Below are 69,285 nucleotides of genomic sequence, written 5' to 3' on the forward strand. Positions count from 1 at the left end.
CGGACCCCACGCTGTTGTGCTGGGGGTTCCCCCGAGGGCTCCTCTGGGGGAAGCCCTACTAGGAGCACCTCAAACTGGGTTGGGCTGGAGTCCTGCTTCCAAGAGGGGGCAGAGGCAGCGGTGGGCGGCCGAGGCTGGCCCTGGCCCGTGCACCTTCGCGAGGATGGGGAGCTGGGCCTGCGGGCGGAGGTGGATCTCTGGGTACAGGCGTGTGAGCGAGGCCGGGCCCAGGTGTAGCTCCTGGGGCTGCAGACACGCCACTGGCCGCCTCCCAAGCCCTCTCCCAGGCCCTCATCAGCCTCGTTTCACCCGGGTCCAAGGCCAGGCTGGGGGATCCCGGCCTTCTTGCAGGATACGGGCTGTCAGCCCCGCAGGCCGGTCGCACTTCCCCTGGGAGCCGGTCCTCGGTCGGCAGCGTGAGCCAGGACCCTCCCCGCCCAGAGTGCCTTCCCACCGGAGGAGGAGTGTCCCCGGGTTTTGTCTACTCGCCCTGCAGACCCCTTGCCCTCAGTCCCCGGCACAGGCCAGGGTGCTGGCAGACCTGGGCTCCGACAGGCGCTCAGCATATGGGGCCTCGACTGTGACGTGTCCCAGGGAGAGGCCCAAGGTCCTGGAACCCAAGTCGTGAGTGGGGGTTCGCTCCTGGGCCCCAGTGGGACTGAGCGTGCTCAGAAAAGGAGGCCAGCGATTTCAGTCACAGGTGATGCAGCCACGTGGTGAGGGGTTCCCACAGGTTTGGAAACAGCAAGGAGCCCACAGGGAAACAAACAGGAACCATCAGGTCAGCGAGGGTGATGGGCATCTGTGTGGTCACGTCCATGACACGGGGCCTCGTGGACGGTGCTGGGAGGTGCTGGGACCGGCCGGGGAGCGCTGAGCGTCTCCACGGCTGCTCTGCAAACCCAAACCTGCTCTGAGATGAGGTTTGTTTTTAGAAAGCCAGGCCCTGCAGGGCCCGGGCTCCGTCCTGGGGAAGCCGGCTTTGGTCAGCTTCTGAAGGTGCCGTGTTGGGGGAGCGGAGCCGGGAGGGGGTGGGGCTGAGACCAGGCTGGGCCGGAGCAGCAGGATGAGGCTGCCTGACGGGGGGGGGGGGGGGGGGGGGGGGGGAGTCCCGAACGTGTCCTGTCTGAAGGGCCAGTGGGACATCCTGTGACAATGTCAAGTCCTCCGTCTGTGAACCTCCACCCACTTCTGCTCACGCCTGTTCCGGAGCCGCCGCTGCTCAGAAGCCCTGCCCTGTGGGAGCCTGGGACCCGGGGCCGCGAGGCCTGGGACCTTGGACCACGGCCACCTGCAGGTGATGTTTTCTCCAACCAAAGCCCGACCCAGACGCTTCCTTCGTTTTAAAGCTGGTCCTTCCTTTTATGGGCTGTTGTGATGTGGTTAGCAATCTCCTATAATCAGGGAGAACTTTGTGCAGGAACCTCTGCCCCAGGCAGCTGTGTGCACAGGTGAGCACACCTGTGGGCCCTGCGGGCCTCGGCCCCGGACGCGCCTGGGGGAGGGTGGCTGTTTCTCGGTCAGCTGATGGACAAGGCGGGAGGCCCGTTCTGTCTGGATGTGCGTGCGTGTCTCTGCTGACGTGCCCGGGCAGGGTCAGGGTCTGCGCTCACACGGTGTGGACTGGAGGCTGAGGCACAGGATGGGTCCAAGACCCCACAGCTGAGCCCGCTGCGTGGCTCAGGGGGTGAGCGTCGACCTAGGAACCAGGAGGTCACTGTTTGATTCCTGTTAGGGCATATGCCCAGGTTGTGGGCTCGATCCCAATGTGGGGTGTACAGGAGGCAGCCGATCAGTGAGCCTCATCGTTGGTGTTTCTCTCTCTCCCTCTCCTTCCTCTCTGGGGAAAAAAAATCACATAGCCAGTAATTCCTGTCGAGATTCGACCTGGGCATCGGACACTCAGCTCAGGAGGCAGCTGCTCTCGGCGAAGAGGGTGGAGGACCCTGGCGCTGGGGCTGTGCCGGAGCCGTGGAGGGACCGGGCTCTGGGAGAAAGACGGCCAGGGGGTCTTCCCACGGTGGCTAATTTCCCTCCGGAATGGTACGCTGGGGAGACTCTGAATGGGCTTCCCCCACCTTGCCTGTGAGCTTGCCCCCCAAAACTGACGACGACACGGCTCGTGTTCATAGGAGCCAGGTGGGTTCTGTGGGTACAGCGCTGGCCGGTGGGCAGGCCTGCTTCTCAGCCTCAGCGTTCCTCTCCTCACAGCGTGGTGGTCTGGGTGCTCTGAGAGCCGGTTCCAGCCCGCCCTGGATGGGTCCTCGCTCGTTAACGAGTCCCCGGTGTCCTCACGCGTAACGAGCTCAGTGAAATCCCAATATGGTGACGTTCCTGTGCCCGCCACCCTTTACCTCTTAGCAGCGAGCCCTCACTGCTCCTGTTCGTGGAGGCGAGGGCGGGCAGGGAGCCTGGAAAGGTGGAGCTGAGCCGGGGAGGGGCTGGCACAGGCCCCCCCAGCAGTCCCCCAGGGCACCAGGCCGGTGTGTCCCACTGGGACGCCCCGCACCCACCCTGCACCCACCCCGCACCCACCCTGCTGTGGCCTCCTGTCTCACAGCACCCTAGACTCCCAGCGAATCCATTCTGCTCACTCTCACTGCATGTTAGTGGCTGAGGATGGATTTCCATGGATGCTCTCCGGTCTCTGTGGGCACGGCTTAAAAATCAGACGCTAAAAGTTTTAAAAAACAGCCCTACTCAGGTTCAAAATTCTTCCAACATCCCCATTTTAGTTTCATAAAAACTCGCCTGCTGTGCTGGGGGCCCCTGTGTGGGTTTTAGTACAAAACTAGGGGCGGCCGGGACCGGTTTGGCTCAGTGGATAGAGCGTCAGCCTGCGGACTGAGGGGTCCCGGGTTCGATTCCGGTCAAGGGCATGTGCCTTGGTTGCGGGCGCATCCCCAGTGGGGGGTGTGCAAGAGGCAGCTGATCGATGATTCTCTCTCATCGATGTTTCTAACTCTCTGTCCCTCTCAATTCCTCTCTGTGTAAAATCAATAAAATATATTTAAAAAAAAAACAAAACAAAAAAAAAAAACTAGGGGCTGCTTAGGGGCGGCCCGTGGGTTTACCAGCCCCATGGACCCTCCAAGGGAACTGGGGTGCCAGTTTGAGACCTTCCTGGGGCTCCCCCAAGGAAAGCAGCTCAGAGCAATGGCCTGGATGGTGTGAGTACGAGACTGGGTTCACGCTCAGCTGGACCCTAAGGAGAATTGGGAGGGAGAGGGGCCCCTGGGGGCAAACAGGAGCTGGGCACCTGGTCCGAAACCTCTCACTGGACAGCTTTCTCCGGGTCCCCCACATGACCACGAGGGGGGGGGGGCAGTGGGAGGAAGGGAGGGAGCCCAGGGTGGAGGAGGGGTCAGAGACCCTGGGCCCAAGGTTGCGTTTCTTCTCTTGGCTGGAGGGCCTGTGCCACGAAAGGCCCAGCCTGGGCCAGCCGTCAGCTCCCTCCCCAGGCCTCTTGGTGCCCAGTGCCCTCCAGGTGTGGGTGGCCCTGGTCTGAGATGGGTCTCATCATTGTGGCAGGTGCGCAGGGCAGGCCTGCGGGCCATGGGCCAACTCCACCGCCGCCCCGCCCCAGCACCCACCGTGCTGATTCCATTTGGGGGGGGGGGGTCCCTGGAGGACCCTGAACCCCAGACTGGGAGCCAGGCAGTGGGCGGGGCGGGGCCCAGGCCGCGGGGGCGAAATCTGGGCCAGGCGTTCTCTGCTCAGCCTGGGCCTGGCCGCCGGGCCCGTGGCCGGCGCTCTGCTGCCACCTGGTGGCACCGCGCGCGCGCAGCTCTGGCCTTGCCGGCAGGTGGAAAGCAGAGCTGGTGCCTTAGGCCCCAGACAGTGTGGGGTGGTCCCTGCAGGGCTGATGGCTTGGACCCAGAGGCGGTGGTGTTTAATGGAGACGTGAATGAGGATGGAGTGAGCTCTTGCCCGGTCAGCGGTCAGGGCCAAGGTCTGGGGCTGGAAGAGCCAGGCCAGTGTGGCTGGACAGGGCAAGTGGGGGGAGGGAGATGGAGGGGAAAGTGGGGTGAGGAGGGGCAGACCCCGCCTGGTGGGGAACCAGGTGCCTGAGGATCCTGGAGCGAGGGGGCCAGGGGGCGGGGGCGTGTCCCACTGTGGCTGCAGGTTAGACCAGCCGAGAGGGCAGGAAGCGTATGGGCACTTGCCGCCTTGGTGACGGGGCAGCTGGACTCAGACCAGACAGCTTGGAAGGGGCTGGCCTGGGCTAAACAAGGTGGATCAAGGCCAACTGCCAGGTGTCGGTCCAAGCCACACACAGGTGTGATGGGCCCAGGGCCAGGTGACGTTATCCTATGGCCCCACTCTCGGCTTCAGGTCACATGAGCGTTATCACAGTCACTTAGCACAATGGCCAGGGTGTTCCCGGCCTTATCTGCCTATTGGCAAACAGCCCGTGAGTCAGGATATCTCTGTTTCAGTCTAAGGCAACAGGGCCAGGCTGACAGGCTGTTTCTGTGGCAGGGAGTTCACCCTGCAGGTGTGTGTGTGTGTGTGCGTGTGTGCGCGTGCAATTGTTAAATTAAGGTATGATCCATATAACTTAAAGGTCACTATTTTAAAGTGTACAGTTCCATGGTTTTTATGCACTGAGTGGCCAAATTATTATGATCTCTGGACACATACTAATCTGGCCACTCATTGTGTGTGCATGTGTATGTGTGTGTGTGTATAATTAGAGGCCCAGTGCATGAATTCATGCATAGGTGGGGTCCGGTCAGCCTGGCCAGGGGGAAGAAGGGACATGAGCGGTTGGCTGGATTGCCTGCTGGTCAAACTCCTGGTTGAGGGGACAATTTACATTTTAGCCTTTTATTATATAGGATTGACACTGAGTGGCCAGATTATTTGTGATCATTATCTGGCCACTCAGTGTTTATTCACAATATGACACATCCATCACACCACCTAATCCCAAAACATTTCCATCACCTTACAAGAAGCCCCCTCCTGTTAGTGGTCTCTCCCCACCTCCTCCTCCCTGGGCAACCACTCAGGTGCTCCTGTCTGTAGACTGGCTGCTCCACACCTCCTGCCATCGGAACCTCGCCCAGGGCCTTGTGCCGGCTCCCCTCACGGGCCAGGGCACCCAGCTCGTCCAGGTCGCAGCCTCTGTCAGTGTCACTACGACTTCTATGGCTGAGTCATGGCCCACATGTAGATGTGCCACCCTTTGCCTCGCTGGTTCCTCCTTGCATGGGCATTTGGGTTGTTTCCACGTTCTGGCTGTTGTGGGTAATGCTGCCATGAACACTTGTGTACAGGAGGAGGAAAGGGAGGAGGAAGGAGGGAGGAGGGAGGAGGGAAGAGGGAGAAGGAAGGATAGAAGAGAAGGGGAAGAGCGGAGGGGGAAGGGAGGAGAGGGAAAGAGAAGGAAGGAGAAGGAAAGGGGAGAAGGGGAAGGAGGAGGGGGAAGGGAAGAGAGGGAAGGGAGGAGGGGAAAAGGAGGAGGGAGGAGGGGAAAGGGAGGAGGGAGAAGGGGGAAAGGGAGGGGGGAGGAGGGGGAAATGGAGGAGGGAGGAGAGGGAAGGGAGGAGGAGGAAAGGGAGAAGGGAGGAGGGGGAAGGGAGGACGGAGGAGGGGGAAGGGAGGAGGGGGAAAGGGAGGAGGGAGAAGGGGGAAGGGGAGGAGGGAGAAGGGGGAAGGGAGGAAGGAGGAAGGGGAAGGGAGGAGGGAGAAAGGGAGGAAGGAGGAGGGGGAAGGGAGGAGGGAGGAGGGGGAAGGGAGGAGGGGGAAAGAGAGGAGGGAGAAGGGGGAAGGGGAGGAGGGAGAAGGGGGAAGGGAGGAGGGAGGAAGGGGAAGGGAGGAGGGAGAAAGGGAGGAAGGAGGAGGGGGAAGGGAGGAGGGAGGAGGGGGAAGGGAGGAGGGAGGCTTTCCTCACCAATGACAGAAAACAAGCCGGTGTCAACATTAGAATCAGACGTTTGCTGGACGATGGGCAGGCCCTACCCCTGGTTACCTGGCAAGAGTAGAGGCATTTGACATTTTCCTGATTTACATGCGAAGCTCTGGGGCCTGGACTTCTCGGGATGTGTCCAGGACACACTCACCCTGGGTGCAGGGCCAGGTGTAGGACACGGACCCCACGCCTGCCCCTGGGGTAGTCTGCGAGCACCTCAGCCACCCAGCCACGTGGCCCGGTGCACCCACCCAGTGCTGGGGCCTGTTGTGGGGCCTGTTGTGGGCCCTTCTAAGAGCGTGGGCGCCAGGGAGGCCTGGGTGGACCTGGTGTGGAAGCCGAGGAGGCCTCTGTGAGGCTGAGCCAATTCTGATGTCTCCCCCTCCCCTTCCTCTCTCTCTAAAATCAATGGAGACATGTCCTCAGTGAGGATTAACTCACCTATACACATGGAAACGGAGGCTGAAGCACGAAAATATGTGCAGGAGTAGGCCTTCCTTCCCCTGGCTGCTGGCACTGGCTTCCTGTCGGCACCTGGGACCCAGGCTGCTTCCCTCCAGCCCGGCTTTGTCAGGAAGGATGTCCAGAAGACGTCAGGTCTAATTAGCATATTTCCCTTTTATTATAGAAGCCCAAGTGACCGTTCAACGGAGGGACCCTACCGGCACATGAATCCGTGCTCCAGGCCCGGAAATAAAGACAGAGCAGGTCTGACTTTCTTCTTCTTGCCCCAAACTCGGACAGGAATGTGGTGTCCCCGGACAGACCCCCTTTCCTGCCATCAGGCTAGAGCTGGGAGCCAGCGAGGCTTGGAGGGTGAGGCCCCGTGCGGAGAACTGGCTGTGGGTGATGCAGAGGGCGCCCGCCGGTCCCCTGGGACAAGGGGTACACATGCTGAGCAGGTGGATGGAAACAGCTGTGCGGCACCCGACCCACATCACAGGTGGCACCTCCATGGTGACCACTCAGGGACCAGCTGCATCCCCTCCTCAGCAGGTGCAGAGAATTTGCCACCCACTCTCCCTGGTGCCCGTCCCTGGTGCCCATTGGAGGTGCCGTCCGAGGTGCCCGTCCGCGATGCTGCATCTCCACAGGGCACGGAGGGAAGTTAAACTGATTTTGTACTTTCCCACCCAGTTTTCTTTCCTGTCTGGGATTGGCCTGGCCTGCATGGCTGTTGATTACAAGTCTCAGTGCAGGTTCCAGCCCAGTGAGTATCCTATTTGGACCTGGGGCCCCACGGCACTGGGAGCGGCAGAAGTCAATTTCACAGAGGCACAGGGGGACGCTAATCTGGGCAGCAACCCAACAAACTGCGCCCGTGGGTGGGAGGACCCGTCTCTCCAGCAAAGCCACGGAGGAGGCCCATTTACATGCAGCGCGCTGGTATTTTTAACGGTGAAAGCACATGGCTTTGCAAATGTTTATGCATCATTCGTGTGGCTGCACACAGAATCCACTGCAGGTATGGACTGTGTGCACTTCCTCTGGTCCCAGGGGGGCAGTGTAGACCCCAAAAAGCTACGGAAGGCATTGGCTGCATGGGGTCCCACCCTCATCCGGTTCCAGGATTAGGGATTCCTGGTGGTCAGGGTTACTGTGTGATGTGTGAGCTCAGGTAAGTAAGCTGGCACGAAGACCACATTAACCAAGGTAAAGGGCCCAGGATGTGGGAGGTGATTGTCCTGCAGGAGATGCATGTCAAAGGTTAAAGAAATTGAGGTGTTTGGCTGGACTTAGGGGCTCCTTCCTGCACCTCCTGCCAGCCACGCTGGCTTCGCTCTTTTCTGCAAACCCCGCCCCCATGCCTTCCCACCTGGGGAGCTCCTCTCACTGCCCTCCCCCCGAGTGCTCTTCCTGTGGCACAGCTGCCCTGCTAGTCCCTGAGGGCCCTGCCCAAGCCCAGTCCAACTGGCTGCTACGCCCACAGTGAGCTGCCCCCTCAGCATCTGGGCAGGGCCTGCTCCTGGTGGCAGGGGCGAGAAAGTCCGAGTCACTCAGTGGTGGCTTCCTGTGCACGTGGCTTCCTGTGCACGTGGCTTCCTGTGCACGTGGCTGGGACACTGTCAGGGCCTCTGGTTCATAATGGCACCCAGCGCCGAGCACAGCTCACAGGTGTCTGCTGATGGAGTGAAGAAACAGCCCAATTCACTCAGTTAAGGGAGGAAAGAAACAGGAGGTCACAGTTCGATTCCTAGTCAGGGCACATGCCCAGGTTGTGGGTCTATCCCCAGTGTGGAGCATGCAGGAGGCAGCAATCAGGATGTTTCTCTCTCTCTCTCTCTCTCTCCCCATTCCTTTCTGAAATAAAAAAATATATATTAAAAAATATATATATCCTATACAATAAAAGCCTAATATGTAAATTGACTGAATGGCAGAACAACAGTTTGCTAGGATGTGCACTGACCACCAGGGGGCAGATGCTCAATGCAGGAGCTGCCCCCAGCCTGCTGGCCCTAGGCCAGCCAAGGCGGGTGCCTGTGGGGGCCTCCTGATTGCCCTGCCAGTTACCCAGCAGAGGGAGGCAACCGGAGGTGGCAGTGGCAGGGCGTGGCTGGTGAGCAGGCAATGCTAGGTCAGCCAAGGCAGATGCCAGTGGGGGCCCCCTGATCACCCACCCTGTCAGTCACCTCCCAGATCGGCCCTGACCACCAACCAGGCCTAGGGACCCTACCGTGCATGAATTTCGTGCACCAGGCCTCTAGTATATTTATAAAACAAGAAAAGGGTCAGGGAGGAAGGAACTTGGAGAGAATGAGGCCTCTCTGCTGCCCAGGACAGCAGCTCGGTGTGGCAGGAAGTGTCCGACTGGGTGCTGTGGCTGAGGGAGGCCTCCCTGGGGAGCCCCAGGGTCTAGGGAAGAGACGAGGCCCACAGAGGCTGGTGCACACTCACACACCTCTCCACGCTACAGATCCTCAGCCCAGCCCCTGCACTGGGGGTGGGTCCCCCTGCCCTCCCAGGAAGGATAGGCTCTACCTGGCCCTGCAGTCCCAGCTCCAGAGGAGGGACACCCCGCTGTCTCCAGGTCCCGGACCCAAAAACTTTGCTCTGCACGCAGGAACCTGCATGCGTCTCCACTAGCTCCCGCTCGCAGCCTCCGACTCCGCTAATGGAAACCTGGTGATCCATGACCGTGAGTGGCAGACACCTGCTCCGGGTAACGGGGCATAATGTGCGTATCGGTGATCAATCAGCGGATTTGCAAGAGCGGCATAAACTGCTTAATTGTAATTACGCAGGCACGTCGGCACGGTGGCAGCGACATTTGAATAGGTCAGAGGCAGCCCTCGCTGTGGTGTTGTTTGGTATTAAATGCCACTCACTCTCGGGGCTGGGAGCCCTTCCCACGTCGCAGGATACCTCACGCTGGCAAATTGAAAATGTCCCCCCGCTTTTACAACATGATTGATAGCCTCCACAGAACAAATGTTACACCTTGTAGAGCAGGATCCCACCCTGGGGCTGCCCCTGCTCCGGGCACCGGGGTTGTGTGCCCATGAATGGCGGCCAGCAGTGCCTAGCAGCACCCAGCTCCTCCCAGGCCAGGCCTCAGGGATGGTCTCTTCCAGGCAAAGGCTTCCCTCACTAATGAAGCACAGGAATAGAGCAAGAACCGGGAGAAAAACGCACATTTTATTTGCTCGGTTGGTAGCAGAAAAATAGATCTTCAGAGGCTCCAGATCCATAATACCTATGCCTGCTTCATGTCACCATCCATGTACATGCATGTACAGCACAATGTGCTGTGTTCACCACCCACATACACGCATGTACAGCATAACCTGAAACATGCCACCTCCCATGTACATGCATGCATGTATGTATGTATGTATGTACAGCCTGCTTCGTGTCACAATCCACATTACATCTGGTACAGTTTAAAACAATACTTTTTGCACAGCCAACAAGGGATGTAAATAAGAATGAGGACAGTCACGCAGCACACACCTCCGAGGCGCACGCACACACAGGTGCACACGCCTGCCCCTGGCCCAGCCGCTGCTGTAGACGGGGGATGAGAGTGAGCCTGGCCCCCAGGCTGGTGTGCAGACCGGCCTGGCGGGCAGATGCTGCAGCCGGCAGGGCCGGTGGCGAGGGGTGCTGGGGGTGGGCGCCATCACCACAAAGCAGCCGGCCTCTCTTCCGGGACAGTTAAAGGAGCACGGAAGCTCTGTTTGCAGGGATGGGGAGTCCGTGACTTAAGGAAGCCAAGCTCTGACAGAGGGAACGGGAGGTGCCTCATTTACTCTCAGCGCCTTCCAGAGGTCCGTGAGGCAACCACAAATTCCCTGCCTCCTGGGGGACTTTTCGGTTACAAAATGAGTCAATCATCATCATCGAGGGAATCAGATTAAGTGCCATCCACACTTCTGTTCAAATTAAGTCCTAGATAGCAACCAACTGCAAAATGGGCGGGTGCAAAAGGGTAAGATTGTTCAAACAGGTCCCCTGTACACACTGTGATTTTTTAAATGTTCATCTCTGCACAGGGATTAAATAATGTACATTTACAGATGTGGTGTGCCCACCTCCAGTGCTTGGAATGTGCACACTGCACAGTGGAGGGGGCTCTGTCTCCGCCGGCTTTGATGTCACTGTGGATGGCACCTGACTGAATGGGCACTAACCCTCTCAGAAGAATCAGGAAAGTGAGCATTGCCGCCGTGTTGTCCCGGACTTGGACTCTGTTTCTCCCTCCTTCCCTGCTCCCTCTGTCTTTCCTGTAAAAAGTGCATGGAACGTCCTAGAGTCATCAGACCGGCTGCCCACAACTGAAGGTGTGTCTGTCCCTCCCGGGGCTCCCCACTTCCCCGCCCAGGAGGGCGCCTCGGGGGTGGGGTGGGGAGGGCAGCCCCGGCCGCAGTCAGGCCCATTAGATGCTCCCAACTCTCACGAATGACTGGCAGCCAGTGTGGCCGCAGTGACTGAGCGAGCGGACCCAGGGCTGTTCCCATTCCCTGTGCAGACGGATGGGCGGACGGACACTCCAGAGCAAACCCTCAGGCGCGGCAGGGACCGAGCTCTGGGGGCTGAGCCAGCACCGCGGTGCCCTGCACCCTACCCTGTCAGCCTCCCTCCAGCCCGGGCTCCTCGGACCCAGAGCCTGCACGTTGGCAGGTGCCTGCTGGTGGCAGGTGCGGGCAGGGCTCGCTCTGGGCTTCGGTGGGATGAAATCACCCAGAGCCAGGGGACGGGCGGCCCGCGGGGAGGGCAGCCTCGGCCTCACAGGGTCCAGCAGGGGAGGTCGGCGGGCTGGGCGCCCTCCTCGCCGTGGGGCGGGCCTGGCCTGAGGAAGGGGTCCGGAGAGGAGAGGATGTAGTCGATGCTGAACTTGAGGTCCCGGGGCGGTGCCTTCCCGGGGGCGGGGCCGGCGGGGGGCGGGGATTCGGCGCGAGGGGCGGGGGACCCGGGGGCGCAGGACCTGGGAGCGCAGGACGGCCCCTCAGCGCCCCCCGCGCCCCCCGCGTCCCCCGCGCCCCCCGCCGGCCCCCGCGGTCCCTCGCGCCCCCCGCGCCGCCGGCGCCGCCGCCGGAAGTTGCCGTCCTCGAACAGGTCCCGCAGCGCCGCGCCGCCGCCCGCCAGCGTCCAGTAGCTGCCCTTGCCCCTCCCGGGGCCCGCGGCCCGCGGCACCTGCGGGCGGCGAAGGCTCAGCGCGGGGCCCCTCCCGCTCCTCTGGGCCCCTTCAGGGAGCAGGGCCCGCCCCTGTCGGGGGTGGGGGGCGTCGCCCATCAGCAGGTGGGGAGCCCCGTTTGCTAAGAGTGAGCTTGGCAGCAGCTGCCGCACCACCCCCCCCCCATGCTCCCTGTCAGACCTGGCCCCGGTTCCCCGAGCCTGCGAGGGGGGGGCGCTCAGGGGCCTGGGGGGGGGGCGGACACCGGGGCTCAGGGGGCGCACAGGGGGCGCTCAGGAGGTGGAAGGGCGGGGTGGGAAGGACAGGGGAGGAGACCCACCTTGACGAAGCAGCTGTTGAGCGACAGGTTGTGGCGGATGGAGTTCTGCCAGGCACGCTGGTTGGCGCGGTAGAAGGGGAAGCGGTGCATGATGAAGTCGTAGATGCCCGACAGGGTCGCCCTGCCCGCCGGGCTCTGCTGGATGGCCATGGCGATCAGCGCGATGTAGCTGCAAACGGGGGCGTCAGGCCCGGGGCTCGAGGGGCCCCCGGAGGCCACGCGGTGGTCCTTCCCCCGCCCTGCTGGAAGGGCTGAGGGCTTTGGAGGGGGGTGGTCCCTGGGGCTCCCTGCTCCCTGCTTTGTCCCGACCCCAGAGGCGCCCTCCCAGGCCGGGAAGTTGGGAGAAACGTGGGGCCCGGGGCGCCCCTTCTCTGAGCCCCGTCCCCCGAAGAGGACGCCCTTCCGCCGCCGGCAGGTCCTGGCCGTCCGCCCCGCGCCCTCCCCACCCGGGTCACCTGTGCGCCCTCCCCACCTGGGTCACCTGTGCGCCCTCCCCACCCGGGTCACCTGTGCGCCCTCCCCACCCGGGTCACCTGTACGCGGGCCGCGTGAGCCGCTGCTCAGCGTCCGCGCTGCCGGGCGGGCCATCGGCGTCGTCGTTGAAGCAGTTGTAGGGGTACTGCGAGCTGTCGAACATCCTCGCCCCGTCCGGACCCGCTCTGCCCCGGCTCCCTCCCGGCTCCGGTCTGGTCCGGTCTGGTCCGGTCTGGTCCGTGCGCACTGACGGGACGGCAGCGTTGCTCTGCGGGGTGCTCTCCGCCCGAGCGGGGACCTCGGCTCCTGGGGTCCCCACCTGGCACCACCCCGTTCTTCGGCGTCCAATCCCGGCGCGGGGAGCCCCGCCCGGTTCCGAGGCGGAGGGGAGAGAGCGGGCTCTCGGGCGACCCGCTGCCTGGGCAGAGGCGGGGTGGGCTGGGTGGTCCCATGGGCGGGGTGCGCACCGCGGCCCCTCTCCCTGTCATCACGCTTCCCGCCCTGCGGCCCGGAGTCCGGTCCTCCCTGCACCAGCGGATGTCCCCGGAGCTCCTTCGTCCCAGCCCCTGGGCGCCTGGGGACGGTGAGTCTTCCAGCACAGGGACCCTGGGAGTGCACCCTCCACTGCCAGGCGCCTGCCGCCCTCCCCACCAGCCTCAGTCCTGCTCAGCCCGAGCAGTGGTCCAGGTAGGAAAGGCGCCCGCAGGTGTGTCCCTGCCTGGATCAGAGCCTGTCAGACCCACGAGGGCCTCCCCCAGCCTGTGTGTGTCCCCCCACTATCTTTGTCTCTTACTGCCCGAAGGGGCCTGCTCTAGGGACCCCAGGCGGGCTCAGCCCTTGGCTGGGTCTGCGCTTTTCCCAGCTCTTATGTGCTTGGGCAGCCACGCCACCAACCGCTGCCCCTCCCTGGTGCCAACGCCCTGTTCAGGTGCGTGCGGAGAAGGCAAGGGTGCAGGACATGAGGGGGAAGTCAGGTGGGACCCCACGCTGGCTGGGGGAGCGGGGGCTGTGCCTCACCCTGAATGTGCCCCCCAAAGGCATTTCCACAGATAGTCTGTGGTGCTCTGACCTTGTCTGTGAATCTGCCTGAGGCCAGGAAGGCTGGGTAGAATTCTCCTGAAAGTTTTCCCTTCGATACGGCACCCTTAGCTCAGAAAGACTGGTGCCTCCAGAGCACTCGGCGCTGCCCTTGGTGCGGGAGGTGGGCAGGCCCTGGCTGGTGGGCGTCACACTGGAGCTGGAAAGACATCAGTTGGGAAAGGTAACGGGTCCGTGGGGTCTCTGTCTTACGGTTACAGCAGCATGGCACCTACAGAATCTCACAATGTAAACCTCAATTTAAAAGCCCTGCGTGCTCCGGGCCATCTGAGTTCCATGGCTGAGTGCCATCTCGTGCACCAGGAGGCCGAGGTTTGATTCTGGGTCAGGGCACAGGCCGGGTGTGGGCTCCATCCCCCTGGGGGCATGCAGGAGGCAGCCGATGGGTGTTTGTCATCCATCTTTCTCTCTCTCCTCTCCTTTCCTCTCTCTCCAAAATCAATAAAAACAGATTTGAAATAGTTTAAAAAGCAACTAAAAAAGATAAAAACCCACCCCTTCCAGAGCAGAACCCAGGTGCCTGGGCTGCGGGGGTGTTGCTCACCCAGGCGTCGAGTTACCTGTTAGCGTCTGAGGGACAGAACGCATCACCTCCCCTCTGTGTTGGTTTTCTTTGCTGAACAGTGATGCCACAGCCACTCACCTGCCAGCCCTCCCCCTCCTCTTCCTCTGCTTCCTCCCTCTGAGCAGAGGCGAGCTTCCTGGGAGCCTGGCTCTGGGGCTTGTACTCCCAGGAGCCCAGGGTCTGGCAGAGCCAAGGAGACAACGTGGGAGTCGGCGGAGCACAGGCCCATCCCCACCCGCCGGCTCCGTGCCACGGGCTCTGGTGCAAAGTAGTGAAGTCAGGATGCCAGCCCCTGGGGAGGCGGAGACACCTGCTGTCCTACCCAGGCTCCCAGGTCCTGGCAGAGCCTCCTGGGACCCACCCAGACCAGATCTTGGGGTGTGTTCTGTCCCCCCCATTCCAGGTAAAGCTGCCCTGAGCGCAGCACCTTCTTCACAGCACTGTCCCCTCCCCGTGTGGGGGCCCCCCTTCCGTGTCAAGGCCGCATGCTGGCCCCTAAGGCACCGAGGACAGACCAGGCCTGGCCCACCGCTCTGGCGATCAGCTCTGACTAGGAGCTGAGCTCTCATTACCAACAGCACCCCTGCCCCCCTCCGCCCCCACTCCCCACAGTGAAAAACACTGAAGTAGAAACAGCAGGAGATGAGAGGTGCCTGCCTCCCAGCTGCCAGCTGTGGAGCGGGAACCAGGACCCAAACCCCACGGCTTGCTCCGTGACAGCCCCGGCGGTCCCCGCTGCTGTGCCAAGGCGGCTGATTCTGCCGGAGTCTGTGGCACCGGCAGCTGGTCCTTCAGTGGGCGCAGGGCCTTCTGTGACCCCAGGGAACGGCCTCTGCACCTGGGCCTGGGGCCTGGGGGTTCCTGGGGGGGGGGGGGCTCCTGGGTCACCGGCCAGCTGCTTCCAAACCCACCGAGAGGAAGAGCGTTTATCTGAGCTCAACAAAGACAGAGCCCGCAGAGGCGGACAGACAGAGTCTCAGGACAGCCAGCAAGCTCACCTGCCAGCCCGCACTAGAAGCAGGGCAAATGTCCAGGTCCCAAAACCCATGCAAGTGCTCGGGACGTGCATGCACGCTTCCTGGTCAATTACCGAGTCAGCTCTGCTCTGAGTTGTTTTTTAAATACATTTTTATTGATTTTAAATATTTTTTAATTGATTTCAGAGAAGGAGGGAAAGGGGAGAGATAGAAACATTAATGATGAGAGAGAATTCTTAATTGCTGCCTCCTGCACGCCACCCGTTGGGGACTGAGCCCACAACCCAGGGCTGGGAACGGAGGTGCGTTCCCACAGCCCCTCAGGCATGTGCCCTGACCAGGAATCGAACCCTGGGTCCTGGGTCCTGGCTGGACCGTAGAGCCATGCCACTGGGCTGCTCTGAGTTCTTACGGCACATGAACCCACGGGACCCACCCGTGTGAGCGGACTGCTCGGCGTCACACCTCCTACCTGCAAAGCCAGTTACTGACCGGACCTGTACCCCCAGACAAAAGCTCTGAATTAGAACAGTGGGGACCTCGGGACAGGACGGTGGAGTTTGGATGCATAAGGACAGGCACTTCTCATGTGATGAAGTGACCTGTGAATTCACTGTGATTTCTGTCGTATTTTCTATTGCAGGCATGGCGGCTCCACCTGCCACCACTAGAGACAAAGGCAGCGATACAGCAAGAGCCCTGAGGGCCACCTGAGCCGGCCCTGGAAGGCAGGATGGCAGCTGGAGCTGGGGCTGGCAGGACCTGCTGGGGGCCCATCTGCCCACAGCTGAGGATCCTTGCCTTCTCTGGGCTCTGACATCCTGGCTTCCGACCCCACCCCCCACCTGCCCAGCAGGGGCCCAGCTGTGGCCTCCCTGCCCTGTCTTCCCAGGGTTTCCTCCAGGTGGCGCCAGGGGACTGGGTGTGGGCAGCAACCTCAGTGTGGCCTTCCGGGCGGGGTGACTGCAGGGCACCGCTGGCCAGTGCAGATGGGGAAGGCAGTCGCCCGGTGGGCCCTGGGCAAACCTGACTGGAGCCCCACAGCAACCTGCCCCCGACCTAGGCTGGCTCTGCTGTGCACCCCATGTTGCCCAACCCCACAGCGACAGGGACGCAGCTGGCCCTGAGGCCCCTCCCCCTGCTGTTATGGCTTCTCCCTGCTTACCCCGTTAGACCTGCAGGCTGGGTGCTTCTCCCCGCCTCTGCCTCCTGAGATGGGATGGACTCTGAGCCCAGTTCCCAGAGGCCTGGGCCCGGCTGGCAGTTCTCTCAGCCCACAGGCCCTCCTTCCAAATGCAAGTCCCCCTGTGTATATGGGAGCCCCCCAACACACATGGGGGGCTTGTCCCTCTGTTTTCCCAACAGAGGCCTGAGGTCTACTTTCTTCCCCCACCCACAACCAGGCCTCTCGGCCGCCCACAGCAAAGGTTCCAGGCCCCTGGGTGGGGGTGTGGCCGATGGCAGCTGGGCAGGCTGAGGAGAGGCGGCTAGCATGCTGAGGGTGTGCAAGCTGAGGGCAGGCGGTGGGCGTGCAGGCTGAGGGGAGCCGCTCCGGTGGTAGCTGGGCACCCCTTAGGCGAGGCAGCACCCCAGGGAGTGGCTGGGAGCCTGGCAAAGGCCCCTGGGTCCTTCCCCCGTATGGCCTGCACTTTGGGGCCTGGCCCCAGGAGTCCGTGTATTTGCCTTCCTCCCAGGTCACTGAGCGGCAGGGAGCGTGGGTGCCGGGTGGGCCCAGCTGCCACCGCCCGAGGCGGCCATTGTCAGCCGCGGTGGGCGCCCGGGCCCTCGTCCACCTCAGCCTTCTGAGTGAGGCTGGGAACGGAGGTGCGTTCCTCAGCCAGCACCTCACGCATCCCATGCTCACAGCCCACAGCCCACAGCCCACAGGGAGGGGTCACCTCGAGTTTCTGTTCATTCTAGCCGCCTTCAGAGCCACCCCTCTGCTGGCCTCTTTTTTTAATGTATTTTTTATTGATTTAAGAGAGGAGAGGGGGTGAGAGGTAGAAACATCCATGATGAAAGAGAATCCTGGATCGGCTGCTTCCTGCACGCCCCACACTGGGGATCAAGACTGTGACCCAGACAGGTGCCCTGACTGGAATCGAACCTGTAACCTCCTGGTTCCTAGGTTGATGCTCCACCACTGAGTCATGCGGGCCGGGCTCTGCTGGGTTCTTGATTCTCCAAAATGAGACCAAGCGGACGGAGAGGGGGTTGGTTTCATTCCCCTGTGGGGTGACTACGTACGATGTTTGAATTCTCACCCAATGTCTCCCTGGGCCCTCCGGCTAGATGCTGCCCTGATTATGGACAAAGCCGGCTGCTCAGCTCTCGCCGGGAAGCATGCACTCACCACCAGGAACTGGAAAGTCCTTTTCTTCATCTAGTTCGACCCCCTCAGCCCAGGCTCCCGTGCCCTCCTCTCTGTCTCTCCACATGGTCCACCGGAGACCCGGGGGGTGGGGGGAGGCTTAGGCTGCCATGTGGAGCGGGCCCTTGAAGATGGGAAGGGGGTCAGTGTGACGCGGCTCATGCCATCCAGCTGGCAGGCAGACAGGTCCCAAACGCCATGCCCCGTGTTGAGCTCAGGGAAGTCCACACTCATCAGAGCCTCGGTTTAGACAGTGTAAATGGGCTCAACAGAGTCTACCAGCCACGCAATTCCAGGAGCAGAGACAATGGCCAGAGGGAGCCTGGACAGCCCAGGCCTGAGCTGGCGGGAGCCATGGATCCTGGCCACACGGCTGACCCCCCTGGAAGCCGGCCGGCCCTCTGACCACCAGCAGCTCTGACTGCGTTTTGAATTGGATACAAAGGAACAGTTTAAAGTCTTCACATTCCAGATGAAACCATGGAGAGACGTGCTCCTCCACCTCATCCCTGTTCCTGCAGTGAAACGGGAGACGGGGACCTGGACAGACAGGGACCTGGACAGACGGGGCCGCTCCCTGCTGGGGGGCTGGTGCAAAGGAGGCGAGTGCTCGGCTGGGCAGGAAGATGTGGGGTCAGGCTCTGGGGCCACTGATCACACACACCATCCACACACATCACGCCATCCACACACATCACGCTATTCACACACATCATGCTATCCACACGCAACGCCCTTTCGACACTTCCTAGCCTGGTGCTCGTCGGCTCTGTTGTGGGTGAGGTTGCTGTTGGATCCCAGCCCCCACGCCCACTCATGACCTTGGAGAAAGCTCAGGCGTTACCCTGGGCCCCTCCTGCCAGCCCAGGTGCTTGGCCACCGGACACTTCAGAAGCCAGGGCTGAGGCCCTGCCCAGCACCAGGACTTGCTTCTTTGGAGGGCGGGCAGCTGGGCTCAGGGTGAGAGGGACCTGGGCCCCCACACACCTTTGCTGAATCTTTATTGCACTTCCATCACATTGCAACTATTCCACAACAATCACCAGGGTAGGGCCCGGGTGACACAGTCACACGGGTCCATCGAAGCCTGGCCCTCGGCCGCCTCCCGGAAGGTCCCGGGCACCGGAGTGCGGCGCTGAGAAACAGCAGCTGTCGTTTCGTCACTGAGAAACGTGTGTCCGCCATCCACGCTGGCCTCAGGAGCCGGGGTCGCAGAGGGCCTCCCAGTGCGGCCGGGAAGGGGGAGGAGAGTTTTTGTTTTAAGTTAAGTCCACAGCGCGAGAGCCTGGCGGGGAGCCTGGCGCAGGGCGGCTGTCCGTGAGTCTGGGGTCTGGTCTCTGTTTATAGACAAATTGTCTGAGTATAAATACAAAACAGCAGGTAAAGGCTCCTTCCGCACAAAAGGGTGGGCGCCTGCTGCTGGGCCGCCTGTCCCTCAGCCGCGTGCTCCCTGCACAGCCACTCCGTCTCTAAAGCCAGTGGAGCGGGTCCTGGGACCCACGGCTGGAGGACCTGCGGCCGGAGGACCCACGGCCGAGTCGGCTTGGGTGTCCTGTCCGTCCCCGGCACCAGCCGGCGGCTGTGGTCACTACCTGTCGGCCGAGCCTCTGTGCCCGGGGTCCAGGGGGTGGAGGTCGTCCTGCACCACGTGGCCCAGCCCGTCCTTCTCCACGCAGGTGCCCACGGCCTGCAGCACCAGGCGCAGCCGCCGGTCCAGGGCCTGCAGGTGCGGCTGGAATAGCACGGGCGCCACCCGGTCCTGCCGCAGGGACTCGGCCATCAGCAGGCTCAGCTTGTACTCCTCCCTGGCCAGCAGCTGCAGCCGCAGGTAGGTGGACTTGCGGATCCTGTGGGAGGAGGGAGACCTCAGGTGGGGACGGCCCAGGGTGCATGGCCTGCCTCCCAGAGGCACAACCAGGAGACGGGTGGTCCTGTGGGCCCTGCAGGCACCCATCACCCAGGCAATCGCCAGGGAAGCGGGACGGCCTGCTCACGGGGACAGAGGCCCCCTGGCCCAGCACACCGGGCTGCACAGGGCGGAGGGCCGTACCTGCAGCACTGCTGTAAAGGAACCAGAATGGAAAGCTCATCGTGGGAGTATTTTCCAAACCTGCAGGAAGAAAAGCAGATTGTCCAGGGTGGCCGCAGGAGGCCGTGTGCAGAGCCTGTGGCCCCAGCAGCCACGGGGACGTGAGCTAGGGCAAGCTGACGCAGAGCCGGGGCGGCAGGACCCTGCCTTTTGGGCAGTGAGCCCCAGGTCCTAGGCAGGCTGAGTGGACGGCGGGAGTCAGCCAGGTCCACACAGCAACACCCCATTACAGCTGGGGACACACAACCCCCATCTGTGAACCTCCAGGTGCCCAAAGCTGGCTGCTCTGAGGCATCAGGCACACACGGCCCTAGCCATCTGCACTGGGGTCCCCATGGCACACCCCTCCCCGTACACCAGGGACTGCCCCTCACGGCCCCGACTGGGGAGAGCCGATGTCGCTGCTGCCGCCCTGGTTCCTACTTGCTGGGCAGACGCCCGGCTGCTCCTCACAGCCCTGCCCTGGTGGCCAGCAGTCTCTTGGGGCCTCAGTTTCCCCAGGACAACATGTGGTACAGCAGAGCCAGCTCACTGAGAAGCAGGTGAGATAGGGTGACATCATATACCCTCCTGCCCACAGGCCTCTCAGAGTGGGCCTTGGGGAGGGCCCTGTCCCTCCATCAGGGGGGCTCCGGGAGGCGGGGCTCCGAGAAGGGGGCTCCGGGAGGCGGGGGTGGGGGGGTGTCCAGGAGGTGGGGCTCCAGGGGCGAGGCCCTCTGAGGGCGAGGCTCCGGGAGGCGAGAGGCGGAGGTGGCAGGCTCACCCTCTCCCGTTGTCCAGGTGGACGATGAAGGTGTCGTTCCCAAACTTCTCAAAAGTCTCGTAGTGATGGCGGTCCATGTTCCCTGCGGAGGAGAGCAGCCGGGTCACGTCCGCCGCAGCTCCGAGATGGCCCCCCCCCCCGCCGCACACACAGCCGACCCCACACCCTCAGCACCAGCAGCGGGGCCGGCCGGACAGCCTGGACAGCCCGCGGCGGGACGCACCCATGAGGAAGTCGAAGATGGTCATGTCCATGATGTCCAGGATGCGGTGGCTGCGGTCGTACGGGGGTGTCTGCTTCACCGCGGTGCAGTAGTCGGGGTCCACTTCCCACCTGCAGGGAGCCCGTGTGAGCAGCCCGGCTTGGGGCGGAGGGGCCCACAAAGGCTGGGCTTGGAGGAATGATGTCACTACAAAACGAAGCGTCTTCGACTGACACCCCCAGCCCCCCAGGCTGAGGCTGTCTCACAGGCGGCGGCTGGGAGGTAATGACGCCACGCCACCCCCCTGGACTGGCCGCCCCGGAGATGACCTCAGCCCAGGTGCCAGGCTTCCGGAGGGCACTCTTAGAAAGAGCCTGGGCACCTCACCCACAGGTGGGGTGGCTAAGAGGACAGGATGTTTCTCCAGCAGGAGGACAAGCGGAGCGGGAGGGACGGACGCCGTGTCTGGACGCTGAGGGCCGTGGTTCCAGAGCCCCAGGGGCCACGTCTCGTTCTCAGAGGAAGGACGCCCCTCCCAACCACCCAGCACGCAGTGGCCATCACACGTGGGCAGGGCCCTCACATCCATGTGGCCATGGGCGAAGCCCGGCCCCTCTGAGCTTGTCTTTCTGCTGCCAGTGGAGAGCAGCAAGCCCTCCCGGGGGCCTGGCTCAGGGCTGCCACGGCCACGCTCCGCCCACACTCACTCCGCCTTCTTGCGTTTGTGGTACGAGCGTCTCCATGGGTTCCGCCACGTCTTCCTCTTGGCCAGGGACAGGTCCGGCAGGAAGGCTGCCAGCGAGCCCTCGATCTGGTCCGGCTTCCCGCACAGGGCGTGCTCCGTGGAGCAGTAGTAGGAGCACTCCCCGTAGAAGCACACGTTGTTGGCTGGCGGCAGAGGGTGCGCTGGTTAGTGGGTCCCGGGAGCCGGGCCTCCCCCGCACTCTCAGATGCATCTCAGCAAATCCTCCAACCCCGGGTTACAGAAAAGGAGGCTCAGCCGAAACCGGTTTGGCTCAGCGGTAAAGCGTCGGTCTGTGGACTGAAAGGTCCCAGGTTCGATTCCGGTCAAGGGCATGTACATTGGTTGTGGGCACATCCCCAGTAGGGGGTGTGCAAGAGGCAGCTGGTCGATGTTTCTCTCTCATCGACGTTTCTAGCTCTCTATCTCTCTCCCTTCCTCTCTGGAAAAATCAATAAATTATATTTTTTTAAAAAGAAAAGGAGGCTCAGAGAGGGCAGCACACCTGCCCGAGGCCACACAGCTGTGAGCGTGAGTTAGGGTCTGAACCCGGTTCTTTCTGCTCACCCTCAGCATTGAGGGACTGGAGTGAATGGGAATCCTGCAGTCCATGTTCAAGAGCTTAAAAAGGCATTCGTACTATTGAGAACGTGAGGAGACAGTCCCTGGAGCTTGGAGAATGTTTGCAAACCACACATCGGACCAGGACCTAGTATTTATCACATACAAACAACTCTTGCAGCTCGACATTAAAACGATAAATAACCCAATTAATCCGTGGACCAAGGAGTTCAGTGGTGTTTCTCCAAAGAAGACCCACAGATGGCCAGCGAGACGGGAGATCTCAGCGTCGGCCACTAAAGAAACCAATCATGTCCACGCAGCAAGGCCCACTTCACACCCACGCGATCCCAGTGACCATCAGAACAGGTAACAGGTGTCCTGGGGTGTGGAGACAATAGCACCGACACGGGGCTGGTGGGGACATGAAACAGAGCAGCCGCTGGGAATGCAGTAGGATGTTTCCTCAAAACGTGAGATACGGAGTACCCACCGGACCCAGCATTGCCATCCCTGGGCACACGCCCCGAGAAGTGAACACAGGCGTGCACACGGCATGTAGCTGGCATCCATGGCAGCTCTGTTCCCAGCAGCATAGACTGGAAACACACCACGTCCATCACGTGATGATCGGATACACACAGGTGGTCCATAACGCCACGGAGCAGCAGGCGACCTCACACCTGCACCACATGCTGAGGCCACGCAACTGTGTGTGCGTGAGGATCTGAATCCAGGTTCCTCCGGGCACCCTCACCACTAAGGGACCGGAGTCTGTGGACATCCCAGTCAGTGAGCCGGGACCCTATAAGGGGTAAGGCTCACACACTCAATACATGTGAATGAACTGGAATGCATGGGGCCCAGCAAGCGAAGTCAGACCCAGAGGGGCCGCACATTGTGTGACTATTTATGTGAAATGTTCAGGACAGGCAGATCCAGAAATACTGATGGGGGGAGGGGGCAGCTGGGGTGACAGGCAGGGCTTTCTTCCGAGGGAGGGAAACAGTCTAAAATTGGATTGTAGGGATGGTGTACAACACAGTGAATGTTTTAAAAACCTCTGAATGGTGCACTTCAAAATGGTGAAGTTTACAACACGTGAATCATCTATATATATAAAAGTCTAAGCAACCGTTCAACTGGTAGCTATGACATGCACTCACCACCAGGGGGCAGATGCTCAATGCACAGGCATGGGAACAAGGAACAGACTGATGAATTTCAGAGGGAAAGGGGGAAGGGGGGAAAGGGGGAAGAGATTAACTAAAGATCTATATGCATACTAGAGGCCTGGTGCACGGATTTGGCAGGGTATCTCAGACTGGTCTGCAGGGACTGGGCCGAAACGAACAGTCCGACATCCCCAGAGGGACTCTGGATTGCGAGAGGGCACAGGCCAGGCCGAGGGCCCCCACTGGTGCATGGACCCGTGCACCAGCCCTCTCATGTCTCAGTAAAGACAAGTCATTTAGAAACTGCACTTGGCTTGTTGCCCAGACCCGCTCGCTGCCACAGCTCTTGGCGTAGCATCTCTGATCGCCGACCGCGCCCACTGGCCTGTGTATTCCCTCACCGGCCGTGCTCATGACTCATCACTTTGTGGAGAAACTCAGGGGCCTGGGGTGTAGAGCCCGAGCACCCTGAACCCGACACCCACGGCACATTCTCAGCACCTCTGACCCTTCTCTGCGGCCCCGGGACAGCCCCTCAGTGCATCTGCGGTGAGAGGCCAACGGAACAGAGGCCAGGGCTGCCGGGGAAGGAAGAGGCCAACGGCTGAACTAGGGGGCGCCACACGGAACTGGTGTTACTGCCTTAAATTGTGAAACTTTAAAATGTGTCACTAGAAACATAGCAATAAAAACTGCACAAGGAAGTGGCCAGGAGCAGCCACACAGCCTGGGCAGTGGAGGCAGGTATCCCAGGAGTGGCCCAGCCTGGCCCCTGGCTGCAATAGGGGGAGCAGATTTCGGGAGCCGGGGGCTTTTCCAGAATGAATTCTTTCTGCCTTTGAACAAAGCATGTGGCAGATGTCACCGCTATGCCTGCCCAGGGGGCAGACGGAACAGGAAAGCACGGGGGAGGGCCCAGGCGGGGTCAGAGGGCACTGCCGGCTGGAGGCCGTCCTCGGCACAGCCTGTCACGGGCACGGAGCCCGTCTCATGCAGCCAGCCGGGCTTCCCAGGCACGAACCTGGGGAGATGAAGAAGGTTCTCCACAGCTTCTTGTCCCGCGTGACGTCCCGGATCTCCCGTGTCATGTTGACCATCCTGCCGGCCACAGGGGGCACACGGCGGAAGTCCAGGATCCTGTGGGAAGGGCACGGGGGTGTTATCTGTGCCCGTGGCTGCCGCAGGGGGCACCAAGGGAATATGTTTGTCTCTGCCTCGGGCCCAGGTGTCTGCCTGGTCTGCAGAGGACTCTGCGTTGTCACCAGCCTGGGTGTCGTCACGCTGTGGGTCTAGGACACACACACATGCTGGGGCTCCAGAGGACTGGGGAGGGGGGATCCTCTGGACCCTGTGGCTGACCCCAAAGCCAGGCCCACGAATTGCCCCTGGGGGCACTGATCGTCCATCCCACATGGCCCTACATTGGCCGCCTGTCCAGCTCCCGCAGCCAGGGGCCACGTGGAGCCCAGAGGAACCCGTACTGCGGAGGAGGCTGCCCCCAGGACAGGTGACCCCGTAGGGGGCCGTCTGTGAGACGTGGTTCCTCATCCCATCTCACCTCCCAGACACACGCACACCTGCAATTCCTTGCGCATCACTGAGCTCCCGGCGCTCCTCCCCCTCCCTCTTCCCTCTTCCTCCTTCCCTCTTCCCGGTGCCCACTGCCACCCCCCCCCCCCCAGGAGCTTGGCCCCATGGCACCAGACCAGCGCTGTTCTGGTGTGGGAAGGAGCACGTCCACCTGGGCTGTGCCCTGAGGGCAGGGAGTACTCTCTCCTGGGAGAGGCGTGGTTCTGAGCGTGAGCAATCAGATGCCAACAGCGCCTGTGCTCCCTCTGGACGCGGGTGCAGGTGGGCCAGCTCACCTGTCCAGGTGGAAGGCAGCGATCTCCGCATTGTGCCTCTCATAGTCCGAGAAATAGAAAAAGTCAGGGGGTGTCTCCTGCTCTCTCGTTTGCCTGGAAAAAGGGGACAAAACAGAACAGGCCACTGAGAAAACCTCGGGGGAAGGGTGCGTGCGGCTCCTACGCTCTAACTGGGCTCTGGGGCCCGGCCTCCCCACCCTCACTCCTTCTCACCCGCTCCTTGGTCCCTCCCCGACCCAGGACTGTCAGAAACTCCTGGTGACCCCCAACCCTGCCTCCTCCTGCCCCTGCAGCACTGGTGTCACGAACCCTCAGCAGCCTTGCCCATCTCTACACATTGCCTATGCTGGGCCCTGCACCCCCTCAACCCTGCCTTGGCCCCTGTGCCTTCCTGGCAGCCAGTGAGAAGGCTTCTCCCCCGAGAAGCTTGGCACCATGGCACTAGACCACTGCATGGAGCGCCGGGCAGGAGTGCCAGCCAACACCTGCTGTCCATCAGGTGTGTAATAAGCAGATGCACAGAGGAGGGACTGATGAAGAAGCACAGGGAAGAGGCATAAGCCTATTTACAATGTCTAGCTCTTTTCACTGTTATTTCTTCAATTTCCATCATTACCACTACCTCCACCATCATCATCACCACCATCACTATCACCACCACCATCATCATCACCACCGTCATCATCGTCACCATCACCATCAACACCACTATCATCACTATCACCATTACCATCATCACCATCATCATCACCGTCATCAATTACCACTATCACTATCACCATCATCGTCACCATCACCATCACCACCATCACTACGACCACCATTACCTCCATGGCCATCGTCCCTAACACACATTGACCTCTTATTGCCTGATGTGCAGTGGCAACACCTGTGATGCTAAAAAGTGAGCATTTCTATCTGGCAATGCTTTGACCTTTGTTCCTGCCTTCCTCTGAGGAGCCAGGACCTGGATGGCAGGTGGCTCTGAGCCCTGTTGCTGGGAAGAGTGCAGCCACTTCTTACGCCTGTGACCAGGTTCCAGGAAAGCTCCTGGTTGCCTCCCTCCTCCTGCCTCGGGGCTTCCTTCCGTCCTGGGCAGTTCCCAGAAAGGCAGCTCTGTCCCCGCCCCGAGGCTACACCGGCAGCTGCAGGCTGTTCTGGCTTCCCAGGGCCCCTTTCCGGAAAGGCCCCGAAGTGCAAAGTGGCTGTGAATGCTTTTCTGTCTGCCTTCACTCCAGAGGCCCTGAGGTGCTCTAGGTTCCCAGCTTGCTGAGCACACTCCACCCCATAGGAAGCTTGTGTGTGGTTTGAAGACTTCTCAGACTGGGAGCTCCTTGGAGCAGGGACCCACTTTACCCTGTGAGGCCCCCAGGGCTGAGCTGGGTACTGAGGAACACCCAAGGGGAGGACGCACACAGGTTGGACCCTGGTCAGCCTCCCATCCTCTGTTTTGGCAGACACCCATGGGTGAGAGCAGAGGCCGGGTGGGCAGGCCTGCTACCTTCTTGGCCCGTTTCCCAGTTGTAAAACACATCATTTCTCCTCTCATCCTCACAAGGTGCTCAGGCAGGGCTCTGGGGTGTGGCTGGCTGGTACGGCCCTTCCTGTACTCAGAGTCAGTCCCCCCTCCCCCTCTACACACACACACTCACTCGGGGAGCAGCAAGGAGGAAAGGCTGGGACAGATTTGTAAGGCCCAGTGGTGGTGGTGGGGGGGCTGACAAGCACACTTGTAGCATGTCCTGCAGGGACGGAGGGAAGGAAGGAAGGAAGGAAGGAAGGAAGGAAGGAAGGAAGGAAGGAAGGAGCAGCCCCCCGGAGAGTCCCCCACAGTGTCGGCCTCCACGCGCCCTCTGCTCAGCTCTGGCAGCTGTCCCTGCGTCCATCCATGCCCGGCTGCCTAGCAGGGACTCACGGGGACACGTGGGGTGTCCGCACCCCCCTCCCCCCCACCTCCCGGGCTGCCCTCGGACCAGGTGGTGCGTCGCCGACTCTGCCATCGGGGAAAACACTTTGGAAAAGTACTGAACCCACTGCCCTGGGCAGGAGACTGGACTTGGCTGATCCTGGTAACCTGGCAACCACTCCTTCCGCCAGGTGTCCTGGCTGAAGGTGTGCCCAGGTGCGGAGGACAGGCCGGCCCAGGGCATGGCCCGCCCAACAGGGCTTCTCCCTGGGGAGGGGGGATGGACACGGGGGAGGTGGTGCCAGGTGCTGGGGTCGGCGGAGCTCCGAGCTGGCACCTGCCCGGCATAGCAGGGAGACCAGAGGCTGGACAAGCATTTCCTGGAGCAGCACCCAGAAGCCCAGGGCCCCAAGTCAGCGTCTTCCCTCCGCGACAATGAGGAGCTGCCCTTCTTGCCAAAGACTCGCTGCTGGTTCCCTGTGGCTGCTGACGGATGCCCGCAAGGCTGGTGCCTGAGGCAGCCTGGGGAAGCGTGTGACCTCAATCTGTTTCCTCCAGCTCTGGGCACGTCACCTCACAGGAAACGCATCACATCTAAGAAATGACAGGGTCTGCCGAGACCGGTTTGGCTCAATGGATAGAGCGTCGGCTTGGGGACTGAAAGGTCCCGGGTTCGATTCCGGTCAAGGGCATGTACCTTGGTTGCGGGCATATCCCCAGTAGGGGGTGTGCAAGAGGCGGCTGATCGATGACTCTCTCTCATCGATGTTTCTAACTCTCTATCTCTCTCCCTTCCTCTCTGTACAAAATCAATAAAATATATTTAAAAAAAAAAGAAAAAGAAATGACAGGGTCTTGTGGGGAAGTACCTGTTTCCACAGAAGCCAAAGGCAGCACCTGGTAGATGCTGGGCCATCCCTAGCTGCACGATCAGGCCTGGGGCCCTCTGGTTCTGACCCAGGCCCCCGCCTTACTGACACAGAGGTCGGAGGTGGAGAAAGAGGGAGATGCGTGTGCAGAACCAGAGGATGGACATGCAGATCCTGGGTAGGAGCAGGTTTCTCTGACCCAGGTTTGCGCTCCTGCTCTGAAATGGATTCAGTACTTTTCCAAAGTGTTTTCCCCGACGGCAGAGTCAGATGCTGCAGGTGAGGGTCCTAGTCTCTGAGCAGCACAGGCTCCATGGCCCAGAGCTGGGCGTGCGTGGCCTGAAGTGCTGGCCGCCAGGCTCAGGGGGCACAGGAAGGGCCGGGGTCTGGCTGCAGGATCAGTCTCGTGTCTGAGAGAGACCCTGCTCTGTGGGGGGACCCGTGAATGACGGGGCTCCGTGGGAGGACAGTCACCGCAGAGCCCCAACAGCTAGGCCCCACACTCACCAGCCCCTCAACCTTCCATATGTCACCCCCACACAGCCCCCACCGTTACTGTCAACATTTCAATGTCCTTGAATCTGTGCAAAACTCAGAACTCACATTTGTGTTAAAAACAGAGGAAATGGCCCTGGCAGGTTTCTCTGTGGTTAGAGCATTGGCCTGGGACTAAAGGGTCTTGGGTTCGATTCTGGTCAAGGGCATGTACTTCGGATGCAGGCTTTGTCCTTGCCCTGGTTGGGGTGCATGTGGGAGGCATGTGTGTCTCTCACATCGATGTGTCTCTCTCACATCAATGTTTCTTTCTGTCTCTCCCCCTCCTTTCCACTCTTTCTAAAAATCAATGGGAAAACATCCTTGGGTGAAGATTAACAAAAAAGAAAAAGAAAAAGAAAAACAGGAAACTGGCAGCATGCTCCCAAGGCCTGAGAGGAACAAAAGCCGATGTTATCCGGCTCCTACCAGGAGCGGCGTGCCCACTGAGCAGTTCCTCGACTTCCCTCCTGAGTCCTCGCCACCTGACGTGGCCCCACCCCCAGGCAGGGAGACGGCCAGGGCCAGCCGGAGGGCTCAGCCCAGAGGCCCGACAAGGCCCTGCTTCAGCCATGGGCGCTCTGCTCCCAGCACCCTCTGCCGGAGCGACTCAGGAGTGAAGTTAAAGAGAAGCGAGTGAGCCTTCCCCAGAGGCCTGAGGGCACAGGGCCCTGCTGTCCCTAAGCCCTGGGGTGAATCGTTTTATTTACATGTGAATGCACTTCCTCTGGGTGCTGAGAGCTCAGCTGGCGGGCACAGCAAGCCGAGTGCTGAAGGGGGGCACCTGGATCCCAGGGAAGGTCTGCGTGGCCCCAGGAGCGAAGGGGAGAGGACCCCCACGAAGGCTCCGCCATGCTGTCCCCCAGCAGCAGTCCTCGCCCCCCTTTGCTGCTCCTGCTCGCGCCTCCTCGAGCTCCTGTGCCTGCAGCTGGTCCTCGCGGTGGAGGACTCAGGGCGGACTGCCAGGCAGGGGGCAGGGGGCAGGGGCGCGAGGGCCATCGGCCAGCCTGCTGCTGAGTGTGGGAGGCTCAGGAGTCACTGTCCAAGGCTGTGAAAGGCCGTTGATTTGTTTCTCAATGAAAAAGTCCAGTTTCTTCTGTAAAAATGACCCATGAATGTGGAGACAAGCCGTGTCCCACAGCTGGGAGTCTGGGGGTAAGTGAGCCTGTTTGCTGGGCGTGGGCGGGGCTCCACGCTGCCACTCCCCCCCTCCTCTGCGGACTGGGGCCCAGCCAGAGGCCTTGCCCGGCCCAGGGTACCTCTGCCTGAATCCCCTCCAGGACTCAGCCGCTGACACGTGTGTTTATCTGTGTGCATAGCTGCCGACTCACTGAGAATGGAAGCTCCTCCTGGGACCTGGTCACTCTGAGTGCTTGATGTCACGCCAGGTCTGAGTGGCCACTGATGACCGTGCCAGGCAGGGCCATGGGGTGCTGGGGAGGGATGAACCCGCGTGCCAGAAAGTGTAAGGGGAGGCCCATCTCGGCCGGGCCCACAGCTCTGACCCAAGGGGGCACGGCTCGGGCGGCTTCCTATGGGCGCATGATGTCTGGCGAGGAACCTGGCAAGGGCCCCACGAGGACACTGAGCTCCTGAGTCAGGCGGGTGGGGGCTTGGAGGCTGGCCCGAGCTGAGTGTGGACACAAAAGGGTCCTTGTCCACCTCCGGCCAGGCCTGGCCTCCGCGGGCTCCACACCCTGCGACGGGCTGTTGGGCAATGTGTTTGCCTCTGGGCTGAGTGAGGGCCGCAGAGCAGAGAAACTAGTTATTTATCAGAACAACTCAAATACGTGCCCACTCCTAACGGTGCCACCCTGGGCCTCACACCCACACTGCCCCCCACTTCCCGTGTGGATCCTGTGCCAGAGCTTTCCCGCCCGGAGACAATTCCTACCCACTGGGCAACACCAGCTCCACGGTCTCCAGGGCCGCCGAGCGCCAGAGCGCCTTCCTCCCATCCAGCCCCGGGCAGCCTCACCTGAGTCCTGCTTCCCTCGTCCACGTCTGTCCTCCCGCCCCTGAGCTCTGAGCGCCCGCACATGAGCACAGGACCAGAACCGGCATCCCGAGCTGCCCGCTCTCTGCCTCTTCCTCCTCCCCCCCCCCCCCTCCTCCTCCTCCTCCTCCTCCTCCTCCTCCTCCTCCTCGCTGTGCTCTGGTTAGAGCAGGAGGGGCTCGCATTTCTGATTTAGAAGCACCTTCCCCGCAAGGTTTCTGCAGCCGCTTAAGCATCTGTGTCCCAGGGACTGGCCTCCAGACAGTTGCCAGAGATGGTTTATCTCTGAAACGCACACACACATACACACATGCGCACACGCTCACACACACACACACACACACACACACACACACACACACACTTCTAGTCTTTGCAAAAGGAAAGAGCAGATGGCCCTGGGGAGGCTCTGGGCACAGGGCACCCGGCAGAATCCCAGCCTCAGCCACTGGGCCGGGCCCGGCAGAGAACCAGGTCAAAGTGGACCAGGCACGCTGGGCTGTAGCCCGACCCGGTGCACCACAAACAGCAAACAGGTGGCAATCGGAATATTTAGGCCCCTGTGCCAGGTGAGGGCCCTGGTCTGCGCCCACTCCTTGTTTGTCACTCTCTGACCTGTGTCTTCCCCTGGAAGGAGAGGGCAGGAGAGCGGGTTGTGAAACCTGCTCTGTGACAGGAAAGGTCAGTGACTTGAGGAGCCACCAGCCCCGCCACCTGCCACGCCCGGAGCAGCCACTGCCCAGTCCTGACAACAACATGGAGCCCGGAAGCAGCTCAAGGGGTGGTGTGTGTGCAGGGTCACAACCAGCAGAGCGGCCTGAGTTCGGAATGAAAAGGAGGGAAGGAGGGGCAGGCGCTAGGCCGCCACATGCCCTCTGTGGCCACTGGCCGCCAGCACGTGTTGGCACGCAGAAGGCTTGGACCCAAGGCCACAGAAAGGCTGCCTGGCCCCCGCACTTGGTGGGGACACCATACCAAAGGGCAGCCACACAGTCACCTGCCCTGCTACCTACAGACACATGCTTACACACGGCACCTGCACTACTATCTACAGACACACACTTACACACGGCACCTGAGCCACTACCTACAGGCACACACTTACACACGGCACCTACGCCACTACCTACCGGCACATACTTATACACAGCACCTGCACCACTACCTACAGGCACACACTTACACACGGCACCTGCGCCACTACCTACAGGCACACACTTACACACAGTACCTGCACTACTACCTACAGGCACACACTTACACACGGCACCTGCGCCACTACCTACAGGCACACACTTATACACAGTACCTGCACTACTACCTAGAGGCACACACTTACACACGGCACCTGCACTACTATCTACAGGCACACACTTACACACGGCACCTACGCCACTACCTACCGGCACATACTTACACACAGCACCTGCGCCACTACCTACAGGCACATACTTATACACAGCACCTGCACCACTACCTACAGGCACATGCTTACACAGAGCACCTGCACCACTACCTACAGGCACACACTTACACACGGCACCTGCACCACTACCTACAGGCACACGCTTACACACGGCACCTGTGCCACTACCTGCAGATACACGCTTACACACGACACCTGTGCCACTATCTACAGATACACACTTATACACGGCGCCTGCACTGTTACATACAGATACACGCTTACACACGGTGCCTGCACTGCTACCTATTTTTCAATATCAAAACTGGTGTGTTAAATGTTACACCAAAATCACAAGGAACAACAAAATAGGTAAGTGGACATCCTGAAAATTAGAAAGGACAGCAGCACACAGGTGTCTGAAATACATGACGAACTCTCACAGCCGCTTAACAAAAACAACTAAGAAAAAGAGACCTCAACAGACGGTTCTGCAAAGAAGACAGAGACGGCACCACGGCATGGAAGCAGTGCACGTCATCGCCGTTGGAGACGCCAGGCAGCCCTCAGACGCCCCGCCCGCCGGGATGGCGGGAATCCAGGGCTCGGTAATCACCAGTGTCTCCGGAGCGAGGCTGCCGGCGGCTGGGGCTGGTAACTGCTGTGGAGGGCAGTCGCAGTTCCGAGCAGGTCAAGGTAGTTATTACGTGCCCGGCGCTTGCCTTCCCGGGCATTTACCCAGAAGAAATGACAACACACATCCACCCAAACCTGGTATGTGGATGTTCCCAGCAGCGTTATTCTTAAGGCCAACCAGTGGGAAGAGCCCAAGTGCCCTTGGTGCAGAGGTATGAACTGTGACCCGGTCACACGATGGAATACTGTTCCACCTTAAAAAGGCATCAGGCCTGGCGGGCATGGCTCAGTGGTTAAGCATCGACCTATGAACCAGGAGATCACAGTTTAACTCCCGGTCAAGGGCACATGCCCAGGTTGCCGGCTTGATCCCCAGTAGAGGGTGTGCAGGAGGCAGCCGATCCATGATTCTCTCTCATTATGGATGTTTCTATCTCTCCCTCTCTCTTCCCCTGAAATCAATAAAAATATATATTTTTAAGAAATAGGAGCTAGGCCCTGGCAATTGCCACAACTCAAGGAGCCTCGAGGGAGAGAAGCCATTAGAGAGCACTAGAAACCACTAGTGGCTGCTGGTACCAATAGCCCCTGAGGGCTTCTCCACCTCCCCCTGCTCCTGAGGGGAGATCGGGGCAGCAGCCGCTGCTGGCCCAGCCCCAATTGCTCTGCCATCAGTGTGTGCAAGCGGGGCTGGTGCTGTCAGCCTGTGGGAGCAGCGGCGGTGGGAGCAGGGCTGCTGGCAGACAGGAGACCGGGCGCCAGGGTGGGGCACAGAGGATGGGCGGAGACCTTGAGGCCCACAGTTCCTTTCAAGGTGCAGGAATTCGTGCACCGGGCCCCTAGTATCTTGAGAAAGCTATTAAAAAATCTTATAATATTCAGGAATTCCTGGGCTAACATGTTAATTATAAGCTTCTCGGTGCCTATTAAAAATATATGATCCACCCGGCCGGCATGGCTCAGTTGTTGGAGCTTCAAACTGAGCACCAGAGGGCCTTGGGTTTGATTCCTGGTCAAAGCATGTACCTGGGTTGCAGGTCCGGTCCCAGCCCCCCAGTTGGAGTGCCTGTGGGAGGCAACCAGGCAATGTGATTTTCTCACATCGATGTTTTTCTCTTTCCCCCTCCCTTCTGCTATTTAAAAAAAATCAATGGGAAAATACCCTCACTTCTCCTGGATGTATATATCCCTTAAGCTTTCACGTCAGCCACAAGTCACACCAACTACACATCCCAGACCCCATGCTCCACCTCTCCTAATCCAAGGTTCAGAGCATTCTGCCAAGTTTACAAGGAGGATACGGTCACAAAAGGCAGTTGTTCATTAGACTGTTTGTCGTGGATTTAACCGTTTAATGGGTCCCCTTGGGGCGGCCAGGCGGCCATGGGTCTGCAGGGCCGTTCGGTGCCCACGTTCACGTGGCGGCAGCATTCCCATTTCCGGGAGCAGGACAAGCCACAGCCATGGGGCGGCAGCTGAAGCTGGAGCACAGCCAGGCCCTTCGTGGTGGGCAGCACCGAGCAGCTGGACACAGACCACATGGCCTGCAGACCCCGACTCGCCCACCCTGGCCCTACAGGGCACTGCTGACCCTGAGCCGTGAGGGACTGGGGTCCTCCCTCCAAGGGGCAGACAGAGCAGCAGTGGGTTTCCCGCTGGGCAACAGGGATGAGGGTGGGACAGCAGGCAGTGGGGAGAAAGCTGGGAGCAGTCGCTGAGGTCACCCCAGAACACTACGGGAGGACACAGTGCACCTTCCACCAACCCTGGTGCCTGTGGACAGCCCCAGCCCAGCCCAGTTCCCCTCTGAACCCCGCTGCACCTCGTGCCCCCTCTGCACCCCCTCCGCACCCCCTCCGCACTCCCTCTGCACCCCTCTGCACCCCTCTGCACCCCTCTGCACCCCCTCCGCACCCCCTCCGCACTCCCTCTGCACCCCTCTGCACCCCTCTGCACCCCCTCCGCACTCCCTCCGCACCCCCTCCGCACTCCCTCTGCACCCCCTCTGCACCCCCTCCGCACCCCCTCCGCACTCCCTCTGCACCCCTCTGCACCCCTCTGCACCCCTCTGCACCTCGTGTCCCCTCTGCACCCCCTCTACACCCCCTCTGCACCCCTGCTGCACCTTGTGTCCCCTCTTTACCCCCGCTGCACCTTGTGCCCCCTCTGCACCCCCTCTGCACCCCTCTGCACCTCGTGTCCCCTCTGCACCCCCTCTACACCCCCTCTGCACCCCTCCGCACCTTGTGTCCCCTCTTTACCCCCTCCGCACCTTGTGCCCCCTCTGCACCCCCTCTGCACCCCAGCTGCACCTCGTGTCCCCTCTGCACCCCCTCTGCACCCCCTCTGCACCCCCTCCGCACCCCCTCCGCACTCCCTCTGCACCCCCTCTGCACCCCTCTGCACCTCGTGCCCCCTCTGCACCCCCTCTGCACCCCTGCTGCACCTTGTGTCCCCTCTGCACCCCCTCTGCACCCCCTCTGCACCCCCTCTGCACCCCTCCGCACCTCGTGCCCCCTCTGCACCCCCTCTGCACCCCCTCCGCACCCCCTCTGCACCCCTCTGCACCTCGTGTCCCCTCCGCACCCCCTCTGCACCCCCTCTGCACCCCTCCGCACCTCGTGCCCCCTCTGCACCCCCTCTGCACCCCCTCTGCACCCCCTCCGCACCCCCTCTGCACCCCTCTGCACCTCGTGTCCCCTCCGCACCCCCTCTGCACCCCCTCTGCACCCCCTCCGCACCCCCTCCGCACTCCCTCTGCACCCCTCTGCACCTCGTGTCCCCTCTGCACCCCCTCTACACCCCCTCTGCACCCCTCCGCACCCCCTCTGCACCCCCTCTGCACCCCTCTGCACCTCGTGTCCCCTCTGCACCCCCTCTACACCCCCTCTGCACCCCCTCCGCACCCCCTCTGCACCCCCTCTGCACCCCTCTGCACCTCGTGTCCCCTCTGCACCCCCTCTACACCCCCTCTGCACCCCCTCCGCACCCCCTCCGCACCCCCTCTGCACCCCTCTGCACCTTGTGTCCCCTCTGCACCCCTCCGCACCTCGTGCCCCCTCTGCACCCCCTCTGCACCCCTGCTGCACCTTGTGTCCCCTCTTTACCCCCTCTGCACCCCCTCTGCACCCACTCTGCACCTCGTGTCCCCTCTGCACCCCCTCTACACCCCCTCTGCACCCCTCCGCACCTCGTGCCCCCTCTGCACCCCCTCTGCACCCCTGCTGCACCTTGTGTCCCCTCTGCACCCCCTCTGCACCCCTGCTGCACCTTGTGTCCCCTCCGCACTCCCTCTGCACCCCTTCTACACCCCCTCTGCACCCCCTCTGCACCCCCTCTGCACCTCGTGTCCCCTCTGCACCCCCTCTACACCCCCTCCGCACTCCCTCTGCACCCCTTCTACACCCCCTCTGCACCCCCTCTGCACCTCGTGTCCCCTCTGCACCCCCTCTACACTCCCTCCGCACTCCCTCTGCACCCCTTCTACACCCCCTCTGCACCCCTCTGCACCCCCTCTGCACCTCGTGTCCCCTCTGCACCCCCTCTACACCCCCTCCGCACTCCCTCTGCACCCCTTCTACACCCCCTCTGCACCACCTCTGCACCTCGTGCCCCCTCCCGCTCTCTCCCCATTGCTGCTGGTGCCCACACTTACTTCATGGGCTTGAACAGGGCCTGCCCGTAGTTCTGGAACGTCATGATGAGCTTGAGCTGAGTGCCCCCCGACTTCATGGCTGCAGGGAAGCAAAGATACAGGGTCACCTGCTGCCCAACCCTCTGCTCCCCAAGCAGACCTCACGGCCCGGGCCTTGGGCACGGCCTGGGCCCCCGTTCTGCCTGGAAGTTTGGGGTTCCTCATGCCGACACGCCCTCCTCCCCATTCAGATATCGGGGCAGAACCTCTCTCCAGGCCAACCCACAGACAGAGGGACCAGCTTCTGGAACGGCTGGTGCACACACCTGCCAGCAGTGCCTCCTGCCCCAGATATACCCCTCACACCTGACACCCACACACACCTACTCACAGACACACTCCTCACACCTGACACCCACACACACCTGCTCACACAGACACACCCCTCACACTTGACACCCACACATACCTGACACCCACACACACCTACTCACACAGACACACCCCTCACACTTGACACCCACCTGCTCACACAGACACACCCCTCACACCTGACACCCACACATACCTACTCACACCTGACACCCACACACACCTACTCACAGACACAGTTTTTTTCGATCTGTCATTGTTGACCATGAATTTGGTTGACACTTCTATTATAGAGAAAGGGCGAGTAGTGAAGTTAAAATATTCCTTCTAACTAATTTCCTTTCAATGTGCATGAACCCATACTCCAGGACACTAGTTAGAAGTTAAAAGGCGTTCAACTCCACCGAGGACTCCAGAAATGCCGGCTATCACCCCATCCCGGACACCACCTTCCTCTCCTCTGGGGCTGCCTTCCCACGGCATCCACCTCTCACGTGGCCATGCTGGGGCCACGAGGAAAGACATTTCAAATTCTGCTCTGAAATCAGGGATTGTCTCCCTGCAAACCACTCTCACCGCCTGGTGTCCTGACAAAGGCTGGCTGGGCAGAGGCAGGTGTCAGGATCCTGTGCCCAGATTAGCAGCCCGCTCTCCCTGGCAGGTTGGGCCCCGGGAGGTGGCTGGGCTGAGGGCCACAGCAGCGGAGCTGGGCACAGACCGGCGTGATGAGGGTGGGTAGGTGGGTTTGGGGTTTCCTCTCCCAGACAGACCGAGGCTGGCGACTTCAGGAAACCTTGTCCCGAGAGCAGAGGCCAATGCCAGGGGGAGCCAGATGTGCGGGCGAAGGCCTGGGGCGGAGCTGCCAGGGCCCTCACCGGGGTGGGCTCCAGGGCCCCGTGGACAGTGACCTCAGCCCTGGGGACTGAAGGGCCCCCCAGGGACAGGCCAGGCACATCCCGCGGCCATGGCCCTGGAAGTCTTTCTCGCTGACCGCTCCCCATCACCTGCCACCTGCTCTTCATCTCCCAGCCTCCATCCAGCTGCCAGCAAACAGGGCACCCGGGCATCCAGGCCGGCTCTTTCTCACCCACCCTCAGCCACCCCTTTGCGTTGCTCCTGTGTGCACCCTGCTCTCCAGTCCTCTGGTCACAGACCCTCCGTCCAGCACAGTCATTCCTGGTAACCCTCAGGTCACATCCCCAACTGCGTGTAACACGTTAGCAATTAACATGGATTGATGGTCATCATCAACACGTATCATTAATGGTACATGTTAATACGCGTTCATAGGTCTCACGATGCTTTGCAATTCACGGCTCACCGGCAACGAGGTGCCCGTGACCACTAACCAACCTGGACCTGCCAGCGCTGCTAACTTTAGGCACCACCCACCCCTCGGAAGGCGGAGCTGAAATCACTGCCATTCGGTGCCCACTTTCCTGGAAGGTGGCTCACTGTTGTTCTGAAAATTTTTTACTTAAAGGGAACTGAGCGCACTGCCGGGTGGAAACCAGCTCCTCCCCGGATCTGAGGAACAACTGGAACACCCCCCCTTCCACCCCCACCCCCACCCTCCCGCTGAGTTCAGGGCCACAGCTGCCGTCTGCGCTAAGGGAGCGAGCAGGTGCAGGGCGGGGACGCCCGGTCAGCGCCGCCAGGGCTTTTTGTTCTTTTTGTTGTTTTAAACATATTTGTGTTTATTTCAGAGAGGATAGGAGAGGGAGAGAGACAGAAACATTGATGAGTGAGAATCAAGGATCAGCTGCCTCCAGCTAGACCCTCACTGGGGATCAAGCCCCCAACCTGGGCATGTGCCCTGACCAGGAATCGAACCATGTCCTCCTGGTTCATAGGTCAATGCTCAACGCCGACCAGGCTGGGCATTTGTTCTTGACCGTGGACCAGAGGCTGGAGGACGCTGAGGGGCTCGCGCTAGTTGCTGCCTTCTCCACGTTCAGCTCAGTCACCTCGCGGACGATTTACGGGCCCCCCGCGCTGGGCCTGGGGGTCTGGCTCTAGGCCCCAGGGCTCACGGCCGCCTTTCACTGGGGACGGGAGGCGCCCTGTGGCCTGCCTGGTGCTGGAAGGAGGCACCCAGGGCAGCAGCTGTCCCAACACAGCCCATTCCTCTAGCCGTTTAACCCTGACCCCGCTGCCTCCACCAGCACCCAGGACTTTGTCCCCAGGGTGGGGAGCATTCTCCATGGTCAGGGACCAGCGAGGGCTTGTCCTGACCCGTCGGCATTTCCAGCAAGAGGCCGCTCCAGTCCCCTCCGGCCACGCGGCTTCTCCTTTCTACGTCATTCCAAGATCAGAACCATTAACTGTGTCATTGATCCTTTGCATCCGTGCCCGTGCAGGGCGGCGATTTCTTTCGCGCTGATGGGAGGTGCTGCACGCCAAGTCCAAGCTGAACAGAGACGACGTCTTGAGCCTTCGAAGGCGGCCATGCTGCCTGGAGCCAGGAGCCTGGCCACGAACACAGCCCACAGGCCTCACGCGCCTCTGAAGCGGCCAGTGGCTCTCCGTGGGCGACTTTGGGGGTCCTCGGTGAGAAAGTGTCACGAACGTCACAGGAATCACTCCCCCAAAGAACACGGGGTTCAGGAGTAATAACGTGAACGCGGGACGTTGGAGTGACCGCCTGCCGCACACAGGGAGGTCCATCCTTAGGCCGCCCCCTCCCGGAGGCTGTTTCCCGACCTGCAGGGCGGCAGCCAGTGGCTGGGTTTCTGGATCTTTAAACCAAGATCCTTTCTCCGCCCGCACTGCGGTCTCTGGGACTGGCTTCCTGTCCTTCCACTTCATGCCCAGGAGGACGGGGATTCGAACCCTAAATCCCGGCAGGCTCTGGACTCCCATAAAGGAGGTGCCATCCAGGATCCGCATGGGGCCTCCAAGCCACAGCCCCCTCGGCCACAGCAATGCCAGGCAGCCCCAGCAGCAGGCAGCCCCCACCCAGACACCCTCACATCCGGGGACCCCATCTCCACACCTGCCCGGCAGGACCCGCTATGTGAGGGCCCGGCTAGGTCTCAAGCATCTTGGTTTTCCAAATGTCCAGTGGACGTGGGGGCGACTTCCCAGGAAGGGTGGGGTCATGGGAGACACCTGGCCCTGGGCAGCTCCTCTCTGATCCCCGCAGAGGCAGCCTGGACCCCTGGTCTCTGGACCCCTGGGTGCTCACAGGGGGAGGGCTCTGCTTCCTCGGGCGCAGGGGGCTTTTCACAAACAGGAACCCGCCCTGGAGCACCTCCAGGCCCAGGCAGCAGGGCCGGGGAGAGGGGGCAAGTTTCTGGCCGAGGCCCTTCCCCAGGGCAGTCCTGGGTGAGGGGTCAGGCCCCCCACAGAGATCACTCCACGAGACCCGCCCCGCAGGGACACGGCCCAGCTGTTCTCATCTATCCTTTCCTCATGGGCCTCGCGATGACCCCGTGATGTATGTTCCATAGATTCACGTCCTTCACCATCTCTCAGGCAGACGTGTTTGTGCTCGGGATTTCGGAAATTTCAGCTGCCTGGGTCTGGGCAGAGCCAAGACTCACCCTGACCGCACTGTGCGTGAGACAACATCTCATCAGCTCTGGCTCCGGCTTTCCCCACAGTCAGGCTGAGCCAGGCCTTTGCTGTCCATGGGCTGCTTGGATTTCACATCTGCCAGCTGGAGGTTACGTCCAGGTTATCACCACCCGGTGCCCCATGAGCACCAGAGGTCAGTCCCTGTGTCCAAACTACTGTGGCTGGCGACTGGCAGAACCGGGCCCATGTTCTGCTGGGGCAGGGCACCCAGTCCCATTGGTGACACCTGTGGACCAATTAGCACCTGCAGAGTGACCCTGACTGACCCGCCCCGGCTCCGACGGACCCACTGCCCCAGGAACAGACAGGGGAGGACCAGCTAGTCCATGTAGTTGGGGTGAGTAGATCAGCTCAGACAGCCCAGGACCCCGATGGGCAGGGACTCACTCTCCCCAGGGCACCCTCAGCCAGAACCCTGGGGCGGGGGCACCCCAAGGCCAGGCCCTTGCAGGGCTGAGAGGAGGAGGGTGCCCAGGGTCAGCAAAGCTTCCTGTGAGCCCTGGAGGTGCCCCCACCCAGCAGTGCCCCCGTCACAGCTGCCCCTCCTCCCCCGCAGCTCCCTTGGCTTTGGAGCCCTGCCCTCTGCACCAAGAGCGTCCAGTGAGGGCGGGAGGCGTCTGCTCTCTGAGGCTGAGGTGGCCCAGCCTCTGCACCCTCGCAGCCCTGACCCTGACCCTGACCTGCATTTGCCCTAGACATGGTGGGCCACCAGGATGGGCCCGAATGCAGGTGGCGCCCACGGAAGTCTGCGGAGTAGATGGAGGAGGTGGCAGGACACTGGTCGTCTCCCATTAGCCACTCCTCTCAGAGGAATGGGCACCCGGCGGAGGTGCTCCCCGACAATCCCCACCGTTGTTTCGCTGCTGCCCAGCAAGGTCGAGCCCTGACCGGCAGGGTCAGCAGGGAGGCGGGGCGGCGCTGGGCGAGGGAGTGGCTCTAGGGTTCCTCCAGGCAGCACGCTAAGAAAGGAGACCACTGCTTGCTCAGGGTGAGCCTCTCATGCTGGGAGGAGCCGCCCCGCTGCCTCCCCTTAGCAAGCAGCTCAGGCCGGGCAGAGTCGGAGCAGATCCAGAGAACGTGGGGCTCACCTGACTGTCTCAGAGGCTGCACCTAACTGCCCGGTCAGCAACAGGACAGACCCCGGCGACAGGCGCCCTTCCAGCACCGGGACTGCTGCCTGTGCACAGCGTGGAGACCTCACTCAGAGCCCTAGGCTGGCACCCGCCAGGACAGTGCTCCCGCCCAGGGATCCGCCCAGCCCCCTGCAGACACTGGGCCTTGTCGAGGCTGAGATCAAAGGCTCAGACCTCCGCACAGCAGACACCACTGCTGACACGCTTTCCCGGAACCAGAAACTGCTGCCCTTTCTGTCCGATTCAGCAGATCCCAAGGTGCTCAGGGCGGCTGCCTGCCAACCAGAGTGCAGGGCTGCACCTGCACCACGGAGCCCGGATCACCATCCATACGGAAGGGCAGAGCATGGCTAAGCTCGGGAGCCGCCCAACCCAGGCAGCGCTGGGTGCTCCTGAGCCCCCACGTGGAGGGAGGGCACAGCCCCTGAGGTGTCCCCTCTTTGCTGTGAGGGAAGCTGTGCCCTCCTCAGCGGGGGAAGGCGAGTGCACGTCCCCTCACCTGCCCGTGGCCTAACGCCACCTGTCCCTCCTCCGGACCTGCCGGTGGGGATGCTGCAGCCGGGGCACATCCCCCAGCCCCGTCGCATGCCAATCATGCACCCGTAGCACGCACGGCAAGGCACCTACCCACACTGGTTATCTTCTGGGTGCCCAGGTCCTGCAGCAGGGCATCGACCGCAGGGCTGTCCCTGGAGTACAGCTCATACCGGTTGATGCCGATGTGGAACTTGAGCCAGTTGGGGTAGCTGTCCACGGCCGCCTCCCCAGTGGGTGCGAAGTCCTCGCCCTCGGGGCCGGCGTGCGGCCTACAGAGATGAAGGACCCCAGTCAGCAGGGAGCGGGCGGACAGCCAGGGGGGTCAGCCGCTGCCGCCAAGGTGATAACTTTGGTTCTGAACCTACGCAGCTTCTGTGCCAGCGGCCGGGCCAGGTCTGTGTTTTCCTGTGGCTGCCGTTCTGAGGACTAATCACATCTCTGGAGGCCATAATTCCTACTTACCCCGAGCCCCACAGACAGTTGTAACTAAGGCAGAAGCAACCAAAAGCTCGGCGCGAGGCCCCAGCATGTCTGTCCTGGGGTCACCAAGGCCGCCAGACAGCATGAGTCAGCTTGGGGTGCGAGGGGCCTTGCTCCTGGGTCGGGGGCAGGGGAGGCCGAGCTCATCGCTGACCACAGACTGTGCAAGTCTGACACGCCCAGCCCGTCAGAAACTTTCCCTGGGAACTCTGCTCTGGCTCCAGCAACCAGGGCTAAGGCTGACGCAACCGACTAAATTTATTTTAACGAGGGCAGCCGTGGGTGGAGAGAGAGGAAGGAGGCAGGACCTGCCACCCACGAGGCTGTCCTTACACGCCTGGGGAGAGTGGACCCCACTTCCTGCTGGGCTGGGGGAAAGGTGGACTCGTCTCCCAGGTCTAACTCACCTGCCCCAAGTCCCCACCTCAGTGGACACAAAGGGTGGGGCTCCCCCGACCACTGGCTCTGGGCTCTCCCCCAACAGCCCCCAAGCATGCACGGAGGGTGCAGGGTGTTCAGACACCACACACGCCTGGCCACGTTTCCGAGGAGAAGGCTCTTCTGAGAGGTCTGGGCTCCTGGCCGTCCGGGCTTGAGTAACCTCCCCAGGTAGCTGTTATTCGGCCGCACTGCTGGTTAATATTTCACCACCCTGCTGGCAGCATCTGCTCAGCTTGCTCTTTGCCGCTGAGGAGGGCCTTGGGGGAGGGTTTAGACCAGGACAGTTTAAAGAGATGCTTCTGGCGATGCTTCTCCTGGTTTCTTGAAGCTGTCACCCCGTGAAGCTGTCACCCCGGCCGCCCCACGCAGCCGGCACTGGCACAGCAACTGGAAGAGCCCTTCCTTAGCCACTGGAGCCCGCACACCAGCTGCTAGCTAACAGATCTCAGTGACAAGTTTGCACAGAGCAGGCTTGGCTCCCAGGCAGGGGTAGGGACAGAGGGGCTCTCCCTCCCTCCACCCGCACCTCGTCCTTCATTCATGGCCTGAGCCCACTTCCCAAGCCCAGGACCAGGGCCTGGAGGACCCTCTGGCTCCCCTGCCCAGAGCCCAGGCGCAGACAGGAGCAGCTCCACATTTGCCCCTTCCCTTCCGGAGACAAAGGCAGCGGGGACAAGAGGCGGGGTGGCGGGTGGCCGCGGTCTCGGCACACAGTGCCCGGGCGCGAAGGGCCTTTTTTTGGGGGGGGGGGGGGGGCGAGGAGGAAGGCACCGGTGGGTCTTTATTCTCAAAGGGCGCGTGGCTGCCCGAGGGCCGGCCTGCCCACGCCCACCCCTGGCCCTGGACCCGCTCACCAGTTGGGGTTCTCCGCCGCCGCCGCCTTGGGGTTGAACCTGATGTCGCTGTTCACGTTGAAGAGGACGTCGTCCTCGGTCAGCGGGGGCACGGCCACCCGGTACAGCGGGTGTTCGAACAGCCGGGCCAGGAGCGAGCCGTCCCCGCTGGGGCCGGGCGGCGGCGCGGGCCGCCGGGGGCCGGGGTCTTGAAGCGGAGGCCGGTGCGCTGGGCCGCGGGGTCGGGGCACCCTGGGGTCCTGGCCCCGCACGGCGCCCTCGGCCGGCTCGGCGGGCGGCAGCTTCTCCAGCGAGTGGGAAGTGAGGTTGGAGGCCGGGTCGGAGCTGAAGTCCTGCAGGATGCGCAGCGTGTGCTTGTGCGGCCAGCCCGGGTCCCCGGCGGCGGAGGGCTCCCCGGGGCGGCCGCGCGCCTGGGCCCAGCCGGCCGCCGCCTCCCCGGGCTGCGCGCAGGAGCAGCCGGGCTCCCCCGGAGGCCGCGCGCGCCTCTCCAGCCGCGGCAGCAGGTCCAGCGCGATGTGCAGCGCGCAGGCCACGAGGAACACCATCAGCACGAGCACGCGGAACCGGCGCACCTGGATCATCTTCCCGGCGCCCTCTAGGCTCGGCTCGGCACGGACCAGGCGCCGCGCGGATCAAGGTCCATCCGGCTTCCGGCAGCTACCCGCTCCGGGGATGCTCGCAGGCCCGCGCCACGTGGGAAGCGCCCACCGCCCGGGCGCGCGCCGGCCGGGCCATCCCAAGGTCCTGGTCCGCGGAGCCGGGGCCCAGGCGAGTGACCGGCTCTGCGCCGCCGCGCTCATCCGGCGCGCGGGGGCCCCGAGCGGCGCCCCATGCCTGCTGGGCGCGCCGCTGGGGGTGGCGGTGGCGACCAGGGGCAATCCGATCCGGCTCCGCTGGCCGCGTCCGGCCGGCGGCGGAGAAAGGCGGCTCTTCGGGCTGGGCTGGGCCCTCTCGCTGCGGCCCGGAGGCGGGATCCAGGGGAGGCGGAGCGGCGGGGGGCACACCGAGCGGAGGGCGATCCCGGCAGGTGCAGCGCCGAGCCGAGTGCAGTGCCCACGGCGGAGCCTCGCGATGCCCGCGCCGGGCGGGCAGATATCCGAACGCCCGGTGCCGCCCCCCGCGTCAACGCCCGCAGATTGGCGGAGCCGCGGGCCCCGCGAGTCGCCGCCGCCCGGCCGCTCGGCTCCCTCTCCTCTCTCCACCCCCGGCCGCGCCCCGATGCCGCTGCAACGCCGGGCCCGCGGGAGAGGGCGCCTCCCGCCGCGTTCGCCCGGAGGACGCCGCTCCGGAGGGGACGGAGGCAGAGCGCGGCTTGGCTCCTGCGGGAACGGGTGCCCTCGCCGCGCTGTCCCCACGGGCCCAGGGCCGGCTCGCTGCCCCGGACCAGTGGCCGCCCCGAGCCGGCCGCTAGCTCAGCTCCGCGCCTCCGCCCGCGCGGGGCCAGGCCCGGCCAAGTCCCTCCCCGGAGCCGCTGGGCGTCTGCGCCGCCAGACGGCGACCTTGCGCCCCCCGCCCCCGCCGCGGCGAGGGGAAGGGTGGTGAGACTGTCGCCGGAAAGAACGGAGGAGCGTGGTTTTTTACCCAAATCCACAGCGGACGCTGGCCGGGCGGGGAGCCTCCAGCCCCGGGAGGGCCCTACCCTCCCCCCAATCTCCCACCCCCACCCTCACCCTCCCTCTGGGGACGCGCCTGAGACTTCACTCCGGCGCCAGAGCCCAAGCGGCTCTCAGGGCACAGAGGGTGCCCGGTGTGTGCTGCTCAGAGGGGCAGTGTGTGTGTGTGTGTGTGTGTGTGTGTCTGTCTCACCCTCATTTGTCTCCCAGAAGCACAGAATCGGCTCGCACACCCAGGGCCCGTTACTGCTATCTCTGGCCTCTCCCGAGCCCACCCAGCCTCTGGACCCGCAACCCCACGGGGAGTGTGACTGAATGTCACCCCAAAGTCACAGGGAGGAAGGCAGGAGCCTGGCAGGAAGAGGGGCCCCTCCCTGCCCGGAGGCCTCACCAGTGTCTAAAGCAGGTGGATAACGCCTGGCCACAGCCTCTCCCGCCAGAGGAGAGGGGATAGGGGACCAGGCACCCCCATTGCTCACTGTGCTCCTGGAACCCCACCACCCTGCGAGGACCTCAGCTTTCCCTTGGTGGGTTCAGGGTGCATTATCCCTGCCACTCGCCTGAGTCTCACGCCTGCCAGTGCCTGAGGTCAGCAAGGCCCACTGGATACTGAGTAAAGGGGAGTCCCTGCTCACCTGGGGGAACAAGAGGGCTGGACTGGGGGGGGGGTGCAGGAGGGATGGAATTGACCAGGAGGTGGACGCAGACAGCTTCTTCCTGGGCGCTGAGTCCCCCACCCGCTTACTGGCATTCCCTTTGGGTGCACAAGAGGCAACTCCGCCTGGGGGCGGGGGCGGGGAGCAAAGACAAGCCACCTGGCATGGAGGGGCTGAGGTCTGTGGTCACTCAGCCCAGCCTTGGGGGTCCTGGCCTCCACACCCCACCAGCCACATGGCAGTGTCCTCAGCGTGGGTGTGTGGGCCAATCCCATACACCAGGGGCAGCAGGTATGGCTCCACAGGGGCTCACCGTAGGGGCCGAGATGGTATTTGGACTCTCCCATGACCCTTCATGGCTCCCTCGCACAATGTCACTGGGTCCTTCTACGCACCTCTTTTCCTGGGCAGCCATTGCAGTCTGAGACTCTGTCTCCTGCTTTTTGTTTGTTTGTTTGTTTGTTTGCTTTAAATATATTTGTATTGATTTCAGAGAGGGAGAGAGAAAGAAAATACCAATGATGAGAGAATCATGGATTGGCTGCCCCCTACTGTGGATTGAGCCCACAACCTGGGCTCCTGCCCTTGACCGGAATCAAACCCTGGACCCTTCAGTCCGCAGGCCAACACTCTATCCACTGAGCTAAACCAGCTGGGGCTCTCCTGTTCTTATGTTCACACCCCAGGCCTTGCTGAAGCTCTGCCCTGAGGCCATGCAGGTGGGTCAAAGAAGGGACACCAGCCCGGAGCCAGCGGTCACAGGTTAAGGTGATGCTGGTGAAAGAGACTCTGAGAACGGCACACCCACAGGAGGACAGAGAATGGAGAACCCTGGGCCTTTCCTTTATACTCTGTCTGAGGAGTAATTCGATATGGTCCAATGGATCCATCCATGGAAATTATTATACAAAACACAAACACACACAGATGCACACAAATGTACACACAGACAATGCACAGGCACACTAACATAGATACACTGACGCACGTGTACGTGTACAGACACTTGCACACTCACACACACACACACACACACACACCAGAAACCCCCTCGGCCTCGGCCTCGCTGTCGGGCAGAGCTGGGCAGGGCAGGGCTGGCCGCGGAGGACACTGGGGGCTGACATGCTGCTCCCTGGAGACCAGGGAGCAATTCTGGGGTTTTCCTCCCACAGCAGTGTCCCAACGCTAGTGTGCACTGTGTCGGGGTGATGGGAAGTGGGGAAGACTGCAGCCGGGAGGGACTCAGACATCCTGGGGCGGGAGGCCCCTGAGAAAGTGACTCTGGAACAGAAGCTGGACCGCTAGGGAACAGGAACGCCGAGGTCTGTGGGACTCTGTTCTGAGCACTGGGACCCAAAATGCCCAGACCCTGGGTGGGGCCCAGAAGCACATGAGAGCCTTGAGGTTGGGGTGGAGGGAGGAAGGGGCTGGGACATTCCAGAGGGGGGAGCAGCACAGCCCGTGCACTGGCGGGTCTCTTGCTCTGCAACACCCCCTTCTGCCTCCCCCCACGCACCCCCTCCTGCCGGACATAGAGGGGCCAGGGGGCCTGCCCACCCCTCAGGGCCCGGTGCTCACACCTCTCGGGTTCTGCAGAGTTTCCCTCAGGATTACTCATCTGACTCCTGGGCTGTGACCACAGGCTATTCTGGGAGCCGAGTGGGCAGCTGGGCTGCCAGGAGGGACTGTGCTTGCGGCAGCAGGAGAGGAGGGTCGTGGTCGCTGGGGCCTGTGGCTGAGCCTGGTCCGGTGGCACAGAGACATGGTAGGATTCGTGGCCTCCCCCTTGCCTGGGCCATGGCCCACAGCATGGGACTGATGGCAATGGGCCTGGGCGGCAGGATTTACATGGGATGGGACATAAAACCAGAGTCCTCTGTGCCTGTGGAGAGAGGGGCACCGTTCTGGGGACAAAGGTGGCCTCATCCTTGAGCTGCCTGCACTGACCCTCTTGCATGTCCATCCCCTTGCTGGTCCCTGGTCCTTTCATTCCACAGCCGCAGCCGCAGCCCCAGCTGGGTGGGGGAGTGTCTTCAGAAAATAGAGCCTCTTTGTTGTCATTTAAGATGACAAATCAAGAAATTCCAAAACAAGTGAATAAAACAATAAAAAGCTTGATGTTGCTCTAGCCAGTTTGGCTCAGTGGATAGAGTGTCAGCCTTTGGCCTGAAGGGTCCTGGGTTCAATTCTGGTCAAGGGCATGTGTCCTGGTTGTAGGCTCGAACCCCAGTAGGGGGCAAGCAGGAAAACCATGATTCTCCATCATCATCATTGATGTTTCTCTCTTTCCCTCTTCCTTCCTCTCTGAAATCATTGAAAAACTATATATTTTAAAAGCTTGAAATTATTTTCCTATGTATTGTATCATTCAAGTACATAATTTATATTATTTTCAATCACACATGAAATAGCCACAAAAACTACTGGCCATAAGGAACATGTCAGGAATTCCAAAGGCAGACATCCCAAGGCTGTACATACAGACATCTGCACACATGTACACACACACATGTCTGCACACATACAGACACACGTGCGTCTACAATCTACAATCTTTGCTGAACCCAGTGCAGTTTAATAAAACATAAGCTAAGTTTGGAAAATATTTCTACCTGGGAACTAATACCACAAATAAAAATACCCTTATGTATAATTTGGGGTTTGAAGGAAACGAAAGGGACATCACAGACTTTAAAATGAACACAAACGCGAACGGCACCTCTGGACACCCACAGGCACCACCCAAGGGCTCGAGCAGGCGGGAGTGACAGCAGTTTATTGGGAGACAATCGTGCCTGGAACTGAGGGAGCTGAGCTCTCCGCCTGAGAAGCCAGGGAAAGAACAATCGCCCAGATAAAGAAGGATGGATCCTTGCAGAACAAACAAGAACAAACGCGGTGGCAGAGCTGGCTAATCCTCGAGGACAGACGAGTCAACTCGGAACCTGAGAGGGGAGAGGAAAAAGGAGACAAGATGAGTGCCTGTAGGAGTGAGAGTGGCCTGAGGCCTGGAAAGGGGGAAGGTTTACCATCCTATCTGATGGTGCAAATGAAGAGTGAATTTTTAAAGAAAAATTCAATTGACCCAAGAAACACCAGAACATGGAGCTGGACCACTCCTCACAGGGGAATGTAAAAGGGTCCATATTTATCTCTGAAAGCAGAGATGGGGCCAGTTTTCCCAGACAGCTTCCTGGGACATCCTCTATAATAAAAGCCTAATATGCAAATTGCCCCTCACTCGCTTTGACTTGTGCTGACCAGCAGGGGGCGGCGTGGACATGGCAGAAGTTGGTGATGCAGTGCCCAGGCAGAGGGCTGTGACCTCTCACTGGCTATCTGAGGGCAGGGATGACGGTGAGAACGTGGGGTGTCCACTGAGCTCACTCTCACTCCCCCTGCTACCCTACCCCAGACGCCAGGGCTCCTGTGCAGGGAACCCCCACTCAGCTCCACACCGCCCCCTCCCCATACACACACTCAGGTATCGGGCGCCGGTGAGGAGCCCCCACCCCCCTCCCCGCTGCACAGCCTCTTCTGGGAGAGCCAGGCTGCAGCCACTGGGACCACAGGGGCCAGTCAGGCTCCTGGAGGGTTTCTGTAGGAGCGAGTGTGTTGCCTACTCGGCTTCCCTGTGGCACCGCTGGGCGGCCCAGAGGCCCACGCTGCGCCCCAAGCCGTGCTCACCACATCTCCAGGTGGGGACTCAGGCGCCTTGACTCAAGCAGAGGGGGCGCAGGGCGGGGGCAGTGCCCAGGGCCCAGAGGTCAGCGGGACCTGGCCTCCACACCAGACGCTCGCGCTTTGATCGCCAGCTAGGCCCCAGGACCACCCATCACAAATACCACGCGCCCAGCCGGGCGTCGAGTTCAAGAAGAAAACACTTTGCCCGATCCTGACGCTGCTGCAAAGTTGAGGGACGAGAAGATTTCTGCCAAGGCCCCCACCGTGTCTGCCGTCCACCCGGTGAGGCCCCGTCACCTGGAAGCAGAGATCACTCACGGGCTCCACAGGCAAAGAGAAAACCTCTGACTAATCCATAGGTGCTGAAACCACTTTGTAACATTCCGCTCATTCCTGTTAGAAAGTGAGCAACCCATGAACAGCAGGGAATTGTCTGACTGGGCCCCCGGGGCTGCCTGCCAGGAGTTCTGTCTCTCCCTGAGAAGAGGGGAGTAATTTTAGAAGGTGGCATTTTGTAACATTCAAACACATTCACCAAGCATTATTTTATGCATGAATATAACCTATAGGCTTGTGATTAGAGTGAAATGTGAAAGTTAAGAAGGTTCAGTATTTGGAGGTCAGTGCGAGGTTCAAATGAGAGGCTATACAGCAAAACACCTTGCTCAGAACCAAAACATTCATGTGGATGAGTCAGGGTGGGGGACATGGGGCCACCCCGGGGTTGCAGCTGTGCTGAGGGACAGGGGTCCCCTGCGGCTTTGGGGGTGCATCCACACTGAGGCTGAGGACAGACACCACCTGTGTCTCCCCCTGCAGGTCAGTGCTCCACAGGCTACAGGCTCCGCCCTGGGCTGGTGGCCAGGAGGGTGTCTGCCCTCCTTCTTCCTGTTAGCACAGACCACACGGACAGGACATATGTGCACCACATATACATACAGCTACACACCCCTCTTCACTTGAGCAGGAAGCAGGTTGCAAACCCTGAGTGTGCACAGAAGCTCGGCAGGTAGGACAGCGGTTAATGACATTCATGCCAAGAGGTCCAGGAACGCACTGTCTGTAGCAGCTCGGGCTGACGCAGAACGGGCCTCAGGAGTAGCTTGTAAAGACAAAAACTTGAACACACCACCACCGGCTCCAGAGCATGCCTGTGCATCCCACAGGCCGGTATCCTCACCTCCGACACGACCCAGGGTACCCAGTCTCCTCCGGGTGCTGGGGGATCTCCGTCTTCTCCACCCCTTAGCAAGGGGACAGGCACCGCTCAGGGGAGCAGGGAGCAGAGAGGTGTGCCTGAACATGCTGGCTCCCAGCTCCCCACAGCACTGCCAGGCAAAGGACACCCAAACGACCTGCAGAACTATTTAGGCTGGAGCAGCTTTCCGACTTCCAACCTCAAAAAAGACAGAAACTCAAAAACTTCCCTGTGGGCCAAGGGGACGCTCGCTAAGGACAAAGGCAGCCGATGATCATTTATCACCGCCAGCGAGAGGGCGCTGGGAGCCGGTGCCGTCCTCCTGGCTCAAGGTCAGAAGCGTCCGCTTTCCCTCATTATTTCTATTTTTAACAATAGCGTTCAGGCCTTTTGCAAAAATAGCAAGAGGTGAGAACATTTCAGGCTCTAACATGCCCCCTTTTGTCAGAAAACTACAGGGAGGCAGGGAAAACCGGCCAGCACGCAGACAGCCTCACCTCCTGCGGAGCGGCCGCGGCCCTGGCATTGCTCTGACCCACTGCGCCGCTCACATGGGTAAACTGAAGGTGTCCAGGGTCAGCACATGCCCAAGGCCACATAGGGGGTGAGGCCCCAGAGCCGTGAGAACAGGCCCCTCCGAAGCACAGGCCCAGGTGCCGCAGAGTGCCAGGGTCCCGGGAGCAGCGGGCACAGGCCGTCCACGTGCTGGTCCCCGACCTCCCCAAGAGCCACGACGTGGACACTGTGTTCACTTCCATCTCAGGAGGTTTGGACAAGCCCTTTGGGAGGGAGCTGAGGGATGGAAAATGCACCTGGGTCAGACATGTGTGCATTATACTAGAGCATGCGTAAGTATGCAAGAGTCAGTGTGTGTACACATGTATGCACAAGTCCGCGTGTGCATGTGTGTGCTAGTACGTATGTGCGTGTGCTCAGCCGCCCCTCAGGCTGGAGGACAGGGCTGCTCTGTGGGGTCGGAAGCCTGCCGGCTCTTCCCCACCCGGAGCCTGGGTGTCAGCGCCCACTCTGGAGCAGTGGGCTCTGCAAAGCCTAGAAGGGCTACTCCCCCGATCCCCCACCCTGCCATGCTCCCCACACTTCACTTCTCCTTCCTCACCTGCAACTAAAATGCACCCCTGGGACCAGGCTGAGCCCACTGGTGCCCCAGGCAGAGAATGATAAATGGCCAACTGGCCGGGCCGCTGATTAGCCTCTGGGCCACTCCCCGGGAGGTGAGGAGACACCCCAGACGCTTGCATGGCTCAGCCCGGACGCAGGGAAAACACACGGCTGCGTCCGCAAGGGAGAGAGGGCCGTGCGCTATCATGGCCTGAACGGTGGGCAGGGCTGGGTCTGACCTGTGCCTGTCCTGCCTCTCAGACCCCGTGTCCCCTTTGCAGACCGAGACCCACAGAGTGAAGCCAGGCCGAGTGACCAAGAGAGTGTGATGGCTGAAACTCACTCATGTGTGTCAGACCCCAAGCGCCTCTGTCAGTGAGCAGGGAGGGGTTGTCATGTCTAGGAGTGGCCGGAGGTGCCCCTTTGGGTCCACTGGCGGCCTCCCCCGCCTGGCCGCGTCCTGGCCTCTGGAGGCTTCCGCCTCGTGCTGGGCCATCAGCCTCACTCGGAGTCCAGGCTGCTGGGCGTGCTCTGCCCCTTGGAACAGGGGTCACAAAGAGGTTGTCCCCACTCAGAAACACAAACCTGCTGTCGGCAGCAGCCTGAGGGGCCCGGCCCACCGGTCCCTTTGGGACCTTGGCCCTTTATGGACTGAAGCTTACGTTGAGCTCCTGCATCCTTGGCCATGCACCTTCTTCCAGCCAGGAGCCCCAGCGCCAGCGCCCTCTGTTCACTGTGCCTCTGGCTCCCTTGCTGGAGGCTCCCAGTGGTCACCAGAGGGAGGCAGAGAGGGTGGTGGCTGGAGACACACCGGCTTTGTTAGGGAAACGTTTCACGCGCTCAGGCAGTCACGGAGCTGACAGTCAAAGACCACAGTTCCCGGAAAAATGTTTAATAACAGCGTTGCCGACCTCTCAGACCTCACAGATCACCCACGGTCCGTGGACCACGGTTGGCGACTGCTGGTCATGAGACAAGTCACTTGTGCCTCTTGCTCCAGGGACTCGAATTGTGCAATTGTTCCCAGAATCCTGGTTCCTCCTCTGGTTAGGTCACCCGCCTGCAGAGAAGGAACCGGCTGGTTAATCATACCCGGAAACCACAGACCAAGCACTCAGCCTGTCCCCGTGACTCCTGACCCCTCACCCCCAGTCTTTGCTTTGAAATCTGATGAAAACCACCAGGGAGCTCCGGTTTTGAACACCCGCTCCGTCTCCCGGGTTTGCGCCAATGAACTCATTTCTCCTCAGCAAAATGTGGCATTCCCTTCACTAGCTAGAGACATTCTTTTCCTCGGTAATTAGTTTATCTCATCGTTGAAGGAGAATGCGAACCTTGTTGATCTTTGTTTCTTTAATCAGAATAAACCCTAATAGGATGCTCCCAGAGGCTGGTGTTTTCCCTGCGTCGGGCTGAGCCATGCTGGTAGCCAGTGGGCAGAATGCTTTAGGTTCTTGATGCTGCCCCTCATAGGGACCTGCTGTGATGGGGGCCTGGAGCTGGCCAGACACATCTGACCCCAGAGTGTCTCACCTGCTCCAGCCAATGGGTGTTCTCCATTCATTCCTAATCCTCTAACCCCACGTCTCTTCCCCTACCCTTCAGGAAGTGCCTGCAGTGGAGCTGTCCAGAGGGGAGTCAGTTTTGCTCCAGCATCTGCTGTGGAGATCATAGATGAGGAGACAGGTCAGAGTTGAGGAGGCAGGTCAGAGGTGGGCAGACAGGTCAGAGGTGAGGAGGGTACTGGCCTCTGGGAACCTCCTATTAGAATTTATCCTGATTAAAGAAACAAAGATCAATGAGGTTAATATTCTCCTTCAATGAGTAGAAACTAATTACTGAGGAAAAGAATGTCTCTAGCAAAGGGAATGCGCTGAGTCCATGTAAAAATTCTCACCTCTGCATTAGCTGTGATCAGAGAAGCCAGTGCCTGAGCTCATCCGGATGCTCATCCCCGCCCGCGCACCCCATCCCCCACCCCCAGTCTAGCCATTACTCAGCCGGAGCTTGCAGGCCAGTCACACATCATCCGGGTCATTTTATGGCCTGTTAGGCGGTGAAGACACCATTACTGCATCTGGCATTGCGGAGGTTTTTTAATGTACGCACTGCACTGCTAATGACGCTGGAATCAGCCCAGGCCGGAGTGAGCATTAGTGCAAGTCTTCGAGCATTAATGGAATTCCAACCCATTTCCTCCTCCTGGGGATGGTGTGGGCACCGGAACTGGCATAGGAGGAACTGGCAGAGGCAGGAGGGTTGCCTAATGCATGGTCCCCGGGTGAGAAAGGACAGAGACACCTGTGTTCTCAGGGCTCAGGCCAGAGGCAGAACTGACTTAGTGGTGTTTTTCTTTTCTTTTTTTCTCTCTTTCTTTCTTTCTTTCTTTCTTTCTTTCTTTCTTCTTTTTTTCTTTCTTTCTTTCTTTCTTTTTCTTTTTTAAGCAAAGTCTCCATTTGAAGATTTCATAAGCAGCTGAAACTGGTTCAGTGGTAGAGCGTCGGTCTGCGGACTAAAAGGTCCCAGGTTCCATTCCGATCAGGGGCATGTACGTTGGTTGCGGGCACATCCCCGGCAGGGCGTGTGCAAGAGGCAGCTGGTCGATGTTTCTCTCTCATCGACGTTTCTAGCTCTCTATCTCTCTCCCTTCCTCTCTGTTAAAAATAAAAAAAATTAAAAATTTAAAAAAATTAAATAAAATAAAGATTTCATAAGCAGAGTCTTCCCTGAGGCAGAGCAGCTTACATTCATTCTCCCTCTGAAGTCATCTTGATTTTTTAACATCAAAACATTGTTTTAGAATCAATGCCTTTATACCCTATTTTTAAATCATTTTAAATATGTGTCTATTTTTTTAGAGAGACAGGAAGGGAGATGAGACAGAGAGAGAGAAGAGAGAGGAGAGAGATAGAGAGAGAGAGAGAGATTGGCTGCCTCCTGCACTCCCTACTGGGAGTCGTGCCCACAACCCAGGCATGTGCCCTGACCGAGAATCGAACCATGACCTCCTGGTTCCAGGTTGACACTCAACCACTGAGCCACGCCGGCCGGGCTCACCCCTAGGCTAGTGGCACCGAGGACACCCAGCGCTGTGGGATCTGAGGGTCCGTGACAGACCGGGGCCTGTAGACTGGGAACACCCAGCCCTGGAAGTAGATTTTGACTTGGGAGGCAGGCGAGTCTCACCACTGTGCAGTGGATGCCGCCTTGCTAATGAAGATAGCAGCCTGCCTTTCAAGAACCTGGGCTTTCCTGTCCAGCTCCCTCTGGTGACCGTGAGTTCCATTCCCACATCTGCATGGCACTGGCTGCGTGAGGACACAGACCTGAGCAGGCAGGGCCTCAGCCTGCCCCTAGGTGCCCGTCCTTCCCCCAAGGCCCACGGGGACCATGCCAGGCTGCTGCGGGGGGAGGATTCACCGAGCAGCCTGTACTCTGTGAAATCAAAACAAGAAGTCGTGGCCCTTGTTTGCCGGAAGATAAAGAAATCATAGTTATCAAAGGCAACAAAGCGCTCATTAAGCCGACACGAGCCTGTGTTTACCCGTCTGAAGGTCCTGACGGAAGCTGTCCAAGGGCACGTCTCTAAGCTGCTCCTGTTGGCCAGCGGAGTAGAAGCTGACATTTACCTTGAAGGAAGGTCAGGGTTCACGTGCACAGGAGTGCTGCGGGGAGCCCTGTGCTAGAACCCGCTCTCTCCTAACATGGGTGCATGAGCTGCTTTCTCCTAACACAACCCTTCACCTGGGGGCCACCTCGCACCCCCCAGAACTGGTTTCATTAGCACCATGTCAACTTCGAAGGGAGGCTGATTTCTCTCTCGGGGAGTGGGTCTGGTCACTGGCCCGGCATCTTACTCAGAGTGTCCCCTCCCTTTGCCAGGACCCATCCCTATGTGCTCTGAGCAGACACTTTGTCAATATTGACCCAAGAGTTTCTTGGCAAATGTACACCACAGCACTGGGTGTCCTCTCGTTGATGCTGTTCTTGAGCCATGGTCGCTACCCAGGGCCTGGGTCTCCTGAGCAACGCTGGGTGAACCCAAGTCCTCTGTGAGTGCACTGAGTCATCAGTTCTCAGTTTAAGCCTCTGATTGAAGTCCCGGGTGTGAGTAGCAGATCAGCCCTGGTTTGTGGCATTCCTAGTGACCCCACTGTGGATGTCACATGAGCTGGGAATGTCCACCTCCATGTTTACTTTAAGTGACAAAAATGGGAATCGAACCCTGACCTCCTCATTCATAGATCAACACCCACCACGGAGCCTCACCAGCCAGCTCTGCTTTCTTCCCTGTCACACTCCTCCAGTTCCAGACATACGGGCTTCCCCAGGCCCTGCACTTCCCATACCAGCTGGGCGGGGCCAGCCTCGGTCTTGGTCCTACCACACTACCCCCAGGCGCCAGCCACACTCTGAGGTCGTCACCTGAGCTCTGATTGGGCAGATGTCATATAGGGTCCATGACCCCCCACCCCAGTATGCTCACTGGTTTGTTATATAAAAGTGAGGTGATGGAGACGGAGATGCACATGAGTGAGGTCCAGAGGGGCCTGGGGCACAGCAGCTCCTGTGCCCACGGAGCAGGGTCCCCCCCCTCCCCTTCTTCCCCCCTCCCTCCCGCAGACGCCTGTCTCAGCTACTCGCTTCAAGGCTCGCTGACCTGCGATTCCTCTGCACTCTAGGGATCACAATCGCTATGGGGGCTTCATCATGCAGACACAGCCAGGCACCAGCTCCATGCCCAGCCCTCTTCCCTCCTGAGGTGAACTTTCTAAGCCTTTTTGGTCTTTGGCAACCAGTCCCCAATCTGAAGCGATCCAGACCCACTGAGTCGCTCCAGTCTACTGGGCACTCCCATCCCTGGGAGAGGCTAAGGAGGCATCAGGAGCGGGGTCCCCGGCCAGACATTAAACGAGCTGCTCATGCCCCCAGCACACAGAAAGCACAAAGGTTGCAGGAGCTCTCGGCCTGAGCCGGGACAGAGGTAAATACGTGTTATTATATCACAGAATTCCACAGGATCGCCTCCTCCCATCATCTTTAGCGACAGTTCTCCCGACCTCTGTTCCCCCTGGACACAGGGTCACCTGAACGATGGATGCATTCCCCAGACTTCCCTGCAGTCAGTGTAGGTGGGACATAAGCAGAACAGCGTCTGGGAGCCTCAGGAAACCTCCTCGGAAGCCAGGGAGCAGACAGATGTGAAGGCTGGCCCAGCAGCCTCGTGGGGAGGGAGTATGGAGCCACAGCAGCTGGACGGGCACATCCTGGTTCCTAGTGACCCCACTGTGGATGTCACATGAGCTGGGAATGTCCACCTCCATGTTTACTTTAAGTGACAAAAATGCACTCTGTCTCATTCCAGGCACAGCTATTCTGGGTTTCTGTTTATGCAGCTGAGCCTAATCACAGGGACAAACACGCTGCCCACACCTGTGGTTACCGCCAGCACTTTCTCCCTCAGGACGGCACTGGGCACAGTCTTCCTCAGTCCCGGCCCGCAGGCTGGTGTCAGAGAGGACCTGGGATTCCTCTGGTCCCAGAGGAAGTGGGGGGGGCGGTGCTCAGGCGGCAGCTCTCATGTCGCGGGGCGTCCACAGCACCCCTTCTGGTTCCGACTCCATGTCACGGGACTGAGTTCGCCTCTCATTCACAAGTGTCCCTCCCCAGGGAACCTCAAGTCCTACCTTTCCGACCTTGTTGGCTGTGGAAAAGTCAGTGAGTAACCTGGTTCAACACCTGCTCACCTGTTCCAGTCGACGAGCCATGGGCGTGCTCACCAGGTAAGGGGTCCTGGCCTGGGGTTTTCTGTGCTGCAGACCACGCTCCCATCACAGCCTGTGGGCTGCCCGTGGCCCTGAGATGCAGAAGAACTGGGCAGGTGTAAGTCTTCAGAGAGGCCTGGAGGACAGACACTGCAGCTGCCACCTGCATGGGGACCTGGTTTGTGGAGACTCTTTCCATGTGGCCCCTGCTATCACCCCAGCTTTGGAGGTAAAAGGTCAGGCAACAGGTGACAGCAGCTCTGTCCACCTCTGACCTGTTCTTTAAAGCACCGCTATATGCAAACCATTGTGCAGCCCATGCTCAGGTGTTGCTGCAAACTGCACAGGTGCCTGCAACCTGTTGTTGTACACGAGGCCCTGAGTTCGAAGCGGGGTAGGGGGCAGGGGGCAGGGAGCATAGGTGACAGAACCCCTGGCCCAGCCTAGGCACCAAGCAGGCAGCCACACAGCCACTGCCCAGGTCAAACAGAAGGCAGAGAAGTCTTGCAGAGAAGGCAGGTCCGGAATGTTCCAGAGCACTGGGCTGGCAGCGGGATGTGAAGGAAAACGAAACAAGAGGCTGCCCAGAAAATCCGTGCTCTCAGACCAGCATTTCCTGGAGAAATGCCAGGCAATCTTCCTAGACCTTTTGTGTCTCAACAATTAAGCATCTGGTTTATGAACCATTCAGCTGACTGTGCTCGCTGGTGATACTGTAGGTTTTGCGGAAATTCATAAACTGGCCCATCTTTCCTCAGTAAGGGCTTATCCATCATGTTTGCAGCTTCAGCAGAGGTTGTGAGTGGCGTGTCCTGTGCCATCTCTGGCTGTGTGCAATTTCACTTTAATTACACCCTGAGAGACACCTGAGGGGCCCTGGAGGGTGTTTTCCAGAAAAAGTAACAATGAAACCCACTGTAGCTGCCACCATGACACCGAAGCTGGATCCGTTTGAGTGATTTGTCCAAAAATCAGCAATCATTCATGGTGATCAATAAAAGGTAGCAGTGTAAACGTAAATCAGTGAGTGCGGCATGATCCTAAGGTAAGAATGGCCAGTCTAAGAAAGAGTGTTTGCTCTTGTGTCCACTGGCTCAGGTGGACAGTCTTCACATTTCAGAGAAGGAGCGCTCTGCTTGTGGTTCCTGAACCAAGTCTGTCCTCAGACTCACAACATAAAGTAACCATCTGATAGGAGATGGGGGGGGGGGGGGGCGCGTGGGGAGGGAGGCACGGGACCAGAGGCACTAACCTCACCCTGAAGGGTCAGGCCTGTGCAGATTCAGGCTACAAAGTTGTAACAAAGTAACAAAGGACCAGCTACTCTGCTGCTAGTGTGGGAGCCCCGCGGCTGTGGGGTGGTTTCCAGTTGCTCCTGCCCTGGGCTGCCCCCTCCTGTGCCCTCCTCCTCTCTGCTCCTCATCTGCCAAAGCCTCTCTCTAATGCTGAACTCTAAAGCAGCCTTTCTTGGTAAAATCCAATTATTCCAAAGCTCTTAGGCAATGTTATAAATATTGCTTTAAAACATTAGTCAGAGGATTATTGATAAAATAGACATGATTTCCTGAAGTAATTTCATCGGAGAATATGCCAGTCTCCACTCTCACTTTACTTTAGTGGAGCTGTCAGAGGGAACTCTGGGACCTGAGTTTTTTATTCCTCTTTTATGTCATTCCCAGGAATCACTCAAGAACAGACAGTGGGTAGGGGATCTTTGACAACAGAGGAGAGTTGTCTATAAAGAAATGTGAATATAAACAGAGCCTTCAAGGTGAGGAAATTGTCTTCTGCATAAATAATTCAGACAAACCAGGACAAGAGCTGTGCTGGAACCAAGCCATTGGGGGGGAGGGGAGGGTCGATATTGCTGGTGAAGCTGGAAAGGACCACAGTGAGGGAGTCTGGAGCTGTTTCATTACGTCTGTCATACATCCCTTGATCTCTGAAAGCCTCCCAGCTCCCCAGAGCTGAGTTGGAAGGTTTACTGTAGAGGCAGTTTATTGACTGGGCTACTTCACTTAACTCCAAAGTTACCAATGAGGAATATGCACTCAATTTCACTCTCCATTTGCAGCAGTTAAAATGGCATAATGCCACTGTTAAATATCCCAGAATTATAATTAACCAAGTGGCCCAGTGCACGAATTTGTGCACACTGAAAGAAAGTAATTAGAAGAAATATTTTAATATTGCTATTCACCCTTTCTCTATAACAGAAATGTCAGACATGAAAGAAAATTACTAAAATGTATATAAAATAATAAATCAACAATAACATGATATAACAACAAAGATGTGATAGAAAAAGAACAAAAACATGATATAAGAACATTGATAAAAAAAATGACTTGAGCCCTCACTGGTTTGGCTTAGTTGGACTGAGGGGTTCCAGGTTTGATTCCAGTCAAGGGCACATGCCTGGGTTTCAGGCTCGATCCCCAGTGTAGAAGGCAGCTGATCCATTTTTTTCTCTCATCGTTGATGTTTCTATTTCTCTCTCCTCCCTTCCTCTCTGAAATCAATAAAAAAAATATACGTTTAAGAAACAAGTGATAAATTGATTAAACTTATTCTTACACTAAGGCCAGTGTCAGACAGGGACAATTCCATTCTTGGAATCAGAACCTCCCCTTCACAGATCCTGTTAATACTCCAGCTTCTGTCGAAATCTTGTGATGATAAATCTAGTGCCATTCCAAATATCCCACTTACTACTAAGATTTCTCAGTGGCATGATGATTGCAACTACTTTCAATTCTAATTTATGATATGGCATTCCTGAAGGAGCTATACTGCTAAGAAATTCGATGGGAAAATTTTCCTTTTCGGCATGATCCGTTGAATCTAGTATTTTTGTCAATTACACTGTCATATCTGAGTGTTAATGCAGTATATATTCCCCAGCCTTTTCACCATGTTGGAAAAAAGGATATCCGTCGTTGAATCTAATGTAGGAAACAGGATACTGATTTGTTTCATTTTAGTGGCATTCGGATTATTGGGATCTGGTTTACAGTGACCGAGCAAGTCCCTTTCAAAAGGAGGTCCTCCACTCTTCGTTTCTGAATATGATGGCAACTTTGGTTACACGGGGATAATTATATCTACCCGGATCACTGTTATAATCATATTTAACTTACATTGTTATATCCGTGCGCCACCGCCGCCACTCTTTCAGCTTTAGAATGTCAACAAAAACAACCAAATCCACGGTCGACAACGACAGATCTAAATACGCACATGCGATTTGCGCCAGCAAGAGCTTTGTATCAAGCATGTGCGCATCAACTTTTATAGATGAAAACAAACTTGCTTAATTAGCTGCTTTCTTAAGTAGCTAAACTTTTTCCAGCCCAGTGAAGCACCCCAACTTCTCTTTCAGGTAATTGTCATCATTAACCAGACAGTTGGGCCTTTTATAAAGATAGACTAGAGGCCTGTTGCATGAAATTCATGCACTGTGTGTGGGGGGTGGGGGGAGAAGGGGGTCCCTCAACCTGAATTGCAAGAGGGCGCAGGCCAGGCCGAGGGACCCCCACCAGTTCAGGATTGCGGCCAGGGAGGGACATGGGAGGTTGGCCAGCCAAGGAGGGACCATGGGAGGGCTCCAGAGAATGTCCTGCCCTTCTCAGTCCCAATCGGCCAGACCCCAGCAGCAAGCTAACCTACTGGTCAGAGTGTCTGCCCCCTGGTAGTCAGTGCACATCATAGCAAGTGATTGAGTGGCCTTAGCACATCATTAGTATATTACTCTTTCATTGGTTGAATGGCCAACCAGACAATTGGACACTCTGCATATTAGGCTTTTATTATATAGGGTTGTAATTAGCCAATAAAATCTCAGTACAGTAAAAACTTGGTTAACCAGACTGAGATAACCAGAATTTCCCTGCTGTGATCTTTTTTTTTTTTTTTAAGAGAAAAGGAGAGATCAAGCAGAAATGTAATTTAAAATCCTACATAATAAAAGCCTAATATGCAAATTTTTCCCTTGACTGGGCGTTTGACCAGGGGGTGGGGCTGGTGGTGGCAGGTGGCGAGGAGGAGGGGGGAGGCACCCCAGACAGCAGCCGCTAGGGACCCTACCCATGCACAAATTCTGTGCACTGGGCCTCTAGTCAATTAGAATACAAAATGCCAAACAATATCCTGGGATTGGCACACATCTAACTTGGTCTAACATTTTCCTCACCTGTATCACAGCACACATTCAAATGTGCCCCTGGGACCCTATTTTTGGTTGGCTCCTCCACCCTTCCCACTTCGGGGAGCAGGTCCTGACCTCTCTCCTGGAGACCCTGCCACCCAGCCTACATTACAGCCTGGACCCAGCCTGCTTCTCCTCATTTCAAACACAGGGCCCCTGGTCATGCTTCCTTTACCTGTTTTTATTGTCTTGTACCAGTACACCACTCCTGCCTGGAAGGACAGATATGCTTCCTACAGACCCACAGCCCAATACCACAGCTCCTCCAAACCTCAAGGAACACAACTGGTGACAGGTGTGTGTGTGGGGGAGGTGAGTGGGAGCTAAGGGGCACCTACCACTGGGCAGAGCCTGGACAGGGCCCTCTGAGATCCCACCCCGCCCACCTCCCACCAAAGGGGAAAGGAGGCTGCACTGACAGCATGGAGCTCGCGAGATGGGGTTCCCTCTGCACCCAGGGCTGACACTTTCACCCTGAACTCTGGTGTGCAACCCCCCCACCGCCCTCCCAGCTGATGTCCAGGGCCCTCTGTCCCACCTGAAAGTCCCTTATGTGCTAAGTCCATTGGGGTCCCAGCCCACCCCCTGGGCCCGATCCCCTCCCCCATCCCTCCCCCCCAAGTGTAGCCTCCCCTGTACCCCCCCCCCCCCCTAGGAGAGCCCACCCCGCAGGGTCCCAGGCTGCACTGAGGCCCAGCGCTAGGTCAGCTGCTGGCGGACCCTCTGGGAGAAATGGCCGCTCCCCGAAACCAGGCGGAGGGGATACCCGCCGCCCGAAGGTACCGAGGCCACGGGCCACTACAGCGATGACCATCCGAAGTACGTACAAGATCATTAGTTTTTATTACAAAAGCGCACTTCTCATGCCGCCCTTTGAACACAAAGACCTTAGCTAAAAACGAAAAGGACGAGCACTTTGTGTCCGCGTGGCAGACCCGGGCACCGGTCCCCACGTGGCCACCAGCCTGGGCCGGTCCACAGAGGGCCTGGCCCGCCCCCCGGCGCACGCGCAGAGCGCCACCCCGCCCCCCTAGTCCAGAGGCAAAGCCAGGACCCCTGCGCACGCGCAGTGCGTCCCCCGCCCCAAGGCTGGGGAGCCCCGCGACTTGGCCGCCCGCAGGTTGGGGGCGCCGAGGTGGCTCCAGCGAGAGGCTCCCGAGGGCGCGGATGAAGGTGGTGGTCGGCGAGCGCCTCAGCCCTCCGCCCACCTCGCAGGCCTCCGCGGACGCCTCCCGCACGCGCTCGTAGGGGCCAGGCGCGCGGCAGCGGGGACAGACCCCGCCCGGAACCTGCCACCTTCACGCGGCGCGTCTGGGTGACGCCATCAGGAGGCGGCCGGAAGCCCCCCGCGCCCCACCCTTACCAGGTCGCCTCGGCTCTGCTGTCCCCTTCCGGCCCAGGCCCCGCCCCTCCCGGCACAGGCCCCGCCCTTCCCGGCACAGGCCCCGCTCCCGCCGCAGGAACGTGGCTCCCCCGCCCCTGTGCGCAGCGGGGACTCTGGCTGTCACGGCCCCTCCGGGCGCTCCTCTCGCGCCGGCGGTTCCGGGACCCTGCCTGCGCTCGCGGGTCTGTGCCGAGAACCCGCGTCTGCCTTCCCGGTCCGACCTCCCGCACAGGAGTCTCAATAGTCGGCCACCAGCACCCCCTACAGGAGACAAAGGGGAGCAATATTCCTGTTCCCAAGGCCGCCGGCCGGCCACCGGTTAAGGGTTGTAAACAGGTAATTCCCGCCTCTGGGAGCTCAGCCAAGCCCAGGAACAGCCTGCATCCAAAATAGAACAGCGCCCGCAGGTGTGGTCAACGGTGGAGCACCCGCGGTCACCAAGAGGTCATGGCCAGTCAGGGCACATGCCCCAGGTTGCAGCCGATCTGTGTTTCTCATCGACGATTCTTTCTCCGTGCTCTCAAAATAAATGAGAGAGAGAAGCGTCTGCAGCCCATTCGTGGCCTTTCAAGAACACCAAAAGGTTGCAGGTTCGATCCCCAGTGTGAGGCAACCTATGGATGTTTCTCATATCGGTGTCTCTCTCCCTCACCCCCTTCCTCCCTCTCTCTCTAAAATAAATAAAAACATACCCTTAGATGAGGATTGAAAGGAAAAAAGCCGAAGGGAGAGTGTATTCCTGGAACTTTGTTCCCCTCTCCTCATTCCCTCTTCTCCCAGCTGCTCCTGGAACTACATGGCTGCAGACACCTGGCTCAGTCTTTCTGTGTAGATTTAGCCTCTTGGCTTCTTACTCATATTCAGTTCTCCAGGACCTAGTTCATCAAGGCAAAGGGGACTCGGCTTTCACTTCCTCCCGTCCCAGGCAGGCGAGCTGTGGGCCATGAGTCAGGGTGGGTACGGCTGCAGACATTTCTGTGAAATAAGCATGTCTAAACATAGAGCTAGCTGTATGTATTCGCTTTATATTTTCCCTTCACCTATGGTTTTTGTAATTCTGAGTATTTGGTGTGCTGCACACCAGAATTCCGTGAAGTTAATAGGTAAGTCAGACTCATAAGAAAAAAGCTAGGCAGGGAGAGGGGTGCAGGGCAGTGCTTTTGGGATGCTGTGATCTAAAAATATATCCAGAACAGCATTTCTTACCACCTCCCCCAGGTAATTAACATATATCTTCTGGGAGAGGCTTTCAGGCTCTGCCAATATCCTGTTTCTCCTCTGATCATTGGCCAGAAACAATTATTACGGCGTTGTTTGCCTAATGGTTATGTTCTGTTTTCCTCGACATTTATTATTAAGAACTTTTCTGTAGGCAAACACTGTCCCTTTCCACACATTTATCTATCTACTTGAATATTTATTCATATCCAAATGGACTCAGACATTTCATTCTGTGGCTGATCACAATACTGTCAGTGTTCATTTCTCCCTCAGTCATTCCACTCTTGGACATGTTTGTTCCATGGAATCCTTAATCCACCCTTCTTCCGGGAGAGTTTCAGTATCTTGCTTTTATAGCTGGGGAAACTGAGTCTGGGAGCCACAGCACCTCAGCTGAGTTCACACAGCTTAGGAGGAGGAGAACCAGGGAAGTATTTCTCCGGACCAGCACTCACACTTACCTGGAGCAGCATTCATACTCGGACCAGTACTCTCACCCTGACTAGCACTCACCACCATACCAGCACTCACACTCGGACCAGCCTGGGCAGAGCAGGCTTGCTCACACGTATTCTTAAAAATGGCACTCCATACATGGAGGCTTGAGAAGTTTATAAAAGAAGGACTTGTCTGCATCGGCACCATCACAGCTACCTCCACTCCCAGTGGTGCTGAAAATAATCACATTTTCTGTTTTATTCAGAAAAGAGGAAATGTGCAGTTTATTTTGTAACATTTACTGTTTTTGAGAACCTGACTTTCCCCACATGTGTAATTACAATGTCCTTGGAGGTGTCCTTGGGGAGAAGACAATGCCGTTTTCACATGGTCCCTGCATTTCCTAATCCCGACCTTCAGCAAAGGACAGAGGCAGATACGGCACGGGGGCAGGAAACCTGTTCCCAGCACGCGGCCAAGCAGTGCCTCCAACAGGTCCTGGCTCAGGAGGAAGGCCAGCTCCTACGGGGCCAGGAATTCCAGCCCAGGCCAGGTCTCCGTGGGGCCTGCTTCCGGGCAGGGGAGGCGAGTTGTCCTGCAGCCACACCCTGGCTGTGAGAGGCTGGGCTCTGTGGTCTGGAGGTGTGAGCAGGGGACCACAGTCGGGCTCAGCACCAGAGCCTCCCAAGGAAGGAGGGAAGGCACCTGTGGGCGGCTTTCCTTGAAGGCGTGTTTGCTCCCCGGTGGGAGGGTCTCCATTGTTTTTGAGGGTCCCCGAGAGAGGACCAGAACCAGTGGTGTTCACTGCTGTTCCCTGCCCTTTCTTCTCACTGAAATAGTAAGTTTTAAAACATTAAGAACAAACAAAGAAAAAGAGACACAAATTGCCACAGAACACAGGAAGCTGGGGATGCGGGTGAGTAATCGTGTAACCACGGGTATTTCTGGTCAGGAAGGAGCAGAAGGACCGCGGGTGGACAAGACCGCCCAGAGCATTCCTGCCACTCCAGGTTACCTCAGGCAGGGCTGCCGGACAGCGGCCACCATGCTAGACCCCCCGCCCCCTTGGCTGTGGCTCTAGCGATCCAGCCTGGACTTGCAGCAAAGCCGGGACTTGCAGATGTGAGCAAAGTCGTTGGGGATGGAGGGCCCGGGGTAGGGAGGGAACACATGGTAGAAACATGTGAGGACAATGGCAACACAAGTGCATAAGACAAAGACATTTCCTACAGAAAGTTGTTAGCGATTTAGTCGTTAGTGATGGGAAGGTTGGTCTCACTGAGGGTGCAGACAGTCTGTGGGGATGTGGGGAGACACTCATCACCCGAGAGCACAGGCTGAACAGTCCGGCAAGTTCTCCTGGGCTTTGCACATGAGTCAGAGCAAAATTATAGCTGGAGCTTTCCAACCTGCTAATGTGATCCAAAAGCTTCTGGAAGAATAAGCAAACACGAAAACCACAGGCATTTTAGGAGAACAACAAGGGCAGAGATTTCATGTCAGATGGTAAGCATGGCACATTCGGCAACTACAGGGAAGCATGGCACTTGCAGGAAACACCTAGTCAGTGGCCAGCAGGTAGGAAACACTCCAATGCCAGCTGGCTACAGGACTGGCCTCTGCTCGGGGGACAGACACAGGCACCAGGCAGATGCAAGGCTCCCATGGCCTCGGGCCACTCGGTGCAGGGCTCTGACATCCCGGGCCCCCAGAGGCCAAGCACTCACCTTCCTGGTGACCACCTGTCTCTGATTAAGGCCTCAGTCTCTCAGATTTCTGGCTGATCTAATTAAGGTCCCTCTAAGGGTCACAACCACCAGCTCTGACAGGTAGACAGTCCTGCCCGTGTCACAGACTGCCATGACCTGAGTTCTGCCGGAGAGAAGATCCTAAATGCAAGTAAGTCCTGCTTGTACAAACTGATCTCTGCCCAGCCTTTCTGTCCACATCAGTGAGAGATGGGCTTTAAGATGCTCATTGTTAAGGACTTGCCATCTTTCACCATTTTGGCCTCAGCTGTTGAGTTGCTTCATCGGTGGGCAGGCCCCGCCTCTGGCCTCTGCAATAACCACAGGTGAGGACGGCTCCCCGCATCCAGCAGGAGCCGGGCGGGTGTAGGAATTGAATACACAACTTAACGGGGTTCCCACATGTCCTGTCATTCACTGCATTCAAATGCCAGATTGATTCCCAAGAGGGAGGCTGGGTGAGTGCCCCACAGAGCACATGTGGTCACCAACCTCCTCTGAGTGTGGGGAGGGCTCCCTGTGGGAGGGGGTGGGTCCAGCCGAGTCAGGCTCCACGTGTGGGCTCAGACATGCCTTCTGTCTGCCTCATTCCCTTTGGGGTTTCGCCCAGGACGGGATTGTTCTCAGCACCCCCTCCCAGGAGACCTATCTGAGGCATGTAGAGACATGTAGAGGCATGTAGCTGGTTGTGAGAACTGCTCAGAGTGCGGAGAAAGGGCTCCTCGTGTTTGTTCTTCAGATCAGCATGGACCAGACCCCCTGCCACGCTGAACTTGTTCTGGGGGCTCACGTCGCCCAGGTCGTGGGGGCCCAGTTATCCTCCAAGGACTGGTTCGAATGCAAACACCCTTTTCTCCTATGGGTCTCCTTCCTCCGGGACAGACACGTGGGCAATGACTTGTGACTCTCACAGACACACACACACACACACACATACACACACACAGGGCGAGAGCAGGACGAATGATCTATAACATGAGAGACAGACGGATCAATTTGAGTATTAAAAAAAAGAATGTTAATCAGGACCACCTGAAAGAAAGTGAAAGAAGTTAAAAATTAGAAGATATTCACTAAGGACATACTAACAGAGGGTAAACATCAGGAATATGTAAAAAATGTCTATAAACCCTGGCTGTGTGGGTAGAGCATCAGCCTGTGGATGGTCCTGGGTTTGATTCCAGTCAAGGACACATGCCCAGGTTGTGGGCTTGATCCCCAGTAGGGGGTGTGCAGGAGGCAGCCGGTCAATGATTCTCATCATTGATGTTTCTCTCTTTCTCCCTCTCTGAAACCAATAAAATATATATTAAAGAATTTTTTTTCTAGCCCTAACCAGTTTGGCTCAGTGGATAGAGCCTCAATCTGCAGACTGAAGGGTCCCAGGTTCAATTCCAGTCAAGGGCATGTATCTTGGTTGATCCCCAGTAGGGGGTGTGCAAGAGGCAGCTGATGGATGTTTCTAACTCTATCCCTCTCCCTTTTTCTCTGTAAAAAAAAATAAAATATATTTTAAAGAATGTATATAAACGGTAAGAATGGGGAAAAGGTCCAATAAAAACGGGCAGAAGATGCGAAGAGGCATTTCACACGAGGAGAAACAGACACCAGTCGAGGGTGTGCCCTGCGTCAGGGATGCGGTGAGACTACCCTGAAATGCACTGCTCCAGCCTCACCCCTCCGCCCCCCACAGTCTGATCATTGGCGGGGGCTCTGGACGTGCCCACCAGTGCAAGCCTGAGGTGAGTGCTCAGGGCCCAGAGGCCCAGGACCAGCTCCTGGGGGCTCCTTCCTGTGTCCTCGACTGCCCTTGCCAGGAAATGGTCCCGCCAGCGCAGGCAGGGGGTGAGTCAGGCTGTGGGTCTGAGGTGTGGGCACTGTGCTCCCAGCAGTGAGGGTGGGAGGAGGAAGTGGCTCTGAGTCAGCAGCCCGGCCCTGGGGGCTCCTTTTCCAGGACCTTGACCTCTCTGTGGCCCTGACAGAAAGCCAGACAGAGAAGGGTGTGGGCTGTGGCTTCTGACTCTCACAGACACAGACACACAGACAGACACACACACACACTCACGGAGCTGGGCCCTGCAGGTTGTGGAGGGAGCATCTGGCAGGGGTAGTTTCTGTAGCAGCCCCCGCACAGCCCCTGGGACCCTCTGAGGTAACAGAGTGGCAGCCCAGACAGCAGGGGGGACCCTGCCCACACAGCACCCCCCTGGCCTGTCCGCAGGCCTGTTTGCCCCTGAGCAGTGCCCAGCCAGGCCTGGAATCCAGTGGCACAGGACACAGGACACTGGTGGAAAACAGGTTATTGAGCTCCTGCTGGGAGCAGGTGGGCTGCCTGGGCAGAGCCAGGGGCTTCTGGGAGCAGGCCTGGCAGTGCTAGGACGTACCCATTGGTAGACGCCCCTCCTGCTCCCCCTTGAAGGTTCCACGGAAGGCATGAGCTGGCCCCAGCTATGCCCCGTGCACACAGGGCAGGTCCCTGGGTGTGTCCCCACGAGGGAAGGTATGTCTGAGCGAGAGTGGTGGCATGCTTCTCTGTGATTGTGGGTGTGACTGGGCTGCAGGAAACTACAGTATCAGCCTGGCTTGGGCTTTCTCCTTCCGAGCTGACCATCAGCCTCGGTTCCCCTTCTGTGCTGGGGGAGGGGATGATGGGTGGGTGAGGCCTGGCCGTGTGCAAAGCTCAGGACAAGTGTCACCCCAGCCACCAAGCAGTCTCCACAGGCCCCTGCATTTCCTTCCGGCAGCTGTCCAGCACCCTGGGCCACACAGCAGCCTCATCTCCCAAAAGCACCCCCTAGGGCAGCCACACCCACACCCACTGCCAGCAGCCAGCTCTGTGCTTCCTGGCCGCACCCCCCAACCCCAGCCCCTCTCATCCTCTGGTCTACACTCCTTGGCCTTACTCTGGTCCTGTCCTTACCGCTTCTCCTCTGCTGGTGGAGAATATTCTTTCTCCTGCCACGCTCTGCTACATCTTCATGCAATATTAAGTCCTAAACGGTTTCAGTCACTCCCAATCCCAGACAAGTTTTTAAATAGTGACAGGATTAACATCCCCCTTCCCAGCCGAGGCGGGGAGGGACTCTGGGGGTTCTTAATGCATTTGCCATTTGCAAACCT

At 59.3% G+C, this 69,285-nt stretch overlaps 2 protein-coding genes across 3 annotated transcripts; both read right to left on the bottom strand.

Annotated features, from left to right (window-relative positions):
- Positions 1-7,235: 7,235 nt before the first annotated feature.
- Positions 7,236-44,332, bottom strand: FAM20C (FAM20C golgi associated secretory pathway kinase). 2 transcript variants are annotated; one of them, XR_006741205.1, is made up of 11 exons: positions 43,133-44,332; positions 41,448-41,626; positions 35,758-35,836; positions 24,757-24,849; positions 23,913-24,028; positions 21,121-21,301; positions 20,435-20,544; positions 20,212-20,293; positions 19,410-19,469; positions 18,861-19,206; positions 7,236-7,256 (listed from the first exon to the last, which is right to left on the bottom strand). XR_006741205.1 is itself a non-coding variant. In XM_036432609.2 (10 exons), exons 1-10 carry the CDS (start codon positions 43,711-43,713, stop codon positions 18,948-18,950), a joined length of 1,740 nt encoding a protein of 579 aa, XP_036288502.1. In that variant the 5' UTR covers positions 43,714-44,331; the 3' UTR covers positions 18,344-18,947. The 2 variants fall into 2 exon arrangements, 1 of the variants encoding a protein (XP_036288502.1); XM_036432609.2 differs by lacking the exon at positions 7,236-7,256 and having other exon boundaries at positions 18,344-19,206; positions 43,133-44,331.
- Positions 11,147-12,511, bottom strand: FOXL3 (forkhead box L3). The gene is made up of 3 exons (XM_036432611.1): positions 12,408-12,511; positions 11,875-12,043; positions 11,147-11,554 (listed from the first exon to the last, which is right to left on the bottom strand). Exons 1-3 carry the CDS (start codon positions 12,509-12,511, stop codon positions 11,147-11,149), a joined length of 681 nt encoding a protein of 226 aa, XP_036288504.1.
- Positions 44,333-69,285: the final 24,953 nt, after the last annotated feature.

Source organism: Pipistrellus kuhlii, unplaced genomic scaffold, assembly GCF_014108245.1.
Source record: "Pipistrellus kuhlii isolate mPipKuh1 unplaced genomic scaffold, mPipKuh1.p scaffold_m20_p_113, whole genome shotgun sequence".
Lineage (NCBI taxonomy): Eukaryota > Metazoa > Chordata > Mammalia > Chiroptera > Vespertilionidae > Pipistrellus > Pipistrellus kuhlii.

Excerpts from the sequence above, each read along its gene's own strand:
- FOXL3 (XM_036432611.1), bottom strand. The coding sequence starts at position 12,511 with ATGTTCGACAGCTCGCAGTACCCCTACAACTGCTTCAACGACGACGCC. Across the intron at positions 12,044-12,407 it reads CTCACGCGGCCCGCGTACAG|CTACATCGCGCTGATCGCCA; the intron begins GTGACCCGGGTG and ends CCCCGTTTGCAG. Across the intron at positions 11,555-11,874 it reads TCAACAGCTGCTTCGTCAAG|GTGCCGCGGGCCGCGGGCCC; the intron begins GTGGGTCTCCTC and ends CGCCGCCCGCAG.
- FAM20C (XM_036432609.2), bottom strand. The coding sequence starts at position 43,713 with ATGATCCAGGTGCGCCGGTTCCGCGTGCTCGTGCTGATGGTGTTCCTC. Across the intron at positions 24,850-35,757 it reads GCCCTGTTCAAGCCCATGAA|GCAAACGAGAGAGCAGGAGA; the intron begins GTAAGTGTGGGC and ends CCCTTTTTCCAG. Across the intron at positions 19,470-20,211 it reads CACCTGGACAACGGGAGAGG|GTTTGGAAAATACTCCCACG; the intron begins GTGAGCCTGCCA and ends TTCTTCCTGCAG.